Genomic DNA, 72,089 nt, shown 5'->3' on the forward strand with positions numbered 1-72,089 from the left:
AGGCTGCACAGACCTCGGGGGCCAGCAAGGTGAGTAGAAAAGAGCAGAAGGAGAAGAAAATGAAGGAGAAACAGGAAAAGGAGGCAGAGAAGGAGAAAGAAAGGCAGGAGAAAAAGGAGCTGAAGGAGAAACAGAGGATGGAGAAGAAGAAAGAGGAGGAGAAGGTGGAGAAGGACAAGAAGAGGAGGAGCATCTGGAGCTGGACGCACAAGAAACACAAGTGTGACAGCGACAGTAAGGTGGAGGAGCCTGCTACTGCTACTACTGCAGCAGCTTCCTCCTCCGCCCTCTTCACCTCTCCACCCTCCCCTCAACCCCACAACTCCCCCTCCATCCCCATATCCTTCACCCCCTCTCCCACCCCTCCTTCTCTCCACCCTTCCTCCCTTCACTAACCCTCTACCCTTCCCCTGCCTCTCTCAACCCCCCCCTTCCGTCTAAACCCACCCTCCTTACTTCTCCTCCCACCCTCCCTCCCTCCTACTATCCGCCTCACCCCCATCACCTCACCCCCGTAACACTCCCCCTCCATCCTGCATTCCCTCCATAGAATTCAGGATGGGGGGGGTTCACTTCAGGACAGCACGGAGACTCACAGAAACACCTCCACCTGTGAGGGTACAGGTGTTTCTGTGTGGAGTTTGTATGTTCTCCCCGTGTCTGTGTGGGTTTTCTCCTGGTGCTCAGGTTTCCTCCCACATCCCAGAAACATGCAAATCTCTCCCCCCAAATAAATCACCCAAACCCATATATCTGCACGTGTCTGGCTCTAAAATCCTTAGTTACTGTGTTACAGTTGTAAAGTAGAGTCACTGCTGTCTGTTCAATCATGGTTTGAAATAAAGAATCTATAATGCTGATTTTTAAACCAGCTGAAATTGCTAATAATTGCCCATCACCAGCTACAACATTAAAATGGAGTTTTGTTGAGTGCGGTAGGTTTATTTTGAATGCACCACTGTAGTAGTGTATTCTGCAGCTCTTGTACTGGTCTGTCGACTTCAGTTTTCTGTCTTCAGACTGAAAATTCTGAAGGACTTGTTATATTTTCTTTACAATTTGTCTGAGGGAATCTTACTTTTTACTACATTAATCTAAAATCTGTACTTTGTACATACTTAGAATAACAGATAAAATAAGGACCATATGCTATTATGCGTAAAGTGATGTTGCTTGCACTGTTCTGTACTGAGGGCGACATGTTGGCGTGGTACCTTCCTGTATGGAGTTTGCATGTTCTCCTCGTGTCTGCGTGGGTTTTCTCCAGGTACTCCTGCTTCTTCCCACAGTGCAGAGACATGCAGTTGGGGCTAATTGCTGACTCTGAATTGACTCTATGTCAGTCCTGTGATAGACTGGCAACCTGTCCAGGGTGTACCCTGCCTCTCACCCAATGACAGCTGGGATAGACTCCACATCTCTCTCTCCACTTAGGGGAAATAACAGTTTGAATAATGGCTGAATAGATTAACTAAAATAGCAAGATGATTTTTTGTAATTCTACAGATGACATATGGGAAATTAATGTTTCTGTATGTTCAGATATGAAAGCTACAGTAATAATAATGAAGAAATAATAAGAAAAACACTGTCATGGTTATAATTGTCAAATTTCCCCAGAAGTACTAAATTAGTTTGATGTTGTTTAAATAGAAAAGCAGCCTTCAGCCTGTAAATGTTACTGTTTCAATAGTATTGAAACCATAATGCAATAACAAGAAACAGGGAGTAGAGTTTAAACAAGCATCATTATCAATTTATCACTTCAGCAAACAACATGATTTTGTTCATCATATAGATTTATCATAGATTTAGTGAGGCAGGGATGATCAACGGCAGGCGTCTTGCTTAGTGAACTCTGTCTCTCACATTGTTGTTCTTAATAGTGCTGCTACTGGGAATGATGATGATAGGAATGATGTAGTAATCAAAAACAAAATTAGATGATCTATTTGAGGCTCTGCTGGCATATGGCTCTCTCTGCCATATGGCTGTACATTGTTGACAATTTGTGCTGCTGGCTTCTGCAGTGACTGTTTTGTGTAATTTCAGCAATTTTCCAAGAATCCTGCAAATTGTATATTATTATCTGAGCTCCACAGTCCACACATGTGCTCTTTGCAAGTGATATTGATAGCAACATTGGAAAATACCCACAGCTGCTGTCCGTCTGATAAGGTTGTGCAATCCATGTACGCATGTGTTTTCTCTCCTGACTGTAACAACAAAATTCACGTCCATATTATCATAATCACAGCTTATTTGGACGTGCGCACATCCTGCACTCAGGTTGTTGAGTGTTTTTTTTTTTTTTTTTTTCTTTTTCAGCTGACGCATTTCATCTCCTCATAATTATTCTACACGCTGCATCTTGATCATCATGATGACAGAGGAAGAGAGGTGAGAAGTGAATGAGGAACGATGGCCTGCAGGAGGAGAAGGAGCTGTGTACATTCATGCGTGGCTTGTGAATTAAATTAATATGGCTGGTGTATCTCGGATGGAAAGAGGGCTTTAAAGAGGCAGTGGGTGAAACTCGCTCCATCAGCAGGGGTGTATGTACAGTAAGTAGCCCAGGATTCAAAGCGATAAGAACTGATAAATAACCCGACAGATACTTTTGATGAATACTGTGGTTTTTATTACTGGCCACCCATATTGATTAACTCTGAAACTATGGCTCTGAAAACTTAGACATGTAGGCTAAACTAGAAGGTGCAGTTAGCAGCAAATTAGCTTAGCTTAGCATAACAGGGGAAACAAGCAGACAGCTGGCCTGGCTGTGTCTCTACATCACCTCTGGCTCTCACTGAAATGCTGTGTCTCGATTTCTTCCAGGAGTCTGCAGCCGTTGCCAGGCAACTGTTTCTGGCCAAAAAGTAACTTCCCACTTTAACTGTTAGCAAGAAAGTGCCACCGGTAAATATCTAACTTTAAAGCTGCTGAATATTGCTAATGAATCCTTTTGGCAGCAGTGCGGAGATGTTCCTTTCTAAAGGTGTTTTTATTCGAGGTTCACCCTTCTGACCAATAAGAAAGTTCCAACCATCTTAATTTTCTAAAGACAAATACGTGAAGGAATAAGATGAAGAGCAAAGCAGAGGTGCTGCACAGCCAGGGAGAGGTCATGCTCAAGAGCTTTAGCTTCCTCTCATTATTAAAGATGAGATAAAAACTATAACAAATATTTAGACTAAAGGTTTTTATGTCGATCTTAAAATGTTGATTGGTGCTTTAAAGCTCTGTGTGCTGAACTTTGTGTAGCTAGACAGCTAGTTAGCAAAACATACAAGACTCCAAACGAGGCTTGTTACTCGTGTTTTACTGGAGTACATTGCTTTCTATTATATTTCTATCTTTATCTTGTAACTGAAAGAAACAGAAATAAACTAAATTAAAAATTATACATAACGTTACACATTTCGTGTGTTACACTCGGTAGCTCGACTTGAATGAAGCTAATTAAGATCACATGCACACGTTATTTATCATGTTACAGGTAACACGTCTAACATTCTTCTAATGTCAATAAACATGTTCATACTTACAAAGATAAAGATTTAACTAACAAGTCACAGACGTGTAGAGCACATTCAGCATGGACATGAACTGCTTCGTTTACTGTGTTAAAGATGTTCTATTGAACAGAGTGGAAAGAGCGCTCACTCTGTAACTAACTATCTTCACAAAGATCAACTGAGATACACAACTCTCACTCTGACAAGTTTTTAGAACAAATAGTTTTTAGCTGCCTTTGTCACAACTTACTGTTATTCATTTATCAATTACGAACTAAACCATTAACTTATTCATGCTTCTGACTGAAAGGCATGACACTCTGCATACAGGACTAAGAGAGGTACACATAGTATAAGGTTCTAGCAGTTCTTGGGTTTGAAAATATTATATATACTGTATAACATTATATATCTTATTCAGATATGCACTTCCTGATTGCCCCAAGACACAAAACATTTGGATGCAAGTTGCATCGGGAACATCAATCTTGCTATACCCATATGCGAGTTTAGGTATATTCTAAATGTGTGCCTGCTGCCAGAATATTACTTTTCAAACCATGACAACTGTCATCCCACATCTGAGGCCACTTCTTTTACAGGAATATACATTTTTGCTATTTCACAATATCCCATGTGGCTTTGAGCAACTAGGTTCATGACCATTTTAGAAATCCATGCCATTGTTATATGTGCGTCCACACACAGGCTCATGCACAATCAGTAGACAAATTCAGCTTTATTGACAAGAACAGTAGTGCTGATACAAGGCAGGAGCTAGGGGGAAGCTCAATACAGTGCATAACTCAGATACAAAATTGAGTAGTTTCACTGGATTTGTAGTCTGGACAATCCCTTTAATTTACCCTTTGAAAGATGAAAGAATAAAAAGTTTACTTTAAAAACGGAATAGACTGAAATCCCCTGAATGAGAGGCTAACATGTAAACTGAGTTTTTTCCTTTTTTTTTTCTTTTAAGTTACATCATATAGAGTACAAAACATGCATCCCATGTTACTCCACAACTGTCAGTCTCACAATGTTCACCGATTTCACAAAATCAAACTAAAATCATAATAAAAAGAAATAATACACAAACTATACATCCGTCACAGACGTGTAGCACGCAAGACATACTTGACTACTCCTATTTCGCCGACACTGAAAAACATCTTTTCAAGCTACCGTTAATTTACACACTAAATAGTACTGTCCTCTGACTACTGGGCTGTTTTCAAAACAGCCTGAGGTAAGCGTCAGCACATGAGACACTGCTCAATTTCAAAAGCTAAAACAAACAAACAAAAAAAATAGAAGCCAAATCAATTAAATGTGACATAATGACATAGATCTGTCAACAGCAACACAATCAGGACAATATAAATAAACATTTTTAAAAAGTCAAACGTTTCATTTTGTTCCATCTAATTTTGTTGTAAACAAATTCATCAAAGTGCCCAAGTACTCCTGATCCCTTTATCTGACTAAATTTCTCTGGATCCAATTAATGACTTCCATCACAAAGTAGTGTGAGAACTCCAACAAATTAAAGGATTACAATGACTGAAAAAAGGCAAAAACCCAAAAGGCAAGAACGGGCTAAAAGATCACTCAGTGTTTCCTTTTTTGCTTTTGGCCAGCGTCTACCTCGTCCAGCCCCGACGCCGATCTGGACTGCTGCATTTCTCGGAGCTGAGAGTGGGTGCGAGGTTGCTGCTTCTTGAGCTTCTCCAAGTGAATGTCAATGGGGTCAAGGTCGGGCTCAGATTCAGGAACGGGCAGGTATCCGCCGTCCCTCGGCAGGCACATACACCAGCCGGCGCCGGCCAAGTCCAGCTCGGTGTACTCAAATTGAAGCTTCTTCACCTTGAAGTCCACCATGTCAGCTGACTCGCTCATGTCCACTAGCAGGTTCCAGAAGACGCAGCTCAGGATAATGCCCAGCAGCTGCAGGGAGACAGCATGGACTTATTCATATAAATACAGTGCATCTACAGTTACTGTTACTTTACCTCTAATTTGTTTCAACTAATTTAGTCAATGAAATGTTAAATTCATAAATGGTATGACTTATCAGTTCTCATAAGTTGTCATCAATTACCTTTGTGCCACCGACAAATTTATCAAAAAAATCTTTTCAGCCATCAAAACATCAAGTACAGTATGTGCTAGGTACCCCTAGAAAACCTTTGCAGATGAACACACCTTGTCTTGTCTTATGATGCTGGGAAATAAATAGTAATTTTGCTGTATAGAATCTCATTTAAACTGTTTAAACCATTTAAACCGTTCACATGGATTACGTGTATGGATAAAAAATCCCCACCAAAAGTGTTGGAGTGACAAGATCGATCATTTCTATCATTTCTGTTTGCTGTACACTGAAGGCATTTGGGTTTAAGATCCAAAGATGAGAGGACATTTCAGGATTCCAGCTTTGATTTCTTGGAAGCATCTCGATGTGTGTGTGTTTTGGATCAGTGTCATCCTGCATGACGCAGCTCATCCTAATTCTAATTATGAGTTATAGTTCACATCACAGCTTGTATGCTGTGGATAATGAGCATCAGCCTATAAAACTTTGTTCCAGAACTTTTGTGGCTCATCTCTGTACTTTTTTCTATGTTTCCAATCACGACATCTTCCTCCAGTGGTGAATTGTGATCATTTGCCCCTGATAGCCACTGCTGTACTGGAGTCTTTCTTCCCAGCTCCCATAATGCTTCAGTGATGAAGCTGTTGTTTTCCTTGCCTGACCTGTTTTGTTGTATGTTTATGTTGCTTAGTACCCCAGTGATTTCTGTCTTTTTCAGGATTTCAGGACTTTTTCAGGAGGCCAACGTTTGTACTGTGCCACAGTAACCAAGAGGAGTCATTGAGGTCTTTTTGTGCAATCAATCAAACAGGACACATCTAGGTAACAAGAAACACATATGACACACAGGATTTCTGATACAAAAGGTGCTATGTTATACAGTTTTTAATGTATCTAGACGACCAGGAAAAAGCTCAAATTCAAAGCTGTTCGATATTAAACCCAAATGTCTTCAGCTTACTGCGAACACAGATGAATTAGCCTTGTCTACCACAGGATAAGCGGGTAGAGCTAATGGATGGAACTGGTAGAAAAAGTAAATAAAACCTCTCAATATTACCCATTATCTTCAAAAGAAAATTGTATTTACAGAATAAACATGCTAAAAGAAAAACTGAAAAGAATGGAAATTAATTGATGCCTGTTAACCAAATAAAAATTAGGTTTGGCAAAAAGAAACTAAATTGACACCAGTGGTGGGCTATTAACTGCAAGAATAGGTGTTACTTTTAAATTGGACCAGATTTCTTGCAAGTACAATTAATTCTGCAGAAGTATGTCCGGAGTTAAGCAGCTGTTCAGAAAAGTAATAATTGTAATTACTCATCTCTAAAGTCTAAATGTATAATTTATGAATGGCAAGGTTTGCGGACACTGTGTTGACAAATTCAGATTTACCAAATTGTATAAAGGAATCAAACTGTCAAAAACTGAGCCACTGACACAAGTCTTTGAAAAAGTTACACCACAATTAATCCAGCTTGTGCTAACAATCGGAGAGTGTTAAATCATTTTTTATGCAGCAGAGAAAACATCATTTGGCCGTCAGCGTTATTAGGAAACACATTTCATTCTATGAAATAAAAGTATAACAAACTTTTACAAGAAGTGGGGAAGTTACAGTTCAAGTTTAAAAGTGAAGTCGGAAAGGTGGCTTTGGTGGAAAGTATTCAGTAGCAGCTTTTAAATTACCTGTGGCAGCCCAATAGCGCAGCAGAGTGCAACGGTTATTCCAATGTTGTCACTCATCCAGAGGTTGACTGCATGGATGCAGCCTCGCACATGGATCACCTCATGCAGGGTTTCACGCTGATACACAAACCAGAAGACAACAAGGGGAAAAGTTTTTAACTCAAACTGAACCTAAAAGTGTCTCCTGACATCTTTGCTGCAAAGACAGACCTGTCTCAGATGAGCTGTTCAGTGATGAAGGCTATATTCTCATGGGACTGAAAGTATCTCAGGAAAATCTTTCCACAAAACTGGAGTTGGGGAAGAGTCTGGTATACAGACCAATACAGAAAGTGAATTCCTTTTCTTACGTGTTACCAAGGTTTCTTTCAAATAGGATGTAGCATCAATGCTATTTAACATGCTTTGATTTGTATTTCTATATGGTTATTTGATCGATAAAAGGGTCTATGGATTAAAATTCTAGAAAATCTGTAATATGACAATATAAGATATATAATATATCCAGTCAAGATGATTCAATTAAATCGATCTTAAATATAAAATAAATAGAAATCACTTAAGTTATGACATCAGCCATTATCCATAACAGGGCCACAAATGTCATTACCCTCATTATATGATACATCTGTGCCATGAGTCATAGATACAAAATAAAAACATATTCTCAATAACCTGTAGTTCCTCTTACCTGTTGATCCAGGGTTTTGTAACCACATAGAGTATTGATGACCTCTCCCATCTGTCCAACGAGTAAAGATTTACAGAGTCAGAGACAGGATTTAAGTGAGCCAAGATGACCAGAGACAACACCAAAGTGACAGAAATGCTCCTCACATGGGGGTGTACCTGTCCCCTGCCAGCCAAAGCGTGAATTTAAGCCGTGACAGGGAGGAGAACTGATAATAGGAACCTAGCCAATGTTCAGCCTTTTTAATCCACTCCTCTATCTCTGGCATGTGTGACGGAGAGGGTATTGGACGATTCTGTCATTAATTTCTCCAGCAGAGCTCCAGTGCTTTTAGAGACGGTATCAATGCTTTGAGCTGAGGGACAGAAGTGATACGGGACATCTGGAGGGTAGAGGGGGTCATAGGGGACCAAAGTTTTATTTAAAAGAGAGAAACCTTCAATTCCAAGTCCATATATACCTATGAATCTTCTGTCAGCTGGGTGAGGCATACGATTACTTTCTCTTTTGTGTAGATAATAACTGTCTTATCTTGCTTTGATAAAGCACAACATTTGTGGATGGTTTTAGGATCTAAACCATCTGTCAGCAGGGTTTGGGGTCATCACTCAGGGAGTCCACTGGTTGAATTGGTTTCTTAAAATCTTTGAGTATAGATTAAAAACTGGTTACGGTCTTGCAACCATGGCTCATGGACTTAAACTGTATAATAATTCAACTGAGTTACAGCTTCAGTCAAGATTGTTGTTATTATCATTATGTTGTTAGTTTTTATGATATTTCCTTTTCAATATATCTATTCTTGAATTACAGTTTCTTCTGGTGGTTTCTTGTTCGGCTGATGCTGATATCCCTATGTGGATCCCTTTCATGCATAGTGGTCACTACGGTGCACAGTAATTCAAAAGCTGTTCTCTTGTATATGCATGGGTTAGGGTTAGTAGAGCCATGGACAATATTTCTCTGGGTTTTCGTAGAAAATTCTAGAAACTCTGCAGTTCATCTATCTTTCATAGCTTCCACACAGTATATTATTTTCTGCTATTGGGTTGTTAAATACATGTTGGGTTTTTTTTGGTAAAAAGTCAAACGCATGTATACATTTGTTTTGTAACTCCATGAAAAATAAATAATTGCATTGTTTCTTCATGCCTAGAGAGGAATAAAAAACACTCAAAATTTTGACTGAGGTTCTCATAATTATTGCATGAAAGGGTTTATGTAGTGCTAATGATGCAGGGTGACAGAGGCCTAAACTGAACTGAAATACAGCCCTAAAGGTTTTTAGTATTCATAGAATTTACCACAGGCAGCTGGTGTAGGTATACGGAAAGGGCTCTCTGTTCAATGTGTGCTGCCAACACTCACCTTGTTGCGGACACAACAGGTATATGGAACCCCACAGGCTAGTGGCCCTGTACCATTGCAGAAATGATACTGGTTGACTCCCCAGTCCTTATACTCATCCCCTCCACAACACAAGAACTGGAAAACAGAACAGTAAGAAGAAGAGACCATTAGGACCCGAGCAGGCTGTCAAAATAAAACTCTACTGCATCTGCCGTGCAGTTTCTCCGTCAGTCACAGTTGCTTGAGCCAGACCTCCCGTACCAAGCACCATGCTGCCTTCTCAGAATGCCACAATGCAACTATTACCAACTAGCTTTTTCCTGCATTGTTTTTGTTGTTCAGTTACTCCACCCACACAAAGACACACTGGCTTATCTTTTAGCTTTTCTTAAAAAAAAAAAAAAAAAAAAAAGTACCTGTAACAGCCACATTATCCTACAGTACAGAATTTCACTGTCCTCAAATGTCATAAGTATGTCTCTGATACATCTAAATTATTTACTTTTCTATAGAAAATATCATACAACCTTTTGTTGCACGTAGTCCAAAATGTTTTTGAAGTCCAGATCATCGTAGTAGTGTTTAATTCCCTCTCGTATACTGCTCTGAAACAAGGCAGATGTCTGGACACAATGGAAAGAGGCAGAAACACAACAGATGTGGTCACTGTTATTAGCACTGAGAAAGATGATGATGTCAGTCATAACAGCGTAGCAGTGCTGACCAATATCACTAGTGCTAACATACTGTATGGGACATATTAATATATAAAGTGTGTGTGTGTGTGTACGAGTGGTATGGTATATATAGTATAGTACACTTCTCGTCCAAAAAACACCAACTGGATTTAACTATCAAAAACAAAAACATCTAAGGAGATTGATGAAACTACTAAAACTGGGTTAAGAACTGTCCAATGGGAGAAGGTCATGTGGTCTGATGAGTCCAGATTTACCCTGTTCCAGACTGATGGGTGCATCAGAGTAAGAAGAGAGGCAGGTGAAGTGATGCACCCATCATGCCTAGTTACTACCGTACAAGCCTGTGGGGGCAGTGCTATGATCTGGGGTTGCTGCAGTTGGTTAGGTCTAGGTTCTACAACGTTACGTTCTCAAAGGATGAGGTCAGCTGACTACCTGAATATACCGAATGATCAGGTTATTCCATCAATGGATTTTTTCTCTTCCCTGATGTCACAGGCATATTCCAAGATGACAATACCAGGATTCAACTGGCTCAAATAACAAAACTTTGTGACACTGCAGTAATCAAAGCTGAATGAAATATTAGTGTGTGAGACTGGACAGGCAGTGTAGCAAGTTTAAAGTTACCTTTTTTTCAAAGACAAGAGCTGTGATGAGTGCGACTGCCTGGAGAAGCAGCAGCACACAGAGAACGCAGAGGAACTGTGAAGGGACAAAGAAAATTCAGAATGGATTTGGAGAGGGCATAGTTAGCAATGATGCAGGAACACAGCAAGAAAATGACTACAGTTTATCAAAATGTGCTTCTGACTCAGCTGCTCAATCCTACTATTCCTTTTCAATACGTGAAAGACAACACTGAAAAAGTAAAGTCATGCCAAAGCCAATCACAAGGATCTGTGTCGGGGCAGATCAGAAAACATTCTACTGGATCCCTTTCAAAATGACCATAACTACATCCAATCCTGTCTTCAGTCTGGCTCTGGATGAGTTCATCTCTTAGTCATCTCTCACTTATTGTTGAAAGATGAAAATAGCAATATGAAAGATCATAATTGCTCACACATATATCTCACTTTTCCTCAGAAAAGAAACAAGCTCCTTATTCACTTGAAGCAGAACTTTTAGGGCTAAAGTATGTGAGCCTTTTGGTATATATATGTTTAATAATGAATATTTTTGTACATCTACATGTATATGTATAACATGTAGATGTAACTATCCCCCCTCTCCTTCTCTTTTAACCATACCATGTGCAGCAGAGTCTTATTGTCTCTGAGGGATCCAACCATGCCCACCACTGACACAGTGAACATCACCAGGCCCAGCAGGATGAGCACCACGGCAGGAGCTAGAAAAAGGCCCTCCAGGGTTCGGTTCTTCTGCCTTTCCACTTCAGCATACACCCCCACACACAGTACACAAAGACCCATCAGCTGGAGAGAGGGGCAGAGAGAGAAAGAGGGTTTATAAGAAGAAAACCTTGACAACCTTCAGTAGGAAAAAGACAAAGTGTCAAGCTTTTGGAACTATGTTCCTTGACATATGTTTTTTTTTTTGAATGAGATATGTGTGAAGACAGAGGTTTAGCTAGAAGCTAAAAGAGGCACTGTGATTAATTCAGAGTAATTAATCACAGAGCATGTACAGTAATTAAATTGATTTTTTTTTTCCAGACGTAACGGTTTGGGTTGGCTTTTACTAACTGCGTCTGTTTCTCCATTTTTTCTAGTCTCTAGAGTTTCTGTACAGGTATGAACATTCTCATTCACCTTTTCTGAGAGAAGTGCTATATGTATGTTTCAAGCCACATTTTATATATTTGCAACAGTTCACACTGAGATCATGATTTTGATAAAAGTACAAGCTGGAAAGACTAAGAATTAGAACAGTATAAACACAATGAAGCTTGCCATGGTGAAGTCTAATGTTCTTAACAACCTCTGTAGTCTCATTTAGCCACATCAGTATTTACTGATGCATTTTATGTGCTAGAATATAACCTGAAAGTCTCTTAACCACAGACCTTATTTCAGGCATCTAATTTCTCCGAGTGGATCTATAAAGTGTGTCATTTTATTATTAAACACAGCGGCATGAATGTGTAAAAAACAAAGATTACCTACTGTAATAGATTTCCTTAAATGTAAATGTAACTTTCTTGTTGCCACTTTACTTTTTTGCCATGCCGTATTTACTGTCAAATGTTTTCTTTTGATCAAATCACAGTTGGATGAGAATGTCTTATCAAAGACACATGGCAAAAAATGTTCTCTTCAGATATTTTGGGTCTGCATTATGTAATCTTAGTGGTCATGCCCTGACTTTACAAATAATCCTATCCTGTCTGGTTCAAGCACTGATTCAAGGGTCATTCATGCCACATTGCAGCATCACACCAGAATTTATAAAGGAAATGAAATGCAGTCCCTGAATAAAACCTAACTCAATATCTCAATTATTTTGGAAGTTTACATCTAAAATATTTCCCAAACGTTCTAACGTAAAGTTTAGATACTGTCTAAGGGCTGAAGGCGTTTTGGAGTAGATGGTAAAACCTGCTGAGGCAAAGTTCACACTTGACATTTTGTGACAATGTTAGTTTATTCGATCTTACAAAACTGGTCAGTTAGTTGTTATGTGAATGAAAGGTGCTGACCTGACTTTCGTTCCCATTGCATAAACCCAAAAATAGTCTTATAGCCCACAGAGTGTCTGACTGTGGAGGTGACTATGGACACGGATAATGGAACAGTGAGGAGTGAAATGTGTTACTGATGTCTTATAACTTTATCAGTCATGATCAGCTCCAAAGTGCATGCAGTGCAAACCTTTGCTTTACATGTAGACATCGTGCCAGTAAACCACTGGTCTGATGCAATCCTCTGATAAAGGGCTGTTCCAACAACACAGCATTAGTATTTTTAGCCAAAATGTAATGGACTTCAAGTATCAAATGTAAAAATACTTCTTCAGCAAATACAACAACACATGGTCCAAATAAGACATTGATAAGGCTTGTAAAATATCACAAACAAAAAAAGGTTGTCAGTCACTGGTTTAATTATTAGAAATCTTTTGTATTTTACTGTGTAAAATAACTAGTTAGCTAGTAAATACAGCTGACAAACAAGTGTAGTGGAGTAACGTAGTGGACAAGTACCTCAGAATTTGACTTGCGTACAGCACTTGAATGTATTTATCTACCTTCTGTGACTACACACTCACCTGTCAGCATGCTGGATGTCATTGCCTCACAGTAAATTGCTGTCATTAAGTGGTTTATATTAAAATGATAAACGCTGAGTCGAGCCCTTTATTCACTAATTAGACTGTTGCAGTCCTTTTTATATTTGACTAAGGCAAGTAATAAAAAAAGAGAAATAATAAACAGCGTTTGCTTTCCTGCTATTGATTTTCTATAGGAAACATGCGATCTGCCTTAAGAGTTGGGTCCATCTACTTCAACTTAATTTATTGCTCACAATCCTCTATAAAACATTGGCAGATTCATTTGGCTTGGTTCCCACTTTCAATGTCAGCCTTCCTACCGTCACTGCTGCAATAATGAAGATAAGAATGAGTAGCAGCATTTATAGAAGGGGATCTGATACCATGCTGGAAGAAAAAACGCTAAATCTGGAATTGTAGGTACCTTATCAGTCATCACAAGACATTAGAAAGACACTATGCCTTGCAGTCTAAGGGTCTGTTAACTGGATGCTGGTGGCTTCTGGCAGTTTTACAATGATATTGTTTAAAAATCTAACTGTGCAAAAGGGTGGTGGCCTTTCAAGCTAGCAATCTGGATCAATTGCTGTTACTTGTAGTATGAAATAAAAAAGTACTGTATGACTGAAGTAACCACAAGACCCATTTATATTCCACTTGATGAGGAAGAGGAATTCACACTGGACATCAGCAACTGAACACTGTAACAAAAATCCTATTAACAGCAACACCAAAGATAGCTTTAATTAAGTCTCCATGGTTAGCTTGGGGCTAAACAAGCTTTGGTCTGTTGAGCTGAGCAGGGCCACACTATCCTAAATCACAAGAGTAAGCAGAGGGGAGAGACAGATCATATGAGAGGGACCACAGGGTGCTAATGAAATCAAAGCACCGATGTTTCACACTCATATTCAATAATGTGCTTTAGGTTGTGAGAGGATACATATACATATGCCACAAAAACAGGAAGATCAGTGGTGGTGCTAACTGAACATTATTCTGAGGGTGTAGGGAGAAAAGACTAAACAACAGGGATTGTGAGTGGGGTGATGAAGGGTGAGGATGACTCATGCTTACGTCTTGGCCTGGCAAGACACTCACTTACCTGTCCAGCATTTAAAGCAGCTGTCTGATCCCAAACTAACCTCATATACATCTACATTTGACCGTCATTCATTGAGCTACCAAATTTGATTTATTTTGTGTATTTTAGCTGCTGTCTTTCTTATAGTGTTACATACAGGGTAAAGCATGAGCATGAGGGTGCAAACATTTCCATCATGATGAATAAAGTAGTATTACATCTTATGTGAGATGGCACCATAAACTCTGTACAGGTGACAAACTCTTAAAAAACAACCAAACTCTAAAATAATTTACTTTTGTTTTCACAGATAGGTGTGTCTGACTACAAGACAACTGTTTTATGAAGTGTGGGAACTACTAACATACCAAGCTCACTGTCCAAATTCATCAAAATGCACTGATTGTGCAAAGGACCAAATGTTTTAACTGGGTCTAGAATAAACAATAAAACTTTACCTGGTTACACGTTTAAAAGAGGAAGCCATCACTAGAATAAAACTAACACTGTAAGCATACACTGTAAATATAAGACTTCATTTAATTCTAATTCATCTAAAATGCTCCAATCACCTACAACAGTGTCTGTCAGGACGCGGATCATTTCTGTCGGCAAAACTATTTCCACGCAGTTGTCCCTTTAACTGGATCCAACGCCCTGCACCACGGTGATGTTTGAGGGCTAACGATCACAGTTGTGTCAAAACCAAGAGTAATTATGAACATCTCAGTATATTATCTCATTCTTCAGTTTTGTATTGAAGTGAGATTTAATTTTAGTTGAATGCATGAGGTCTGAAGTTGTAATGTCTATCTCTATCCCCATAAGCTAACCCTTCCCCGGCTAGTTAGTGCCCAAAGAATACCACACCAAATACCTTTAAGAATACGACAACTTAACATTACATTGCTCAACAAACAAAACACAAAGTTGCAGGCATGATTTTTACATTTTTTTCCTTATCAGTACAGTCTTGTGGTAAATACGTAATGTGTTCTCTTCAACACAGGGGGATGAATTGCAAAAAAATCTCAACTATACCCTGACTCACACTGTAAAGCCAATTAGGCGAACATAAACTGGAGTTTAATGTCTATCGGTTTTTGAAATTGAAATTACTATGGAAAGATTCGGTTTGCTTCATTGGGAAATAAGCCGAATAGCACAGTACGCAAAGACGCGTTGCAATAAGGTCGAAATTATGTGCTAAAAAAATCACTATATACCTGGAGCAGCAGGTCCATTTAAATGAAACTGTTTTGAATGACGTTTGGTTATATTGGTTGGCGTCTACTACTATTAGCAGACACTGATGTTGCAGTTCAATCGAACTTACTATGATGCACAGACTGCTTATGTCAATACAAGGACCATGGACTTACCGAGAACAGCATTGAGTAGATATTTAAAGTAAATTTGATGAAGTAGTAGAAGTGGTTGGTTTTCTTCAGTTCAGAGTAAGACGGCATGGCTGCTTTCGTTTTGATGCTAGCTAGCAGGCTAGCTAGCTATTCTTCGTTTTTCAGGAAATAGCACAGTAATGGTTATGAACAATTATAAAATAATTGATAAACGTTTTTAAGAGAGCTAACTGGCTTTTATACAAGTAGCAGCTCTCATTTTTAACGTACTATTGTAGATAGCCGGAGACAAAACCACTTCCGTACGCCGGTCAATCCACGCGTTGTTTTGACTATATTCTTAAAGGGGCTGCAGCAACATCACTGATTGAACGAAACACATAACGTTGTATGTCTGTGATGTTTTCAGTCTGATGAAACTATAACAATCTGATCGTATTTAAATATTACAAAGAAACATGTAGAGTAACATTGAGGTCTGAAGCGCAACATTTGATCAGATCAGGTATAGAAAGTAAAAAAAAAGAAATTGTCACAAGCTGTAGTGATCTCTGTAAAGAACCTGTGCCACAGTATCATCAAAATAATAGGTTATATTGCTTTCAAATTGAATATGAAATAGTTTTATATTCGCCCTCTAGTCCCCAATGATCATCAGCCTAACTGGGAGACCGTTTGCATGGACTAGATTTAGTTTCAATTCAGAAACCCAGCTCATTTCTTCTGTTAAGCCATCTGAATCCAGCACTGTACAATATGTGTGCTTTACAGTAAATATTTCTCTATTTCATGCTGCGGATCTCTTTATTTCCGTTGCAGCAATGGTATTAAACTACTCGTGGATTGTACCACTCTTTGATGACTGAGTAAAAGTGATCCTGCCACCAACTATTGCTACATCCTAAATAGTTTCAGCGATTGTTGTTATATATACACAGTCTATGTTGGACACATGCAGTGTAATCTTTACAGGCACCGTCAGTAGAAAGGATCCTGATTTGTGTCTGAGGAGCACTACTTCACAGACTACTCCTTCTGATCCATATCCATGAAGAGGCTTTTTTTAATCAAAGTGAACCTCATGGCTGTCCTCTTCGCTGTCACTAAGATGCCCAGCAGCATGAATACTGTGCAAAGTGTGCAGCCAGAAAAGCTTCTTTGCACTGACTTCTGCATTCACACTTCTGACTCTGCTCTTACAGCTTGTGATATCTGACCCTCTTGGTCTTGATCATCACCAGCTTTGATCAGATGCTTTCAGGCTTCTGACAGCAGGACGTGAGCTATGTCTATGTGATGGTGTCAGAGGATGCAAGCTGCCAACCTACGTCCAGATGCAGCTGCTAGTTTGTCACTCTGTGCTCTTCACTTTCCTGAAAGCTATTCGTTTGCAGTATAGTTGGAAATATTTGCTACTTTTGATGGCTAAAGGCTTCACTATGCTCCAGTTAAAGTGCAGGTAAGTGAGTAAGTAAGCAGAGTTTGGAATTGCCTCTCAAGCCTCTTTAACTTTCTTTTTTTTTTTTTTGTACACAAAATACCTTTCAGGAAACTCTGTCTCATTTTGAGCAAACCGCTGTTTCTGGCACATCCTTCGGCACCTTGTTGGACCAATTGTGATAATGGCGTCCTTCCAGAGCATTCAAGCTGTCCCACGATTCCTTGAATATGGCAAAATGGGCATATTAGTACCTAGCTCATGCTCGATTCACGGAGGCTGAAAAGACTATGTAGCACGTCATACACTAAATAACTGAATTTGATGAGCAGCACCCTCCAGCACATTTCCCCATCTAGTCCATACTCCCTGCTGCTGCATAATTAAGGTTAAGCTTAATTGCCTCCTGTAAGAGAAAATTGGCGAAGATTAAATACATTTCTACGTAAAAGCCAAACATATTGCATAAAGACACACTTAATAAAAACCTTATCTTCCTGGTGGTATGTGTCTCATTGATGTCTGCCTGCCTCACCTCCTCCTCAACACACTCCTCCTGGAGTTATAATACAAAGAGCAATACAGAACAGTGTGCATTTAATTTTCCATTCAGCTCATATAACCTAAAAAACAGCCCTAGTCTTCAGCAGTTCTTTTTACTCAAAAAAGAAAAGGTAGATGCTGATGTTAAGGAAAAACCATTTTAGGATGAGGACTAATCAGTGATTATTATAAATGTATAATCACGTGACAAGCTCACAACATTAATTCAGACAATACCTACATAGACTATGAGCCTCTCTCTCTCTCTCTCTCTCTGTCACTCTTTTCTTCTCTATCTCTCTCTCTCGTGCTTTTTATTCTATCTCCAGTCCAGGTCCCACTGGCTGGATGTACCAAGAAGCTGCTGACATTCACCCTGATTGTGCCCTATCTGTTCACTCTCTACTGTCCACTCGCCCCAACTGGTCGAGGCAGATGGCCGCCCACCCTGAGCCTGGTTCTGCTGGAGGTTTCCTTCCATAAAGAGTTTTTTCCTCTCCACTGTGACCTGTGTCATGCTCCAGGATGGATAATCTCCATATAAATAAACTTGACTTAAATTCAATATAAAATGATATATTATTATTATATAGTTATGTAATGTCTGAGTTGTCTTGTAAACTATCATCAATGGCAAGACAGTATTTGCCCTAAACTCTGGCACAGTATTTGGAACCAGCTACATGGAAACACTACATAGTGGATGTGTCAGCCCAGAAACAGGAACATGGTAACATTTACAGCTATGTTGAAGCAGATAATCACATCAGCTTTTGCACTTTTTTTGTTTTTGGGCAATGGAAAAGAGAATAAATAAATCTCTTTCTTTTAACTCTGTCTCAGGATTAGAGCTACAGTGTGTAACTATTTTGAAAATATTTTTAGTAGAAAAAATATACTTAATGTAGTGATGTGCTGTCAAAGGCTCCTGAGACACAAACTCACAGAACAGCACTGGCAGCCATGCGGAAATAATTCCTACTAAAGGTTTGTGAGTGATGCTCACCCCTCTACCCAGCCAGAGAAGCCCAATTATTTCTGCTTGACTGGTAAGTATTAAGTTAGTATAAATATACTGTATATATATATATATATATATATAGAGAGAGAGAGAGAGAGAGAGAGAGAGAGAGAGAGAGAGAGATATTTATGTATAAATCTCATGCTTCCGCTAATTCACTTTCCCAAAGTTACATATTGTAGCTTTCCAATGTGATTTAAATATGTCTGGTTTAAGGTACTTTCAGCAACAAAACAGGTCCACACATACTGGCTTTATAGAAGCAATGCTATCCTGGTTTACATAAACTAGAGGAGATACAGGCTTCTTGCTGTTTGAACACGCATTTTAATATGACACACGTTGAGTTTACTTGTAATGAAATGTGCTATATAAATAAAATCGACTATTTGATAGCTTCATTAAAAGCCACTGTGTGCCTGACGTATTGTATTACTGTACCAGCATGTAAATTGATCAATGGCCTTACTTAACCCACAAGAGCATATGCCTTCTTCTGGTAATTCTGGTTCCTTATTTCTTTCTTCTACTTCTCATCTTCACCCTCTTCAATGCTCTTACTCCTCCTGTTTGTGATCAGTTGGCCCCTGCTGGCATATGGCACGTCAAAGCGAACCTAACTACTAGGGCCCCTGTCAATGTGGTAATTGACATGCAGTTCTTTGTATCTAAAATAAATTGAATCCTCTAAGGGGCCATCTCCCTCCCTGAGCTGGAGATGTTCTAGCAATAAAGTCAGACATAAACAGATTGTCTGATAATGCCATAGCTGTGTTGATGTTTTGAGGAAAATCAAAGTCAAATGACGTCGAAGAGAATAGAAATCAGACTGTCATGAAGACCAAAATAGGAAGGAGGAAGATTGAACTTGAGGGAAAACAAGTCTTAGTAGAATTTTTTCAAAAGACAAATGAATGAATGCAACTTGCTTGTTTAGGCAACAACCATGAAGAAAACTGTGTTCTCCAAGTGATCAAAAGTACCTAATCAATTTTATTTCAGAAACTTTTATGGTACTATTTGTAAGTGAGAGTGTGTAGCATCCCCACTTCAAATGTGGTTAAGTCTGTTTCTCATTCTCTTTCACCACATTTTCTGCCATATCCCTTTTGTTTTTTTGTATTATAAAAAGCATGAAAAAAGATTTTGATAAAGGAAAAGACCAATTTGTAAATGTGTAAGAGGGGGAAGGCGGCCAGCTGAGACTAAAGTTTGATGCTTCGCCCTCGACTCCAACACAGCATCCTGATGATGTTTTCAATTTAATGAAGAATGAGGCTAGTTGTAACTTCTAACAATGACTTTGCCACCTACAGTAATATCATACTAACAAAACCTCTGGGGTACTGTCCAACTGCGTTCTGGCAGATGGTTCTCCACTATTAGTAAGCGTGGTAATAACAAGCTTTTCTTATTACTTCTGAGGATTCCTACCATCTGGTATTTCTCATCAGGAGCAAGTCACCCGCCCGCCCTCCTGCCTGCTTGTGAGATTCCCATGAGTACTCTATCTGTGTTGAAACTTGAAATGTTTCTGTCTTGGCTGATGGAACTGCACTGACTGAATCACAGCACCATGATTGTGGTCAAGGGCTTTAGTGGAATTAAAGAGTTGGATGATGAAGATGATGACAAGAAGGACTGTAGAGAGATGCAGAACTGTATTTCTTGAACAACTTGTCATAGCCTATGTATTAGTTCTTTCCGGAGAACTACACAATACTTTAGATTAATGTTCATCTAAATTAAAAATGCAGTGTTTACAGATTGAATTTCCTCAGGTAGGACATACACAGCTGAATGAATAGAAGCTATCAGACAGCACTCATCAATATGACCTATTACAGCAAAGATAGAGCTGTCATATTTTGCCCTTTTACTTTTCCTATACAATAAAATGGCCCTTTCAATGACTTCCAGGTGTTATTGTAGTCACCTCAGACTTACACAATGCCCCTTTCCATCACAACAGCCCGTGGTAAGATGGCGCCAACAGCCATAAATAGAGGATCAGTGCTGATGACAGCTTTTGGAAGCTAAAGAGAATTGAGCTTCTCCTTAACTTTCTTAAATAGATAGAATATGACTGACTACTGATTTTCACTGAAAAATATGTAAGGATATATGTAAATAACCTTTGTTGTTTAGTCAAATTGTAATGACTCTACAGCATGTAGTTGTCAATACCTACTGAAAACCAGCGACAGGGACCAGTCACAGATGGCACCAGGACACAGGACTGATCTTCACTAAAATATACCAACAGGTAACACTAATGGAGTTAAGTAAGGTAAACTTATTTCATATTGAAGTTGAACTAACTATAAAGCTGGATAAACATAATTAAGTTAAGTTGTTTGCAGGAAACTGGAAGAAAAGCTGATTTGACCTCAGTGTAATTTGGTTTTGCTCTCCTCTGACCTTGTTGGAAGGATGGCTGTGTTAGCACTGAATACACCTGACAGGCGATGAGGTCGTCTAAGCAGTCGATTCAGTGATGAGAAGGGCTGATACCCTAATGTGAGACACCTAGATTTTTCTTTCTAAAACAAAGAAAATGCATTTCTAACAAGAGCATTATGACTATTTCGTTCTTCCCAAGGTTTAAATCATTGCTTTCTTGTTTAAAGATACTGTAGCATTGCAAGTGTGGTGGCCTTCTGGTTTATCTAGTCTGAGGCACAAACTGCATAACCACATTACGCCCTGTGATTAAAAACGTTACAGCATGTCAACCCCACCTTGATCCAAGTTGTCCTTTATCGCTAAAGCATCAAATAATACCACTCTCCCTCTAAACCTCACAGTAAAATATCACCTTTAAAAAGTTGGACTACAGCTATCCAAGCAACTTTTCCACACACATCAACCAATGGCAGTAGTTATTGTACATTGTTAGCCTTGATAGCATTGTGGTTCTGGGGGAACGGCAATTGTTTGGTCTGTCAGTTGACTGATCTGCCATTCTGGTCCACACTGAAATAGCTCAGTAACTATTGGATGAATTGTCGTAGATGTTTGTTTAACAATTTCTTGTCTCCAGAGGATAAACGCTACAGACTTTGGCAATGTATTGAACAAGAGCTTAAACAACAATTTAAATCCAAGTGACAAACTAGGATGAACATTATGAATCCTCCTCTACCATAGGGTGCAGTCAGTTGTGATGGAAGGCACCATGCAGAGTGGAGTGACAGGTCTCCCAAGAGAAAAACAATGTCCTTTTGCAAACGAAGGGAATTGCCACATCTGGACACCACAGATAACCGGTTAGTATGTTACTGGAGTCATTAGGCAGCTGTTGACCTGGGTGGGAAACAGTTCAGTGATATCATGTGAAAACCAAAACTACAGGAGGGTGAAGCTGCTCTCACAACCTCCAACATGAACTAAGAGCCTGCTAATCTTTCTATCAAACATGCAAATCTTTTTTTTTTACTTTTTCTGTCTTAAAGTTATATTAGTGGTAATGGTTCTAATGGGGACAAAGTAAAGGGAAAGTTTGGGGTCACCCTGAGGTTCATGAATTTGCTGACAATTTCATGTAAATGCAGCGTTTGCAATTGTCATGAATCAAGGATTTGTTCAAGTGGTAATTTTAACTTGATAACACTAGAAAAGGGGGGACAAAATAATGTGAAATTTCAAGGCAATCAAGAATTACTAAGAATTGTGGAGCTATCTCTCTCAGGAAGTGGACAAAGTGGACAAACAGATGGAGGGCTAGACTGACAGGCTGCATATCTGCCTTTCATCCTTCCTCAATCACAGGAAACACACATAAATTTGCTCTCTCTTTGTTCAAGTGAGCCTTATTTCATACACCAACGCACAATAGGTCCTACAAGAGGAATACAAGGGCCTGGATACTTGGCATTAACAAGCAAGCTTGCATGAAGCGATAGCCTGCAGTGTGATGAATATGAGAGGTGTGAAGAGAGAGGCAGAGAATGCTGGAGTGTCAAAGATGGGAAGCTTTTTTTTTGTTTGTTTGTTTTTTTCAATATTATTCTAATAGAGTCCTCTGCTACATGAGCATCACCTTCACTTATAGTATGTTGTTAGGCACATGAAGTCAATTTAAACATGTTCAGCATGTTAACACTCAACAAAATGTAAAGTCTGGGGTTGATTTGAATGGCATTAGACAAAGAAATGATAGATTTTGACTTGATGATAATGTCACTAGATTGAAGTCAGAAGCGCACAAACAATTACTTTATTACATTTCCTCCTGGGGGGAATGTGAAAGGCTCTACCACATTTCTTGGAACTCAGTCCAATAAATTTAAGACATTTTACTCAGGAGTCAGGCGATCACCAAAGACTGTAGGATTCATCCTCTGGGAACCGTGAACAGTATTTTGTATTTATTATAGGTATTTCACTCTGAACTGAATTGATGAACTACCCGACATAAAATCAGCCATCAGACTTTGTGATCCATAGAGCCATGATGCCAGAGATGGTAAGTAACTAAGTACATTTCTGCATAGTATTGTACTTTCTTAGTGGTGTTTATGTGTATTTTTATACTCTATTACATTTATTTATCAGTATGTAGTTAGTACTCAAATGTGAGTACTTCTTTGAGTGAGTTTGTGTTTGCTGTTTGTAAATGCAGCACAGTTGATCACTTGCCAAGTTGGCATTTCAAGGCATGAAAAACTATGAAAAACAATGCACAAAAACACAAATACATACAAATATTAAAGTGAAATGTTTAAAGTGGCCTTCTGAAGTATGTTACATGTTGATATCATATGAAGGAGCTGATCTCCAAATAAAAAGTCTGGTTTAGGAGACCACAAGAGGGGGCAATGAGTGGGTAGACAGGGAGATTTCTGAGGGTGGTACCTCACTACACACCATGATTAGAAGTAATGCATTTCTTTGTTGTAGTTGTATTTAGAGGTTATTCACGATATATGCTGCTAAAGTATCCACGTTACTATAACAATCGTTTTAACAATGGGATTTCTAAATGTTAATTATTAGCAACAACATCAACAACAATAATAATAATGAAATTCGTTCCTTCAGTCGCCTGCGTGTGTGCTGCGCGCTGCTTATGAGCAAATGAAATCACATCAGAGGTATTTAGACATGATAATCCAGTCGGCTTCTCCGTGCGGTCTGAATTGGATGGAATGAATAACATACCTGGACTCACGCATCATCATAGTACGAGAAGCTGCCTATTGGACGGACGCGCAGCGGCTCGCTCCATATGCTGGTGCGCAGCCGCTCAGTTTGAGCGGAGGACCACGAGGAGAGCACAGAGGACTGAGCAGAGCTCTGTCAGAGACCAGTTAGGGGGACGTAGATCTGTTCATGCGCTGTAATGTGCGTAAAAATCGCCTTTTCGTTTTACGCACGAGGGAAAGTTGAACATTGCTAGACATTTATTCAAATTTCCTCATAAATACTGAATTCCACAATTTAGTATTTTCCAGGTTGAGGTTTTCAAGTGACCATTCCTCAGACTTCAGTTATATCTGTTTTCAAGTGAGCGTGAGGCGGCGAAGCTTTGTCAAACTTTTCTCACTTTGTATTTGGCACGGGATCGTTACCTTTGTTGTGTAATGATTTGGGTTAATAACCAGTGATTTAAGGGGACTTTTTCAGCCAAACAGCCAAATGGATCCTTTATTTAATTCTACCGATGTGCCAAATTGGACCAACAGCTCCAACACAACCAATAACCGGACCTTATACTGGAACCAATTTGTGCAGCCAGTCTGGAGAATCGTGCTTTGGGCCATTGCCTACAGTTGTATAGTTGTCGTGTCCGTGGTAGGTAATGTTACAGTCATCTGGATTATTATGGCGCACAAACGCATGAGGACCGTCACCAACTATTTTCTCCTGAACCTGGCGTTCGCTGAAGCCTCCATGTCCGCCTTCAACACGGTCATCAACTTCACATACGCTGTGCACAACGAGTGGTACTTCGGATTGGTCTACTGCCGCTTCCACAACTTCTTTCCGATCGCTGCTGTCTTTGCCAGCATCTACTCAATGACTGCCATTGCTCTGGACAGGTAAGAGAGTTCTAGTGTGTACTTGTAAAATAATGACTAATGAAATGCTTTGTATGATCCCATTTATAAATGATGAAATGAATTAAAACAATGTTAATACCATTGAATGTAATGACTTCCTAACAGCGCACAATAAAAGCATCAGAATTATTCATTGATCTTTTTTTTACTACTTATATTATGATGACAGTGTAACAGTGATGACAGAGCACAGAGCAGAGAAGTGATGAGAAAAACAAACAAACAAACAAACAAACAAACAACAAGAGGACAAACGATTCAGGTGAATCCTTCATTCACCATTGCTGGGACATTTCTTTGCTTCATTGGTTGCTGAGTGTTAAAACCCACTGAACTTTCAGAGAAAAACCCCTTTCAAAACTGAGTGAAACACTTTTCTTTCATTTGCCCCTTCATAACTGTAAGTTACTGTATAAGTGCACTCCTATGCTTTCACAAAGATGTAGAGGAGCCGTTCTTAATTGCATGTTGAAGGACGCCGTGTGGGGATGAGTGAGTGGGGGGAACAATTCACAGTAACCTTCCTTAAGTCTTGGTAAAAAGAAAACTATGATATTGCATGTAAATAAGTCTGTTAGCTTTTATCTGCCCGTGTCATGATGAACAGTCCAGCAGCTGAGCTGAGACAGTCGGAGGTTTGGGAGATGTATTCCTTCAAATCTTCCCTACTTGATGTCTCTCTATGACAGCGAATTCAATTAGATGCATAAAAAGCCCTCTGCTGCTATGCATGTGTGTGTGTGTGTGTGCATGTACGTGGTTATGGTTAAGTGACTCAGGGTGGGTTTGTGTTGCTACATGTTTGTGTGTTTCAGAATATGCCTGTGTGTGTGTGCCCATTAGTTAAGTGTGTGTACGTCAGTGCATCGCTGAATTGTTCTTTTACAACACACATGTATCCATCATCTTTATTTTTTGTTCTGTGTGTGTGTGTGTGTGTGTGTATGACTGTGCATCTATGTGATTAATTCAGGCTGCCTCTTCAAAGCTGTATCCCCCCCCCCCCCCCCCCACATGTATCACGTACCACTGCGTGTGTCTCTGTTAAACCTCTACATCTCAGGTGATAAATGCTCGTAATTCCTCTGCATTTCTCCTCTCTCTGCAAGAGAGCAACAGACTTGACCTTTCTTCTAATGAAGTCAAAGCTTTAGAGATAGAGGAAGTGGAATGAAAAGGCAGCTTCAGATGACAAGCTCATGCTCATGTGCCATAGAACCTGACATAGCATCCAGGAGCTGTAAATGTGGTGATTTTCCCCCGACGCCTGGTCATGCAACACGAAGATTTCATTTAAAAACCCTTTAGAGAAGAGCTCAGTTCACATCAATAGCATCATACCTTTGTGTCTGTGGTAGGAAAAGGTATTTTTAAATTACTGCAGGTGTCAGGGATGATGGTGGCGAAGTGTAAGGAAGAGATTGTGTGTTTATACTGTGACCCATCACTTGCAGCCATCTCTCACTGCTGTTAAGGCGTCTCTTCAGGGGGGATGGAGCACTGTGCCGCACCTGATAAGACATTTTCGTCATCTCCACGTCTGCTACGACGATTCCTGTGGTGTTCTAGCACGTTACTACCCCTAGATCAGCAGCGCAGCCGAGTGCTAATGCTGCTGTGCTGCATCTGATGCTGATTGTACTGTGTTGCTAGAGAAAACGGCATAAACAAGTCAACCCATGCCCATACGATTACTTTAGAACTTTATTTAGTACTATTAGTACTTTTATTTCACCCCTAAGTACATAAAAAGTGGTGAAATTGTTAGTCTCACAATGCTTTTCAGTCTGGACGTTCATAGGCAGCAACCAAGATAGCAACTAGACATCATAATTAAAACCACAGCTTGATCAAGGGTGCAGTCAGATGTGTCAACCATATTTATTATTCAGTCAAAATGGCTTATATATTAGCAAGCAAAAGTGTGTGTGTGTGTGTGTGTGTGTGTGTGTGTGTGTGTGTGTGTGTGTGTTGTTTTCTTTCATTTCTTTATTTAGCTGTTTAACACCTGACAGATGGAACGTTTCCACCTGTGTACCTCTATAACATTTTTCACACATATGAAACTGTCTTTGCATCAGCTCACACCACCTTTGTATTCACTCTGCTTCTAAAGCTCATTTTACATTCTCTGTGAATACAGTTTGTATCAACCGCAGGAACCTTTCCCACAGAGCAGGAACATTTTGAGGATCTTAGTTCTTTACCAGCAATTCCACCAAAGCAACTAGGGTCTGATCAGAGTGGGGTCTGTGGTGCTGAACGCTACAGTTTGGTCAAATACTGTGCAGCATTTTAAAAAACCTGCTGCGCATGTAAAAAGTGAACATCACACTTTTAATAAAGCAGTGGTCTAATTTGCTTAATCTTCCTAGACCCTGCTTTAAAAATTATATTAAAATCCTAGTTTCCTCAAGGACATTTTAACAGTTGTTTAGTGACGTAAGTGACGTGATGCTGTTCATATACACCCCACACTGGGACAGCAGTCAGAGGTGGAGTCCCAGCATTCAGAAAGGAGTGATGTTTACAATAAAAATAAATTCTACTAAATAAAACAGATAATAAAGACAGAGGAGCAGGGAAAAAGAGATCAATTAGGACCTGTTTTGGTTTTTAGTACAGAAACAGCAACAAACAAAAGCTTGTGTTATATGAGCTACTGTTTGAGAAGATGCTGTCATTATCCGAGGTACAAATACACTTTAGTCTTGGCTTCATGTTTTTATTATATTTCACAGGATACCATTCCAGTTATACACATAAAGTCCACATATTCTGAGCCAGAATGGACAGAGAAGACCTTCCTCAGCTGTAATTTCAGGTTTTATTCATCCTTAATAGAAAGTGGTTCTAAAAAAGCGTCAGTAGACTCAAACAGTTGTCTGTTTGTGACCCCGAACTCAAACCGGTGTCTTCTTGTGACACAGAATTAATTGCTGGATATCAGCGACTGGTGAGAAATTAAAGTATAGAGAATCATTTCCTGTTGAGACATTAAGCTCTTAAGCATGCATTAGTAAACAGAGCAAAGATTAGATACAACTACAAATCATGATCATTTAAAGCAGTTTTTTTCCACCAGGTTGATATAATGGAAATATGTTATTAGAAATTCTCAAAAAAAAACAAAAACAAACTATAGATAAGGCTGAGTGGGGAAAAGGTGGATACACCATTTTACAGTGTTTTGTATTTTCTGCAGTATGGATGATCAGTGATGCATGGTAGTCTGTGTAGGTAATGGGTGAATTGCTCTTTTAAGCGCAGTTCAGTGGTAGTTGTTTAGAGAATAAAGAACAATAGTCATTCATCAACACCTGAAAGCTTGGTACGCTCTCGCCTGCCGCTCACTTGACTGATAACAAATGAAAGAGTAATGGGCTGAGACGGGACTAGGTCCATTTCTTTCCACCTATACAGTAGCTGTGGCCGAGGGACACGGCCAGATTGTCTCAGTCACACCAGGTCCAGACTGCAGATCACTTACTGCACGGCAAATCATCAACACCTTCCAGCTGCCACCTCTCCTGCTCTTTTCCCCCTCCGTTCTTCTGTTTTCATTTTCTCTGCTCTCTCATTTATCATTTTGTTCCAAGCGTGATCATCATAAGAAATTATTCTGGCCTCTGTCATCCTTCTCGTTCTGGGTCTTTTCAGTGATTCGTGTCATGTGTGAGAAAAGTGGAACGATGTGTTTTCTCACTTCAAAATGATGACGTGACAAAACTAGAAAAACGCGTCGGGCTGACATAGACACGAGAAAGATGAAACTGCGCATTTAGCATTTTTTTCATTTACATCAGCACTGGCTTAGGAAAGTTTGTGTGACTGATGAGAGTCAAAGATTGGGTGTTAGGACAGAAAAGAACAGATCAGACACTAAACTCATTTGGACCGTTAGTTAAAAGTAATGTTTACCTTAAGAATTACTGCTTTCTTACCTTCACATGACAAACATGACATTCATAACATGACAATATCGGATGTTCATATTGGCTATTTTTTCTGCTATTAGGTTGTATTATGGGGAGGACAGTGTCACTTCACAACCTGTGGCATGATCAAATCTGTGACACGCATAGTTGTCAGGTCTAATGGTCCTACTTTAGAGCTGAACCTGTTTGGTGTATTTGCTGTTTCGCTGCACTGAACACTGTGTTGCTGCCAGGTTTTTTTTTTTTTGTCCCCGAGTGAGTAGCACCACATCAAAATCGCTTATTTCACTCGGAGTATTTCAAAAGACAGCACCAGTGTCAGTCTGTAAATCCACATCCATCAGAGTCAGTGTCACACATTTAGATAATTTTGAACAGCTGCCTCAGAGCCATGTCACCTCTCAGTGAATAAACAGCACTCCAATCAGCACTTGTCATTTCCTGTCACTGGAAAATCTGCTGCAATTAGAGGTTGACAAACGGCTGTGACTTGCTTAAGGGCATTTGAGTGACTTGTAGCCCTTTTGTTATTATTGATGGGATGCTATCTTTCATCAGGTATTCTTAAATTATGGTATATATATATGTACACTGACAGTTTTAATTGAGAGTGGAGTTGGTTTGAATGGACGGTCAAGAGCCCTAAAATTGCTAGTTTGCCACCACCACCATGCGTGATGTGTGGACAGGTAGTGTTTATCAATTAACATGCAGCCATGCTCGAATCGAACAAAGTCTTAAGAATGATTGTGAGAAAAAATCCAGAAATTATGTGTTTCAAAGACTAATTGGTTGTCTGTCAAGTCTTTTTTGCATCAGTATACAATGATTCTGGTTATTTTCTCTTTCATTGATTATGACAAATTACAGAGCTGAGTATCCTCTGATCCATTTGACATCCCTCCTGACCTGGGTGTAATTTGGTCCTGGAAAGAGAACTGGCACTGGAGTGTTGCTACAGATTTGTTACAAATGCAAAGTCAATTCAAACAGTTGGTCGAGGAATATCAGGTCACTTCATGTGAATACTACAGGTAAAGAACATATTTATACTCAGAGCATTACACGACATACTGTCCAGTGTCTAACATAAATTCGATTTACCACACTTATAATGGAATGAATTCAAATGATGGATGGAATCAATGGAAAGGATGACAACAGGCCCATATCCCTCTACAGTAAGAACTCAATCTAAAAAGAAAAATTCAATGTTACCTGCAAACGCCTTGTGACGGACGGCTGCTGTGCTGCCTGCAAACAGAGGATGACGTATAACACAGTCCTTCCAGAGTCACTCAATACATTCTCTCAATTTTCCTCACCCAAAAACTCTATAAAGCTAAGGGGTATTTCATTTTTATGGATTTGTGGCTACAAAGGTAGTAGGCTTGTTGGCACAGAGCTCTACACCTCTGTGTTCTTCTCCCTTTCATTTCACATGTTGAAAACCACACCTCTGAGACTTTGCACTTCAAATATCTGTCTGTGGGCAATATCTGATCCCTCTCAATAGGGTACCTTCTCACAAGGCAGCAGGCAGCATGGGCAGGCAGCAGCAGCTTGGGTGATATACACCTCCAATTATTCACAAATAGCACCTAAGCTGCCATGGCAATGCAACAGTTCGATATAAACTCCATGAGGCTAATACACTGTTTTCCTGAAGAGACAGAAGTGATCAAGAAAGAAGCAGCTATAGTGACAAATGTTATTGCCTGCCTTCCAACCTGCTAGTGATTTTTTCATTTTTTATTTTTCTCCAAATTGCATTTGAAAGTAGGTTCTGGTCATTTGATCCTGAATGTGTTTCCTCTGGTTTACTGGCCTCTCAGGTTTGTTGTTGTGGGGTTTTCTCTGTCTGTATGACAAAAATGACATGTGCTGCTGCATTTTGAATCATCTAGAGGGGTGCATGACCAGAGCCTACACAATGAAATGGGTTGTATAGTCATCAATGATCATATTTCCAGTGTTTATGCTAAGCTAAGCCACTGACTGTTACCTGAATTTCCCTTTGGGGATTAATAAAGTTGATCTTATCTTAGTTTATCTTATCTTAACAGTGTTACCTGCCTGCTAAAGCTGACTAAAAGTCAAATTGAATCTAATTTAATTATTTATAACTTACATGCAAACGTTATCTGATAAACTCGGTGTGATTGTATTCAAACAGTTTATGTGTTAATCGTATGTGTTTTGGATTTATTGCAAATGAGCCTATTTAACTGGGCAATAAACAATCCTGTCTGCTAAAGATTAGATATCTACACAACTAAAACATAATCAGATATGTTGACAGTTAACATAAGTGAACACAAGTTGCAGATATGGAACATAATTTCTTTTTTTTTTTTACATTAACTATTCCATCTTACCATTTGATAATGTTATTATAGGTCCTCTAATGTCATCCCATTCCATTCAAGACTCTTTTATCATCCATGATGAACAGTCACCACAGGTTAAGTGCACACGTTAATGACTACACTGCTACTGTTGTCTGGTCTGGTGTCCAGGATGCATTCAGTCAAAGTGCAGTGCATGCGTGCCAGAACGGCTAATGATGATTTAGGCTGTCGAGTGAGCAAGCCGCTGTCATCTGCATCTGCAACAGACTGACATCAGCCCAACTTTGCCTCACCTACATGAAGGAAAGCCACATGGCTGCCAGTGGCGTTTGAAGCGGAGCCAAAGCAAAGGCGAGGCTGTGATCTCCCATTTTCAGCAGACCGCTGGGAGCGTTTGATTTCAAAGCCCTCCTCTTGTCTCTGATATAATTAGAGGGAGAACGTCCATTTAGCAGATTCATTTGGGTTATTAGTGGGATTAAGCCTTTAATTAAACCTCTTTGGCTCAGGAAGGCATTTCACTGGAGGGCTTTGCTTAAAATGGAGCCAAAAAATAATAACACTAATGTGAATGCTCTAGTCCCTACAATACACAGCATGCAGGACATGATTCCAGACCATATAAAGTTTGAATATGCAGCAATCTGGATAACCAATAAGAAATATTGGAGCTCAGTGTTTTTAATATATTATGTATATACATTTTAAATGTGTCCCTGAGAAATCAGCACAGCATCATACATAAATGTGGCTCGCAGCTTATTGTGTTTGACAGCATTAAAGGATTTAAATTACAGTTAATCAACACAAGCAAATCTCTGATGAACTTAAGAAACATCTATGCAAATAAAATATGAACCGAGGCAAAGTGCCAGTGATTTCCCCCTCACACGCTGAAGTACTGTATTTCTACTGAGGGGAAATGGATTCTGCCAGCAAAAGTGTTTAAACCAATTTCCTGATGAGGCTCAGTGTTAATGTGGTACGAGGTCATTTCAAGTCATTCATGCACTCTGTTGTCTCTCTGATTAGGAGCATGAATATGACAGTGTGAAGTAATTACACAAACACTGAGGGGAATCATTTGACCAGAATCCTACTTCATGCTGTGCGCTCTTTCTAATGTAACTGTAGTGTTAATATGAATTCTTACCTGTATGACTTTTGGCAAATCAAAGCTTCCTGTGCCGTTTGAAACCTAATAAAAGGATATTGGTTTAAAAAGTTTCACATGGTGCTGTGTGGGCAAGAGTGGGAATTTACACAGCCTGCAGGTCGTGTTAAGTTACCGTGCAGGAAGTCTATTTTAAATTAATAAGATTTTGTGGGGTTTTTTTGGTTGGTTTTATTTTTTACACTTTGCCTCCATCAAGGTGCTGAATAACTCCACCATTCTAACACACTGAACAATGAATCCCTCATCAGTACGGTTCTTCATCCTCTCCTCCAGCCTTCAAACAATGAATAAACACACAAATCTAATTCATATGCTTAGAGATGATTTACAGTGAGATGCAGTGTGTACATGTGTTACGATCACTGCTTGTGTATGAAACACTGTTAAATGTTGTTAAGTGCGCAAGTGATGACACTATGAACAGCACCCAGTAGCAGCCACCACAATGAATAAGTCAGAATATCTCTGAGTCACCTATTCCCATGTGTTGAGTTGACTCTCTGACACAGCATGCAGCACGCAGCAGCTTCAGTGTTTACGTTCACATCAGACAGATACGCAGTTTGTCTAAACGAAGGTCACTCAGGTCATGTTTGAAATAATCAAACACCAATGATAACCACTGATTTGTCTGAAGGAGTTTTTTAATGTGTACAGCCTTGACCCTTGATTTACAGAGAGAAAGTAATTGAACATTTAAAATAATGTTTAAAAAATGAAATAAGTCACCATATTCAATATTTGCTGTCAAATCCTAGTAGAACACATTCATATTTTTCAGTGAAGCAAATAAAACCTTTTTGTACCTTGTGGAGGTCATGGGGTTAATATTCAGCTCCAGGTATGCTTACGTTTAAACATCAAAAGCACAAAAACGTCACTTTGGACTTTTTCAGTATTTAACCAAGACCATTTTTCTTCCTTGTAAACAAGCACTGAAACTGCTGAAATGTCATGCGTGAGTTCCCTGTTTATGGGACTGAACGTGCAGATATTAGGGGAAACTAATGAATGAGCTCGTCTGTGAAGATTTAGAAAACGTTTTGCAACATGTCAGACACATTAAGGTTATATTTGATGAAACAGGGTATTATCTTTCCTTTAAAAAGGCTGAAAATTGCCATAAAATAATAATAATAATAGTCATTTCAAGGAGACAGGGTTGTCTCATTTGTTGTCTTCTGTACCTGAACTGCTGCATCAGGTAAACAGAGCAATTCAGAGGATGTACTGGGGAGAGCTGCAAGTCGGATTTCTGTCTCACAGCAGCATAAGAAATGGCAACAAGTCCTACACTGATGCCCCAAGAAGCATGTGAACACGTGAAACTGACAGTCAAATAGGATATTTGAGGAAATTGGAGTACTTGAGTTTCTTGCTGAGACTCACATTGTTGTGCTAAAAATAGAGCGAGATCCAGCAGGTGTTAGTTGAGTTATCAGTGGAAGCAAGAGCAGAAAAGCCAACGTGTTTAAGTTAAGAGTACAGTAGCTGTGTTGCAGTAGCTCAATGCTTTGTTCACTAAAAAAAAGAAAGCAATTATGTTCAGTTGACATAAAGGAACTCAGCACTCGCATCCTTTTGTTTAGGTTTCTTTTCTTTTTTTAGTTTTGATTCTTATATTCGTGTCTAATTAGAACATTCTGTCACTCTACATAATAAGTTTCCATGTCAGCCAGAAAATAGCGGCTCACATTATTCCACAGGTGTTGGTCTTCATCACTGAGTCGTCTCCCCTTCGCTCCTTCACACTCTGCAGGTACATGGCCATTATCCACCCTCTGCAGCAGCGCATGTCATCCACGGAGACCAAAGTGGTGGTGGGTGTGATCTGGGTGCTGGCTCTGCTCCTGGCCTTCCCTCAGTACTACTTCTCCAACACAGACGAGCTCCCCGGCCGGGTGGTGTGCTACATCGACTGGCCAGAGTACACCGTGTGTGATTTCAAAAAGATGTGAGTGTGTCTCCCCGCGGAGCAGTCGCCGTGTGCCGTTAATTATGAATCGAAAGCAAATGTGGGAGGATGCTGTTTGTATTCAGTGTAAATGAGAAAGAGCTGAGTGAAAGCATGAAAGCTTTTTGTGCTTCGTGGTGAACCAGTTGAAGGCACATCATAAGGGATTTACGTTCTTCCTCCTCTGAAAGGCAAACGTGAGGAGCTGGACAGGAGAAAAGGACGATTAGATTTGATTGAGACCTCAATCCAGTGTTTATTTTCCCTTTGTAATCCTATCAGTACGAATTCACCAGACAAAAAGACCACGTATGCTTTTTAAGAACAGTTAATCGAGTGCTACACAGAGCAAAAAACATCAACACACAAAACCAGGACAGTAGAAGAATAGGTTTAGAAAAGTGTGTCTTAGACGCACGGTTCCTGTGTGAACTGTTATTTTACCAGTTAGGTTTCAGTCTGATTTAAGCCTTCATTTCACGTTATTTATCATCTAGTTTAATTTTATGAAGCAGAGCTTCTTATGTAAAAACCGAGAACAACCGTTCCTACTTGGTTCACTCTCGTGTTAGTTCACTACTGTATCTGCGGCTTTTACCCCCACTTAGCAGGCTGTGAAAAACACCCTGGTGTCTGACAGCAGTCGGGCAAACCTCCCATCTAACACCAAAGCAGAATATGATTTGCATGAAAAGCTTATTGTGTATAGAGACCTGAATGCCCACCCGACCTGCTTTAGCTGTTTATCACACCACAACAGATGGAGGACCTGCGGTGTGTGTTTGGAGGACCGGCCACATGTTTGTCTGCGCCATTGACTCCGACGTCTCTAAAAGTCAGCCGTCCGACTTCTTCTATAAATGAAAGAGCCTGTTCAATCAGCCCCTTAAGTAGCCAAACGCAGACCTGATTTTATATTGTTAGTCCTTTGAGTAGCAGCGGATTTAGAGAGTTCAGCTGGAGGGCTGAGTTTGAAATTAGAACCAGTAATTCATGGGATGTTCTGGTTCATGGTTCAGAGTCGTGCAGGGTTAAAGTCTCATCTACTGTATATTCAGAGGCTCTTCCTCCCCCTTTACTTTACGGCACCATAATGTGCTTTTTTGTTTTACTTTTGTTCATTTTCTCTCACATTGGAAAGTACTGCATTTCTCAGATGTATTTTTTATGGTCTCTCTAATGGGCTGTTTCGAGCAGCTGTAAATGTTAGCAGACATCTAGTGCAGAGTAATACTTAAGTTATACATTCAGTTATGTTTTTATTGCCTCCAAAAGAGAAAAAAGAGAGAATACAGATATGACTGATCTTTGAACAGTTTTCATTTTTTAAGACATATGCACACACTCTGTCAACCCTGTCTATTTTTTTAATGAATACTGTATTTATAAAGGACTACACAAGAAGGTGGTTGGTGGGCCAGAGTCAGGTGTTAACTGGGGTTTATCCAGAATAATGGGTAATGTGCTTGCTACAACTGAGTATTAGTAACAGGAAATGGTTTTATTTTTTATTTGCATGAGAGAATAAAGCTATAATATCGTTTCATCATCATGTCTGTAATTTACATTTCGTCATTTGGCAGATGCTTTTATCCAAAGCGACTTACAAGTGAGGAACAAGGCAAGTTCATATGATAAAGTCAGAATGTCAAGATGAAATTCAAAATGTAAAAAATACATTTCAAGAATGTCGACAATAACACTACCAAGTTGAGAATAAAGTCAAAATATTGACAATAAAGATGAAATGTTGGAAAAACAGTCAAGATGTCAAGCATAAAGTCAAACCTTTCAGAATCAAGCTACTGGGTTTAACCAATGTGCTTCTATAAAAATGCCTCGTGTAGATGAACCAGTAGCAATATTTTCCCTCAGTTCATGTGGTAATAAGTATTAGTACTTTAAGGGGGATGTGCTGAAAATTGCATCTGTTCAGAAGGAGAAACCACGCACACTTGAAAGAAATGGCTTCCAAGTGTGGACTTCCAGTCCTCAAACAGAAAGAACTGGTAATAGACAGATCCATGTGTGTGGACGGCTACACCTCACCACACCGAGAAAAGGTCTGTGCTTCAGTTCTGAAGTGCAATTGCATTTTGCACAAAAACATCTATAGAAACCCAATTTATAGGTGACACAGTTGACTTTGTTGTGAACAATAGGTTTTTTTCCACAAAGACAGTTCATTTGTTGAATAAATATATTGTTTAATATCTCCTCCTTCAGTTAACGCTGGACACAATGAGACTCATACTTTACTGTAAGATACTTTCCAGATATTATTTTAATTGTTGTGATGCACCAGCGTAAAGGAAGGTTCAAACAAGCACTGAATGATTTACAGGCAGTATGTGGCCCCGGTCAGGCAGCTCAGTCACAGTGTGGGTTGACTCGTCACCTTTCCTCCAGATATCATCTTTCCTTGATCTGCTTAAATAGAACTAAAGGCTCTCCATAACTTACAAGACTAAATATAAATATCAGTCATTTTAACACTCCGTTTTTATGCATTGCTTGTGCAGAGGGAACAGCAAAAACTGTCACTACTGCCGACACGCACCAATTTCATCTACCCTCGCCCCATGATCTACGATCAAAGAAAAGGCAGGGGAACACATTGTCATGAAAATGCATGTTTTAATCTTCCCCTCACACACACTGAAACCTTGCTGTGCTAGGCAAACTTCTAAAGGAGCTGAAGAAAAACAAGATAAATGCAGCATGACTGGAAGTGATTCTTTTACACTTTACGCCGCCCCAGCAAACCTCCAATTTCTGCCATTTGTTTCTTTTTTGCTATCCCGCCGGCATATCTGGCGGCCGACGTGTCCGCGTGCAAGCTTCCATAGATTGCGCACACACAGCACTAGCTGAGCAAACGCAGAAAAACACCTACGCAGTGACGCACACGTGCCAGCTCTGCGAGACACACAGCAACGTGCCTCTGATCACAGTGCCGCTGATGGCAACCTCTTAGCTCATCAGCAAACATGTTTGCTGTCCTTTGCTGCCAGACCGCTATCGCCCTGTTCCTTCTACTGCCTTGGTAACACTTCTCCATGGAAATAGAGTTTGTTATGAACAGTGTGGCATCAGTGTCATTGTTCATGATGGGATGCCTGCTGCACTTATTACTTTTTTAATGAAACTGTAATCAGTGACTCGTAAGGTCGGAGTGAGAACACAGCAGCCATTCAGCTCAGCAGCTGAAGCTGTAGATGACACATCTGATTATGGCCGACCCTAAGGGGCAGGTCCCACAATGCCGTTCTCCTCATGGGCGTTGCCCCGTCACCGCCATCACTGTCTGCACGCTGTCTGGTGACCTGTCTGCTGTCTGCACAGTCTCACAGGAGAGTATTAATAGATGGCACTGTTTGTGAATGCGTGCTCACGGTTATAGATAACTGCTCAACCCTAACACATGAAACACAACCCCACAACACACAGAACACCAGTGAACAGAGGAATAGAAATCCTACCTATCTCCTGTGAGATACATTTGTATATGTGTCTATACTGGAGCCTGTTGCTTCGAGCAAACTTGGAGAAAGACACAATCACAGGTGCCACTTCAGTTCATGCTGGAGAGCTGCGGGGCTTTTTGAAAGAAAGAAGTCTGGCAACAAATTGCTCTGTATGTGGGAGGCAGCTCTTGTTAGCCGAGCATATGAGACAATGAGAAGCTGAAACGAGTCGTCATCAGTCTGTAGTACCAAATCACAATTACACTGTGAGGTGGAGAAGCTGATTCCAGACCACACAGAGCACACTTCAAACCTGCGTAACTAAGAAACGAAGTGCTGTACTTCACATCTATATGAATAGTACCAAACGTCCCTCTGTCTTTCCTATATTAAGACATTCTAAAACAAACACCTCCAGGTGACATCATCTGCACAGCACTACATTGTAGATTTTAACACTTCATCCATACATTATATGACAGCCAACAACAGGAATGGTAAATGTCACTTCACGCTTATCGTGGCAGCGAAATCGCGTGTGCGAAGCTGTAATACTAGGACATTACAGGCCCTTGTTGAGTCACTGCCAGCATGTGTAGCAGCTGGCTCAGTGTTGCTTTCACTGACTCACTATAACCCCCACCCTTAACCACCCTAACCTTTAACTTTCACTAAACTTAACATATAAATCTAACTTGTTTTGGATGATCTTCCTCATCTTATCCTTCAGAGAATATTTGCCTCTCATATGAACTACAAGAATTGCTATCACAATATAATGATATTACACTGAAGAAACACACACACACACATACCTAGTATTAGAAACATGCTTAAGCACACACAGAGGAAATCACAGACTGAGCACACCTTGTCCTCTGTGCTCTCTTTCCACTAAATTGGGCTTCTCACGACATGAGCCTGTGATCAGTGCCAGTAAGGCAGCGTGGGGAGAGGCGTCCTGTTACCTCCACTGTTACTTTGCCTCAGCTGACAGGCAAAGACAACAGAACAGCTGACCTTGCACCCAACACGCAGTCATTATGAATACTGATACTGATTCTATCTTTCAGATTATCTGCATATTAGTGCTCGTCTACAGTGCTATAGGTGGTCATTTGACGATATGGCGTAGACTGAGAGTGAGCTCAGCCTGGGTTATTTCTATGCATTAAATATTTGCTTGACTGGTTTGCATTTGTATTCATGCTCACACTTCATACACACACACACACACACAGGCTAATAGTCATGAAATATACACACTAGAAGTGTGTTTGTCCACTGAAGGAAGAGAAAAGGCAGAAGCCCCAGAAATTCAAACAATATCAGTTGCTGTGTATACTTTGTCCGTGTGTCTGGGGCCTCTGCTGAGTGAGGTTTGATAGATTCTGTTGTGTGACAGCAAGGTGACATAGTAGAGCTTCTGTTCCCTACGGCATAATCGGTGGGAGCTAAGGGTCTGCTGGGGCCCCTTTGCTCTCACAAAGTAATATTTCAGCAACAGTTGGTTTATTGTAAGTGATGAAATTTAAATGGTTGTGTGCACAGATGTGTTCTTTAACAGTCTGGGAGAAGACCTGCCGGGTAGTGGGACAGTGGGCTTGCTAATTAACAGTGATGTAATATAACTAACTACATCTATTCTGTTCTATTTACTGTAAGTTGACGTTCTGTATGTGTGCTTTACTTATTTAATTGTTCATTACATGTGTACACTATGCTATAATCTGGGAGACATTTTTCAGATCTCTGCACTGGCTTCCTGTAGCTGCCAGCCTCAGGTTCAAAGCCTGGACTCTTGCCTACAAAGTGAACAGCTCAACAGCATCAGCCCACCTGAACTCCCTCATGCTGGTCTACAATCATTCTCGTCCACTGTGCTCTGCAAGCAAACGACGTGGTCCCCTCACCTCACCTCAAAAGACCACAGGCAGAATGTTTCAGCTCTGCGGCCACCTCTGTACGCTCAGCTGCCTCACTGTCAATTTTCAAAAACGTGCTAAAAACAGAACTCTGACTGAAACAGCTCCTTGTAGAGCACTTCACTTTAAAGTTCGTCTCCTAGCTTAGATATTTCCTTTGGATAAAAGCGTCAAAAAACGAAATGTTAATGTGACCAGCAGTATGAAAGAAAGTAGTAAAAGGTGGCCAGTGTTTTTCATCAGCCTACACTCCACCTGAGACAAGTCACCAGTTTATCACGGGACTGACATATACAGTAGAGATAGACAAACATTCACACTCACACCTATAGGAAGTGTAGAGTCACTAATTAACATTCATTCAAACGTTCATTCAGAGACAGGTTTCTACAGAGCCAGACAACTTGAAATAAAAGGGAGGGAGTACACTCCTAACACACTCGGTGTGTGTCTACATGCACCAGAGAGTCATATTTGTACAGAAATGACCAAAAGTGGATTTTGCATAATATGTGCACTTTAAATTCTGTGCTGCTTAAACCATCCCTTACCTGCAGTACAAAGCTGCTGATGCCTTATCTTCTTTTTCGTGCCCTCTTCAGGCTGTCGTGCAGACATTTTAGGCATTGCAAATGTTGGATGCCTGTTCCCCTCTCCCGTTGCCTCTTTCCACTCTTCCACATCTATTTTCCTTCAAAAGAATTAGCAAACTGTTAAACTAATTTCACACAACTCTGACAACAAATCCAATGATTGATACCAAACAGAGAGCGTGAGATAAAATGAATCTGGTTACTTTTGCTTTTCTCCCCAAAATGTAATTGTATTCTGCAAATAACAGATGCGATACACAGCGTGTTGTCTATCCTGATCAATCTGGACTATTGAGAAACACACTACACAAATGCACAAAAAGATTTACTTAACAGGTTTCCTCTAAGCTCATTACTCCTATGGGCACTTGTGTGCATACAAATCACATTTCTGCTAGTAAGTGGATTGCAGCAACTTCCGTTTTCGCTGAATTGATTTTCGCCAGCCTTATGGTAAACAATCTCTGCGGCTGGCGTGGCCTGCTCCTCCGTGTATTGGCCATAGTTAACAATTTTCATTACATCAGTGTCATGTTTCATTACACCATTGTGGCAAAATGCTTGACTTCTTTTTTAATTAAAGACAAGATTAGATCTAAGCGCATGTCCCGTCTCTTCTCATGTGACAAGAGAGTGAAAAAGCCCACATGTTCTGGTCCTGTTGCTGTGTTAGAGAACACAATCAGGAACAGAACTGTATCCCCAGTATACACAGAAAGTCCAAATGCATGATATGTGGTGCTAGGTGCAGGCAAACCGAAATTCACTTGTCATTCATACAGTATGTATGTGGAGCAAGGTCAGACACATTGACTGTCAGTTGCATACTGAGCCACATCCTTCACTTGACTCCAAAGATCTGACTGAATTTTTACCAGTTAAACTGTGCGGTTCTCCAGCGTCTTATTTTTTGGCAAGAGAGGGTGGGAATGATCTCTCATTAAGGACCTGCTGTTGTTCAGGTGCATCCAATATAAACTGGGAAGTCTGAATTTGAAGTTATTGGCAATTATGGGAAATTTCTATACATCTAAAGTCAAAAATCCAACTCAAAGTCACCAAGCCTCATAATCCACGATGGATGCTCTGTGCATCAAAGCTGTAGCACCTCTGTGGACAAGTTGCTTGATGGGTTCTTGTTAACAATGCCTAACTAGACCAGAACTGGAGTTGTTATGGTAACCTGGCGATTTACTTGATTGCAGTCAGCTCGTTTGTGACGTCATTCCCAGCTCCAACTTCTTCCTCTTCTTCCACATGAGTACATTTTGCCTGGTATTGTTTTGTTGAAACAAGCCGAATCACACCAGAATGGGACACAGCCATTTACAGAATAAGTAGTGTTGGAAGTTTGGTGTGAGAGCCACCATACTGTAAATTGAGATTAAATGCAGAGTCATTTTTTTAAGAATCTAAATTACATTTCCAGTCCCTTTACTACTTTCTTTCTATCTCAGTTACATTGAATTTCTTCATTGAATTTTCCAGAGGAAGTCCAGTAAGTCTGCGTGTTAGCAGAAAGTGAGAGTGTACATTACCTGGACACAACCTGTCCTGCAGTGTATTCCACTCCTGTCCAAGCAGCTATGCTCTTGATGGGACAGTGGGGTTAAATACAAGTGAAATGTACAGTTAACAAGACCCTGTATTTGGCTTCCTCTGTTTTGGGCTCCAGCAATCCATGTCCAGGAAGGTCAGCTCAGTCTGGCTGCTGCACAAATCTGAACTTACAAAGATAACAAAGCAATGCAAGATGTCACCACTTGAAATGCAGGTGTAGCAAAGGCTTAAGGATTAGAAAAACTTCCCCTTCATCATTCTCATTAGCACAGGGTCATGATGAAGGTACCAAGCTGTTTGTACCTTTCTCACTGGTACAACTTCATGACTGTATGTTTCCTGAATGTTACCTGATGAGTACTACAGACAACTTTACTTATGACGGCAAACAAATCACATTCTGATAAAGTGATCCTCACTTGACTTAATTGAGTTTCCTTTTTTTACATTCACTTAACGTCATGGCAGTCTAATACTAATCATTGTATTTTGATGAAAGCACTCACAAGAGGAGGCTGAATTGTGTATAAGCACACTTAAAAAAGAGAAGACTGGTAAATAGTCATTACCCACAGAGAGGGTATAAGAGGTGTATTTATTGTTGCATTTCCCTTTTTATTTTATTTTTTTTCATTGTCTGACTCCCTGTAACTAGCACACATCAAACTTCTAAAAACAACAGGAAATAAACGTAGAAATACTTCTAACTGCAGTGAATGATTGATTTAAAAATGCACAGGCGAGCTGGGCCTTTAAGGCAGACAAGTATGTATGGTTCAAAAGTCCTAACTGGACATGAGATCCCTCGGGGCTAAAGACTAAACCTGACATGGCTCTGGTAACAGCTATCGGTGCAATGTCCCCTCATGATTGAGCAGTGCACATTCTGTGTGTGGTCATTTTTATGTTTATAAAGCTCCCGTGCCCCCCGGGTATTCACTGGGATTAACATAATTCTAGTTAATTGCCAAGGAAACGGCCTTTGAGACTCATCTGCACCATCCGCAGAGGGGATGACAGATGTCCCTCTGTAGATGATGGAGTCAGGGGGTCTTTCCTCTCTGAACACACTCAAACACGATTTACACTCACTTTACACAGCTCAGAGTGATATAATACAATTTTACACATTTTAATGGACATTAATGCACACACACATGCATACAGGCCATAACTGTATACTGTGTACCGACATACTGCATATTAACAGGCATGTTACTCCCAGTACTGACTTTACAGGAAGTTAATGAGATCAAATAGTGTGTCTGTGACAGATTACTGCATCATTAGCTAAATACTAAACCTGTCATATGTAATTATTTCATGAACGCTTTAACATCAGTGGACAGTTACTGGGGCAGAGGTCCATCAAGTCTTAAATCAACAAAGCAAAACAGTTTCTAAATTCCCCCAAGCAAAGGCGCTAATGATGACTGATCCAGCCCTCGATTCGAATGAGTAACTTTTTATTTTACAACTTGCTGCATCAGTGCCTCAGGCTTGGTTTGGGAAAAGGAAGAAGCCAGACTGGAAAATAGATTCACAGACCTTCTATTAGCCAGGAAATGCCCCAGTTGCTGGATTGGCTTCAAAATAAATATTAAAATATATGCAGGTAACAGGACTGAGAGTAACATTTACATTTGGTGTATACACCATATGGCAAAGCTTGTACCTATAGCTGCTATAATCAATATTTGTATTAACAAAATTATGGAATAACTATGTAATAGTTAGTATATAGTATATAGTAATAGTTTCCCCTGGTCAAAAAAAAAAAATCAATTATTGCAGGTTTAAACATTAGTCCTATTAGCACAAATGTAGGGGGTCATTTTCTCAGTGTCTCATTCTATTGTTAGATTAAACATTAAAAGAAGTTAACGGCTCCTCCATAATCAGTTTTTCTCTCTGGGATAGGAGTGATATTGAGTAAGGCTTGTGGCAGCCGGAAATTCACAATCAATTTAATTGATCTGAAAATCATTCGGTAACGTAGAGCTAATGGCACCATTCCTCTGTGTATTGTATGTTTATTTTATCAGTTGATTACATGTCTTCACAGAGCTGAATAGGCACACAGTTAAGCTTATTATCGTACACGCATAAACAAGCTCACAGAAGACATTTTTAAAGTTGGTGTTAGAAAAGCAGAGGTATAAATATTACAAGTCGTCCAACCTGAATGAGCATATGTTGTCTGACTCTACATCATCATTCAAAACTTACACTCTTGTGTCGATGTAGATAGGTTTTAGCTGTGGCTAGACAAGTGAAAGGATGGAAGTTATGTTTGTGCTGAACCCAGACTGTCTATCAGTTACCAAAATATCACAGATCACAACTGGTACTCTGTAAGTACTAGTGCTGCAGATATCAGTACCACCTCCTAGACTACACAGTTTACTTTGATGATAAAGCTGCGCACAAGCTTCCATTTTCTTTGAATAAGCTCAGTGGGAGAATTTGAATGAAAAATCTCGCGAATGTACACGTTTTACTGTGTGTGTAATAGTCCTGCACTGTCCAACATTTCATAGAAGTCAGGATGTCTCCTCCTGTCAGCTCTAATTACACTCTAGAGAGAGTCTGAACCAGGAGACAAAGATGATAACTTTTAAGTGAAGAAATAACAAAATCAATTCATAGCACAGTGACATTTCAGAGAGCACTGGAAGGGAGCTGCGGGGCAGCGTCCATGTGTCTCTCAAACAAAGGGGTCATCGCCATCTGCTGCATCATTTTCTGGACCAAACAAGACATAACAACATCTAACCCCATACCACACAACAGGTTGGATAAAACTGTGTCAGTGTGCTCTTTCCTTCCTTTCCTTTCTATCATCCAGATACATTAGGATGACATGTTCTTTCATTACATTCAACATTACTGTTGTCGTATTGTCACTCCAGTAGTGCTGGTGACAGCTTCCTCTAATAAAAACAGACAGCCACACACACGGGGACATGTACAGATGGCATTTTAGGACCACAAGGAATTCTACAGGAGTAATCTGCCCAGGTAAATCAGGCTTCTCTTACCCAGTTCAATCAAGAAAGCTGATTGTAACCTGGTTCATTGAAGTCCTTGTACAGACTCCAAACACAGATGCTTCCACTTCTGCTGCCTGATTAGATCTCTTCTGTGGGTATGTTGATCTGTTTTGGACAACTTTCCCTGTTATCATTCTTACGTAGCTCTCGGTTACATTATGTAATTTCTAGTATGCTTCTTATCAGCCAATCCAATAATCATTTGTTTTCCAAGAAATGAATTTCTTTTCCACCAAAACATCAAACCTTGTAATACAGCATCCAGTTTTCTGATTATGTTTTATGGTTATGTTCAGACTCTCACAGACCTTTGTTTAAGGTTAGGGAAAGATCGTACTATCATAAACTATCATGTAAAAAACCAGGACACTGAAAGTAAAGCACCTGCATGCAGTCATTAGATAATGGTACCATATACACTTCTGCAGTTCCCGTTGTCACACGTCATAGCACGTCAAAATATCTGAAACTAAAAAGGTCTATTAATCCTCTTACCTGTGATTCATTCTATATAATTGACTTTGAAGTAAGTGGTGACTAACAGGGGGCACTAATGAGATTGTAGGTGAGGCGGTGGTTTTATTTATATGTGACAGTAATGTGTGTGTTGTTGCAGGTACTACGTGTGTGTGGCCATTCTCATCTATTTCCTCCCTCTGCTGGTGATGGGCTGTGCTTATCTGGTGGTGGGACTGACCCTCTGGGCGAGTGAGATCCCTGGAGACTCTTCTGATCGCTACAAGGAGCAGCTGACTGCCAAACGCAAGGTAACGTGTCCTTTAGATGGCAGACCACAGCTGTTAGTTGCTTACTCCAACCCTCACATACACTTTTATACAATGCAGCCCCAAACAGGACAAGTTCACATCTCTTTCTGAAATTTTCCTCCAGTGATTATAGCCTCACCCCCCCCCCCCCCCCCCCTTTTTTTTTGGCAGTATTCCAGTCGACCTGTTGGCTTTTCCACCCACTGCAGTGACTTCATTTTGTGTTTTCGCCATCAGCTTTCCTCTCTTGTCAGGTGTAATCACAGTTTCAGTGTTGCTGTTCCTTAGAGAATATACTCCCAATGTAGACACTTGCACAGACACGTCTTTCTGAGAGAGAAGAGAAAATGAGATTCCTATGAGGTATTTACTAAGATGTCTCTGCACTGATGAGATCGGGCTCTGTGGGTCAGTCTGTGAACATTTCGTTTGATTTGACTTTTTTAAACAATTGACTTCCACTTGTGTTTTTACCTGAGTTTCCTGCTAACAGTCTCTCATCGAATGATAACTACAAAGACATCAACATGACCAGTTTCAAACGCAGCCTGGCCTTAATTATGGAAACTTGCACATAGAAGAATAAGTATTAAACTTCTAGAAATCTTACTGCAGAAAGTGCTTTAGTCGTCTATATTGATTGCCCAAAATTCCTTCATCGTGTAACTGTGCAGGACCCTGGTCGACTCCCTCCTCTAATGAGGCGTTCTCACAGACCTGTCCATGTCTGTTAGTTTTATTTCATCGTCACTGACCACTGTCTGATATTGACAGAGCTAATGACGTGTCAATGTGCATTAGATTTCCATTTTGGCAGATGGAGAGTTCAGAGCGGTTGAGCTTTTTCTGGACAGTCAGATTTTCTGCCACTCACTTAGCCAACAGAGAGGCTGGAGAAAAGAATGGGACGATGAGTTGCTTTACCTTTGTTGTGATTGGTGGCTGGTTTTCCAGGACATGTTTCACATGAATTATACATTCATATATATATATGGAGAACGTTATACTTTGTACTGACATCTCTGGCATTTTGACAGGAAGCAACAATACGTAGCAGCATGAAGGCTTTTTGCAATATTAAAAAAAGCCCCTCCAGTCTGAGAACAGCACTACTGAACAAGCACAAATGAGGACAGTGCTGTTCTTTCTCCAACAGGTAGTGAAGATGATGATTGTGGTGGTGTGTACGTTTGCCATCTGCTGGTTGCCATACCACGTCTACTTCTTGCTGCATCAGTTTTTCCCTGACATGTTCGAGGAGAGGTTCATCCAGCAGGTCTACCTGGCCATCATGTGGCTGGCAATGAGCTCCACCATGTACAACCCCATCATCTACTGCTGCCTCAATGACAGGTCAGTCAGCACCTCCACACACACACACACACACACACACACACACACACACACACACACACACGCAAACACACACACACTGAAAACATCCTATGTACACTACCAAACAAAGGTTTGGACACTCCTTCAGCGATTTTTCTTCATTTTTGTTATTTTCAACATCAGACATTAATACTCTGGACATTTAAACTATAAAAGATATGGAAAGGTGTATGGTATGTGAATGGTGTATGTATGGTGTATAGTAGTAAACAAAAAAATTGTTAAACAACAACAATTTGGATTCTTTAATGTGATTTGCCCACCTTTTGCTCCCAAAGGTGTTGAATACTTCCTTCAATCTCTGGTCCAACTAATCCCAAACCGTCTCAGTTGTTTATAGATTGGTTGATATCTATGAGATCTATATTGACATAAAGATGTCAAATTTCCAGGGAAGGAGAATGTTTTTGCTCCTCTTTAACTGCAATCATATTGTCCTTCAGGACTGCTTCCAATCACACACACACTGGTACACACACATCACATAGCACATATCCGCATCCTCTGCTGCTACCTTTGTGACAAGCTTGGTGGTTAGAGAAGAGAGGCTACTTTGAGATCACTTGTCTGGAGAGAAATGACTTGCACTACAAAGACCTTCACACGTGAACTGAAGTTAAAACAAACTCCAAGTTTTAAAACGCATTTCTGGATCCAGCTCAATCCCACTGTGAACATCAAGAGTTTCCCCTCAAACTGTGGCGTTATCAGCATTCAACGTGTCACTAAAAACGTCCAAGGCGGTCGGCAAAATCAAAACAGATGGTCAACTCGGCTTGTTTTCTTTACTCAGTCCTCCTGCATTGTGCTCCGTCGTGGCCACCTGTTAATTGTCTTTGTTTTTATGGGAGAAATGAGATTTCACACTTGGGTGTTTTTGCCGGCGAAACTCATTAAGTCCTAAAAATGAAAATATGTGGGTTGGACGGCAGCGAGCTGCGGTTTAGTCATTCAGTATTCAGGGATATCGACACGCTTTTGTCTCTATCAGTTCAGCTGCTCCAAATGTGGGAACGATAATGGCCGCCTGCTCTCGTTTCCCATCAGTGTCTTCTCATCTCTACCCTGCTCCCAGTGATTGACATTTATCATTTCCCCCCCTATTCTTCATTTCTCTCTCTGTCTGGGTTTTGTGTGTTTATTTGAATGAGGTATATGCCACTTGTGATTCCTTTGTGTTTATTTATGTCATGTGTCCTTTCTTTGCTTTTTTGTTTATTCGCTGTTATTTTTTAAATCAGTTTTAGCATTCAAATTAACACCTGCCAAATGTCAAGTGCTGGTAAAAATAGTTTTGGTAAAGGTCATCAGTAAATGTCATTTGTACAAGATTTTGTGTTAATTAACATTAGAATGCTTCAGTCACACCATCTCTGCTCTTTGCCCATTTTTAGCCACCATAGACGTTCATTAGTCAGATTTCCCCCACCAGCTGCTACTGTAGGTCCATGTCAGCCTGCAGTGTGCTATGACAGATTGCCTGTGTTTCAATATGGGGGGGGGGGGGGGGGGGGGGGGATATTGGCATCTTCAAATGTAAATACTCATATGGTTAATGGCTCTGTCAAGGCATTTAATTGACCTATAATTTACATGAGTTCGACAAAATAACATTGCACCCACAACTGTGCCATTTAAAACATATTAAATTCAAATCACATTAAATCATGTATAATCATATCCAGTCCTAGCTGAGCTCATAAAAGAAGCATACTATGTCCATACATGAGGCCCGATCTTTGATCTTCCTCCCTCACCTGGCACTGATACGTGACCTAAGTAGAGGCCCATAATACTGTATTCTCTTTGGTGTACAAAGGTATATCAGTATGTATACACTTGTATGCTCTTTGTAAACCAATGCTAAAGACGACGACTCTGAATGTTTTTAGCATCTACATGTATCTATCAGATTTTATAACTAGGATTTTACACATTTTCTGAGAAATCTAGTGGAAATTGGACGTCCCGACAAGCCGTTGTAATTGAAATGCACTACAGTTTGCTTCAAGCAGTCCAGAGTGACTAATTTAAAGCCGGGATCAGGAAGTTAGCTCTGGGTTCCTGTCAAACAGCTTCTACTGGAAATAAGGAGCACAGACCGTCACCAGTGTAATGCCTAGAAGCTAAAGTAGCTCAGCTGCTAATATTACTATTAACACTGCAGTGAAATAGATATCACAAAGTAATGCAGCCTATACAGCAACAACAACAACATTAAGAATACAATATTATGAAATGCAATCAGAAACAATCACAATCAGAAACTGGAAGACACCAATTCACTGTGTGTTCCTCCACTCTAACCTAATCTGAGATGGTATTTTCCAGCTTCTGGTTTATTGAATGCACCTGATTCAGGTAATCAACAGTGGGTCAGGTATAAATATTCAGAAAACACGCAGAACAAGAGCCCTCGAGGAAAGGAACTGTCCACTTGTTCAATTGTCCACTAGCGGCTAAAATGAAATTAGTTAATGCAGCTTTGAAGTAGCTATAATTGATGTTTTTAATATTATAATGTAAAATAATTGTGATGAAACTACAGAGAATTCTCTGAATCTGCATCTTCCTTCAGTCTTTCACAGCTTTACAGTGATTGTAAGGTCACAGTTTCTTAGGTATCCAGCCCACTGTTTTCAGCCTCAGCAGGCAGCTGTTTTCAGAGAAACAGTCTAATAAACCCATTGTACGCTACCAAACAGCAAACAGACACATTCAGTGACTAGTTGGTGAACATAGTACAGCATCTGCTAGACAGGCTGATATTTTCCTCTGATAACAGAGATCAAACACCAACAGAGGGAATGCAACAAAAAGCGAGAGACACGGCTGTAATGACAATGTTGCTGTAGAACTGCAGGATGTGTGAATAGGCTAACAACTTAAAAGCTGATGACACAGTAAGTCAACATTGTCTTCATAACTTCAGCTTCGGCCCCAGATCATTACCTTGAGTAGTGTCACCTTATAAACTCAGCAAACTGTTTGCACATCAATCAGACACAAGCAACATTAGCGTTCATGGCCACTTAATTGTATAATGATGAGTCCAGTATTTACTCTCCTTCTTTTTCTGGATTTCACCTCTGCATGTAGGAAAAGTCTGGGAATAAAAGAAAATCAGCATGAAAGAAAACCCTGTATGCATTTATAAGCCACATATTTTTAAAATGTGCTCCTAAACCAATCTAAATTAGACTAACCCGTGTATTTAATGTGCAGGTTTCGTGCTGGTTTTAAACAAGCCTTCCGCTGCTGCCCCTGCGTCCCCGAAGGGTCTTACGAAGGCCTGGAACTCAAGTCCACTCGCTGCCTTCAGACCCAGACCAGTGTTTATAAGGCCAGCCGAATGGAAACCACCGTGTCCACCGTTCTCCAGGTTGCCGACGATATGGAGCAGTCCAAGGTCAAAGCAAAGGCAGGTCCAGGGCCTGGAGGGGCTGCAGCTGGGGCCAGACCACATAGCTCCTCCCTGGACCTGACCTCGAATGGGTCGTCTTCAAGGAGCGTCTCCAAAACGATTTCGGAAACGTCCAGTTTCTACTCCAGTAACAACCTGCAGGAATAGATGCTCTGGCCAGTGGCATTGTGCCAGACGGCAGGGAGAGAATAAGTTGACTGTTCACATTGCTGCTTTTGCTTGTTTGCACAAGTACATGGCAAATGTGTGAGTTTGTCTGCCAGTGACTGTGGCTTAGTTTTTGAGGAATACATTTCTAGAGTGTTCACTGGAACGTCGTGTTAGGTAATTTGCAAGTCAGACTAAGTCCCAGTTCACTTCACCCACACAGTCTTATGCACTCCACAGTTAATAATCAACTTGCGTTCAAAAGGTTTGCTCCCTGACAAAAAGTGATGATGAGCACTTCGAGCACACAAGTACTTTCCAGTTCAAAAGTTAAGCTGAGGCAGACGCCAGCAGCTACCGTCTTCACAGCTTGCGCTTGTCACGCCACTCTCACACATCCTCACTCGCACAAGCTGTGTGACTTCACACAGTTTATTTTGGAGTGGAGCTATAACATAAGACTGGCGTGCTGTGAACACAGCAGCTTCTTGTTTTAACAGGGGTGTTCTCTGCGAGGCTTGGAGACCTTGGCTTTTTCAAAACTTCTCCACACCTCTAGTGGAGTAAACCTGGTTTTACTCTCTCCCCAGAAGATACATGTTGATAACACAGGCGGCTGTGTGGTTTCAGCTGAAGGCTTTTCCCAGAAGATGTGACAGAGATGAAAAACAACAGAGTATAAGCCCCGAACTTTTGTATGCGTGACCGTCAGCATTTATGAGCTGATCAGAATGCTAACTCGAGCCGAGCAAGACCTTCTCAGCAATCTATTGTGTAACATCAGTGCGTGTCTGGCTGCTCTAAGGATCCCCTGTAGCCATAGCTGAAAAGTTCTGGCAAGTCACTTGAATGAAGCTGTCAGTGAGTCTTTAAGCTTTCATCAGGCCAAACACTGACTTCAACAGCTGGGAGCATCATCTCTGATATAAACAGGTGCTTCAAATTCTGAAGAAGCAGCAGTACTTGACTAAAACCCAAATGCCCAGAAAGATGCCTGAATCCTATTTTCAGTTAAGTTGAACAAATTGTGTGTGGCTCACAGGTTGACCTGCAGATGAAATATTCCACTCTTAGTGGGATCACATTACATTGTAACCACAGTTTTATTTATGTGCATTGACTCAGTATTTGTATTTGACTTGTATTTTCTGGGGGAGGCACAGGCCAGATTGGCCATTCCTTGTGCCCCCCCACCAGAGTCAGTAGGGATAGGCTTATGATTATAACTAATCTAACTAAATTAATTTTTACTGTTTCACAAATGTTTAATGTTATTTCAGAATTTAATTATTTACATGCTTGTTGCATATGTGGTATTTCCTACACATCAAATATTGTAAGTTTATTATATTTGGAAAGATATATCGGCTCCTGGGTTAATGTGACTAAACTCACCTATGACCTTTGATGGTTTAGGGGATCTGACTTGTACTCCTTATATTGTTAAATTTACATTTTAGACCCATGCATGTTAACGTCAGGTTTAAAGGGCTTTGTGGATGTTTCAGTCTGGAATGTACACAGGCAGCCTGTTCGCCGTAGCTCTCTAGTGTGCAGTGATGTGCCTTGCAGCTTAGCATAATGTCTGTAAATACAGTAGGTGAGGGGAGCTTATTCTGCTGGTGCGGGTGGTTAGGGGTTATGAAAGCCCCACGGGACAAACTTTCCTAATCTCTTACGGTGGCAAACACTTGCACATAAACATACTGGGAGCGTTTAAGGATGACTTCTGTCACAATATTCTTAGTCAAACTCTCTTAATACTTTAATAACAAACTCACCATAAAGATATTCACTCGCCAGAACTACTGTATCTTTGAAAAGGTTTAGACGATTTTGTGCATAGTTTATTTTAACAATTTGAATGAAGTTAAGCTAATCAACAGAAGCCAGAATATTTTGCTGCAATATCCTGCGGTGAGCTTAATAAGTAAATCCACAGTGTCTAGATAGGATGTTCTAACAAACAAACAGGCTCAGCTACATACAGCCACCAAACACTGGGACTATAATTAAGTAATTAAGCCTAAAATTATACTTTTTGAAACAAGCGAGCACATTTTGTCTGTTATTATTATCTGTTATGTTTTGTGACTCTGAAATTCTTTACATTGTGTACATTGTGCCTCATGTACAGAGAATGATCACCTGTTGATACCCATCATTCTGCTTTCACATACACACACGCCACTCCACTCCCCCCGGAGGCCTGATCTATTCTCAGCACACAAAGCATGTTGTTATACATTCCTGTGTCAGTTGACATGAAATTGAGAAGCAGATGTGAAGCAACAGGACTTTATTGGAGTCATGATGATCACCAAGGACAAGGATAACACAGGACTTGGATACATGGAAACACAGGGACAACAGGAGGTCACATGCAGTGCAATTGTTCCACATTTTCATGAACGTCTGGTCTGTCCAGTGATATCTACATTTAGTCACTTAGCAGATGCTTTTATTCAAAGCACAGGGAAACTTACACATAGAAGACTACTTTACCTCTACAGGAGGTAGGCCAGGGATGTTACCACTACACTATCCAGCTACGATAGTTGTTGCTCAGTTCTGCTGGTGTGGTAGCATTCCCTTCATTCACACATGGTGACACTAGCAGGTATCATCTTATTTATGACTTTCTGTGTATGAGACACAGTTTAGGAGAGATCCCTCTACCAGGACAAATATAGCATAAAGTAACAAAATAAATGATCAGGATGCCAACATTAAATATGTATTAAATCATAAATAAATATTAAACCTGACTTAAGAAGAAGAATAAAAGAAACATCATGTGTGCAAACTAGAGTGTTAGCAAGAAGCCCACTATTATATATATTACCATAAAGAAGTGTATGGCAAGTGTCAGAGTGCCTACTATAACTCAGCAGAGTGTGTCTGCTACGGTCAAGTGTACTTTTGGAGCCGACAAAAGCTCTGCATGGTGCAGCCTAACATGTGAGCAACATCACAGCCAGTGTTTTATTGTAGTTTGAATGCCTGAGCCAAGAGGTTGGTTTCAAGTATTAAAGCATTTCAAATATACATACTACTCTTGTCCCCCTTCCTCGTGTCGGCCTGATCTAATATGGACGTGCTGATCAAGGGTAAAACATCTTTGAGCAGTGTAGTCGGGATGGGACATGTTGATGGTGTAGATGAATTAATTATGATGAATGAAAATTGAAATTAATTTAGCATAATGTAGGGGTAAAAAGCAGTCTGTAGGAAGCTGCAGAGAGTCTCCTGGGTTCCAATCTGAGATGTCAGGGTTTAGGAGGTCATCTAAAAAACTCACCCATATTTCTAGATAGTAGAGACCCACCATCTAAAGTGGGACGGATCCCTTCTCTTTTAATCAGCCCACGTTTTCCCTAAAAGGTTTTCCAGTTGTCTGTGTAGCTCACATTGTTTGTGGGACACCACTTAGACAATGAACAGATTTTTTGTATCTTATCTAATTCAAAGAAAAACGTTAGTAGTAATATTTTAGTCCATCTGAAAACACTTCTAAATCTAAGTCTTGATATAAGTCATCAATAAAGCATTTGCCAAAGCCAATGGTTTGGGTGTCTTGAAACTGGGGGTCAAACCACCAATCCTGGGCATCACAAATGACCAACTGAACCATGGATACTCTCAGTGGTTGTGATTGTTACTGGGCCTCCAGAAATAAGATAAAAAAGAAGCCAGTACAAAAACCGTACAATGAACTCTGTTGCTATAGTCTTTTTAACATGAAATGAATCTTGATGTTATGTGGATTTAAAAATCATATTCAATTTGAATCCCAAGCATGTCCAGAAAATGTAATTGTGCAAGAGGCTGGGGCTTTAATGAAAGTGTAATCAACTTTGTTTAACGTGTGCTCCTTAATTGAGCATGCGGCATGCTTTCTCTCTGCCTGTTTAACACACACACACACGGGCGTCACTGATGAGAGCTGTAGCGATAGAGACAAAAGATGTCAGCTTGTTGCTGAGAAGAGGCGCCAGGCAGGCTACACGGCAGGGTGAATAGTCTCATCAGCATCGTCTTTTCCTGTGTTTCTATCCATTCCCTGCTCTCCAATCATGCTAATTACAGCAGAGAAGTGGAGAGGGCAACCAGTGGAACACGCAGAAGTACCTCACACACAAGAGCCTACTGTACATACACATAAGAGGTCTCATCATTGAACGGGGGCAAAATATAAAGATTGGGGGGGCATGCTTAAGTGTGTGCGTGTGTGTGAAGAGGGCAACATATTGGTGTGCTTCTCTGCTACAGTGACACACAGCTACTCATTCATGTCTCTACATTTTCTTACCAAAATGTGAATGAATGTGATGCAAACTGCATCATGTACAGAGATTGCAAAGGTCAAAGTTACCTGCAAATATGAACTAAAGTATCAACAACCTCTGCAATATGTAATAAGTGTAAAAATGTGTGTTGCTGCAGTCAGACTCTGTATTGTTACTTTGTGAGAATCCTCTGAACTACCTACAGTACTGTGTGGTTTTCCTCGTTGTACTAACTCCAACTTTTCCAGTGCTCTCTTTTGTGAACCTACTTCTGAATGTGGTATTTTGATTATGAGCTGGACAGAGTACTCACCTTCAACCATGATATAGTACTGCTGTATCAGTATCTGTGTTGTGTTGTATAATTACTGTAAGTAACCCAAGGAAAGATGCACAGTACAGTACAGCATGTGGAACATTGGACTGTGTGTGTCCTAACCCAGGAGGATAAGTGACTGGACTCTGGGCATAATGCCATGAAGAGACAGCTCCTTACAGTACTAGTGCCTGTTACTATATAAACGTCATGTACCTCGCCCTTGCCATGTAATGGGCTGTGTCTGAACACTAAATATCACTGTGTTTACTGTACTTATGGTTATTATTTAATTTTGTTCCAGGTAGGGTGAACCTCCAGTTTTATTAGATGTTTGGTCCCAAGTTTAATCAGGTTTCAAAATGTAATGTGATGTTGTTTTGACTCTGTACTCCTGCTCATTCAATTAGAAATGAAACTTTGAGTTAAAGGACGGCCGGTAGCAGGCTGTATTTTATATAATCAACAAGTTTTTAGCCTGATGATCAGATTAGAGCTAAGTCAGTCATTCTGCATTTTGTTCACAGTTTAGTTTGGAAGGTGGTTATTGTGCTTCGTCTTCAGTGGGGTGCCAAAGTTAGTTATGTTCGTTTATTTTTTCTTTATACTAAGTTTTCTTTTTCAATTAGGCTGTTATTTATTTATTTATTTGTTTACTTATTTATGAGATGAGGTTAGCAACCTCTTTTATTCTAGAAAGACAAAGCCAACATGAGTCATAATGCAATCAACGCTGACTTTCTCTCTGTGTCTTGTTTGTTTGAATCAGTTGAACAACCTTTGGACTTATTTATCATTTCATTTTCCAATTACAGCTTTAGGATCTGTAGGCACACTATTGTAGGGTAGCTACCCTAGTTTGCCCTCCAGAAAATCTGCCCCTGTATTTATTAGCATGCACAGCGTTACATCACTCAGAGCTCTGGAACCAGGCAACACAAATCCCAAAAAAGGCCAAAGATCATAAGCAACCATAAATTGAGCTCGTAAGTGTTGTCTGTGTAGCCAAAACCTGATCTATACTACTGCTGTTCACAGATACCTCAGACACTCAGTTGAACTTGGCAAAGTGTTCCCTCATTACAATGAATGCACACGCTGTAGTTTATTTTGATTCAATCCCACAGACACCATCATGCTGCTAGAACTGAAATAGGTTTGGGGCCTACTCAGGTCCCCAGACAGGAGGGCTGGGAGAGAGTCAGAATGTTTTGAAAGAGGGATTAACACTTTGTTGATTCCAGTCTTTTTAGGGCAAGAGGAAGTACGACAGCCTTATCTTTAAAGTGCTAACTCCCTGCGTTCAATTGATTGTGATTACCACACACTCACATCCAATTGACCGTGTAGAATCTGTAACCCTTTCAATGCATATCCCCCAAGGACATATTATATACTAAAGCTTCGGTTCCTACTGTTCCCCGTTAAAGCTGAAAGCACTTGATTCACTGAGTCCCAGTGTTACTGCACATATCTGATGATATGGATGTTAGTCTGAGTTCTATACTATGTTAGCATTGTGCTTGGTTCTATTATTCCTGAAAGAGATTTAGGGTGAAATAACATGTCACATAAAACTTCACTCATGCTTTGGCTTGTGGATCTTTTTTAGTGCTCAGTGGGTACTGTGTTTCTGTTCCTGCCTCTGTTGTTGCCTGACGTTCGTGGAGTCACATTTACTGTACTGTGTACACTGAGTGTTTTTATCTGTGCTCTTTGTTCTTTCTATCAATTTTAATGTCTTCTATTAAAGAAAAAAGAGGAATCATGGCCGTGGTGTGTGTTTATTTGAAGCAACAAAATGTGTATATGTCTTTTTTTTTCAATTCACATCAAACAACCGTTGTGACAAAGGGATGGCAACCAGCATCTGGCACAGAAAGTACTTCAGTAATCTTCAGAGAGAAAATGCACCAAAACACAATTTACTTTGTAGATATGTCTGCCACAGCTCACTCTCCGTCGCTGTAGCTCCTGACCTGTGGTACAGGTACACAGAGATCAGAGAGAGGAGGACTAGGACGAAGCAGCGAGGGCAGCAGGCTGAGTGTGTGTGTGGCTGGTTAAAGAGGCAAAAACAACAGAAGCCGAGCGAGTTGCCGGTGTCAGATAAAAAAACATGCCGTGTGCTTCACTGGACCTTCAGCCAGAGAACGCTGCATGCATAATAAACCACGGCTGAACTGCCTCCATAATAAACCTTCTGCCAGCTCTCCTTAATACCAGGAGACCCCCTGTCATGTACAGTGCCTATGGCTACAAGAGTCAATCTGATCTTTTACTTAAGGGACACTGGGGTGCTGGGGCGAATCCCAGTTGTCATTAGGTGAGAGGTCACCAGTTTATTACAGGGCTGACACACAGAGACAGACAAACATTCACAATAACATTCACACTTTTCTCTTTTCCTGGTCATTTACATTATACATATTAGTTTAAATGAATGCAATTTAATTCATCCCCTGGTTTTATAGTCACTTTATAGAGAGCCTCTAAAGCTGAAATCAGACCATGCGGGGACAGCAGCTAATTAGAGCTTAGCGAGGGAGATTTTATTGTAGGTTGTATGGACTGGAGTGATGGTCAGATGCATGTAACAGAAATAACCTCCCGTGACCTCTGGCGGTGTCAGGGAGGAACTCCCGACCAATGGCCACAGCCAATGTGTGATGTTTCATAAAAGGTCATAATGATCACATCTGCTGTCAGCTCTTGGGAAGCTCAGCCCTGCTCTGCATCTGCTTCCTGTCATTTTCTAAACCAGCAGAGTCATTCAGCGAGCAAACGTCTAAAGACTGTCAGAGGAACCAGAACCTCCAGGTAGCATCATCTGTGTTTCTTTTAATATCTTGTGTTGTCTTGTGTGCAAACTGCAGTATGATGTGCTGATGAAGATATTTTACGCACCCTGGTACTCCAGACAGAGTGGCGATAATAACGTTTGTGCTTACTCTAAAACACAATGACAATGAAAGAGTGCTCCATTTATTCAGTGTGGCACTTGTTCAATTCAAGCTGGACAGTTTTTTTTATATAAAAAAGGATCAAGATTCAAGATTCAAGAAAGATTCAAAAAACTTTATAAATCCCAAAACAATTTCCCTCTGGGATTAATAAAGTTTTTTGAATCTTGAATCTTGAAAGATCAATACAGCAGAACAGAGTCAACATGCTTTTTTATTCAGCTGAGTCAAATGACTTTCATTTCTGGACATTAGTCAGACTTCTCACAGCTACTTCTGCAGTCATAAGAGGCTTTATACAGCTTTTATTTCACATGTGAACCATCTGTAAACAGACTTTGAGGGTAAATTGGTGGAGTCCTGCTTTAAATACCACTTTTTAGATTAGAGACAAGTGAATAAAGTTCACACAGGTAAATACTTCTCTAAAACAGAGAGAGCATCAATATGAGACGATGGCAGGAGGATGACAGCCTATTAATGAAGACATGAAACTCTACATGTGCTTGAAGGACTGAGATGGGAGGGTAGGGGGCACTGGAGAGAAGAGCCTGGAGACAGCTGAAGTGAAACAGGAAAAAGTGGGGGGACATGCGGGAGAAATACTCTGGAGATCTGGAGAGAAAAGGAGTGAGAGCTTGGAGAGTAGAGAAACAGGTGCGAGCTGGCACTCAGGAAATCTGGGACTTTTCCCAGTGGGTCGGTCTGTCTCAACTTGTGAGAGCCAGTCTGTTTATTTTCCCCAAACCCCTTAGACATTATATAAGCTGTTCAATATGCCATCATAGCAGCAGCAACACGGCTGGTGGGCTTTTATCATTGGTTATGCAAAGTATGTGACATGAGGGCAGTTTGTTGCATGTGCTGATAACTGTGGTAACATAAACTTATTGAGATTGTTTTCGTATCAAAGCGTAGCTGTCCCACTGCAAAGTCCCAAGACAAGAGGATCAAGATGGAGGAAAGGGAAACAGAGATTGAAAAATCAAGAGAGGATGAGGCAAGTGGATAGGAAATTAGGACTGGGAGCTGTAGATGATTATCTCATCTCAGGTACTCTACAGGTCTGCTGTATGTTAATACAGTCCAAGAGGACTGGAATCCCTCTGTGTTTTGTGTTGCACAGCTCACAGAAAGTGGATTTATTGCCTGAACAGAAACACACATGGAAAGCTAGAGTTGTACTCTGGTCTGCAGTTCATCAGTCCTGTGCTTTATACATGACAAAACCACATCACTTACCCCCAATTCAACATGGCGGGAGTTTAACTTCACATTCCCCATATCTCCCCAAGCCCCCTCTTTGTTCTGCAGTGTGCCATTTATTCCCACTAACATTTTATTCAGATCAATACAGATCAGTACAGAAGCAGAGGGAAGAAGTTTCATTTGAAAATACTGTTGTTACATCCCTAAGCATTTGTCCAGGTGAAAAAGGGAGTAACCAGAAGAAAACGGGTACAACATTAATGGCAGCTCTATCCGACCTTCCTTACTGAGGTCAAATTAAGACATCAAGCAAGACATGGGGATTCAACAGAACTAAACTAGACAAGGAGGGAACCTGTCCTCTGCACACAGGGAGCATCTCAGCTCATACAACACTCAGATGTAAAGCAGGGAGCAGTGTGGCCATGAGACCCAGGAGTGCAGCTCTCCACAGCCGGCAGGACCCCATAATGGCTGAAGGTGTTCCAATATTATCTAATGAGGATGGGAGGGGAGGGATTCACCAGGATGAAACTGGAGAAAACAGCACATTTGACATTACCATTAAGTTCAATGTAACAACTGTAATCTGTAATAGTCGTGCAGTAGAAACTAGTCCTCGTTTGTGAAGCTGTTTACACAGCGGAGGTTAAATTAAAGTGGATGTGCAACACAGCCAGCAAGCTGCGATTTTGGACTATCCAGCTCTCCATTCCCTGAAAAGGTCAGCACTGTCAAGAAAGCCTGGTGTTGATTAATTCCCAAACGTTTAATGTGAAAAAGCTGTTGCAATTTAACCCCCGACAGCAAAATGTGCTGACAGCATTTATTCCATTGGAATAAATGATTAATCATTCTGTGAAATGCTGGAGCGATCAGACCTGAAGACTGACATGCCGTCAATGGAGGTACTCACTTGACTAGTATGGCTATGAAATAATGCTGCTGTACGTCACGTTAATATCCAATAAAAAGTAAAGTGACTGTGTGTCTAACAGGGTTTTCTGATCAGATGAGGGAGGGGAACACTCCAGAGGCTCGCTGTTTATCCAGATGGATATTCAGTTGGGACACAACATGTTACCTCTCACTATCTCACTGTGTGTGTGTGTGTGTGTGTGTGTGTGTGTGTGTGTGTGTGTGTGTGTGTGTGTGTGTGTGTGTGTGTGTGTGTGTGTGTGTGTGTGTATGTGTGTGTGCGTGTGCCTGTGTATTCGTGAGAGAGAGCTGAGGGAGATGGTGGAGAGCTGAGTAGAGTCTTGGATGCTGGAAAGCCTGTCTCCCGAGACTAACTGAAGGCCTATCATTTCACTTCACTGTCAGCAACATCGCTGGCTTCCACATTGAGAACATAATCACACACTCGCCAGAACCACTCTCCCCTTCTCACACACACACACACACATGCACATATAACAATATATATTCAGATTTGCTGACATCTTGGGCTAATGTGGACATTTTTATTACATATGGGCCCTTCACCCATCCAGTGCTATCCAGATGACATGGTGGAGGTTTCTTCCTGAATAGGGAATAAATCACTCCAGTGGTGTGTGAGCACCACAGCATAACCTCTTCTTTTTTAATTAAGTATGGAGGCCATGACGTGTCCCTGTAAAAACATCCATGGGGCCCAAAGGAAAAAAGCGACTGTCTTATGTGATTATCTGAGTATTACTCTGTATGTAAGCTCTGTAAACATGTTTAGGACCAGACCACCTGTAGACTGGGCTTTATTCATGCTCTTTCTCTCTCATAGTCATCTTTGACTTATCAGACTGTGTCACACAACCAATCATACCAGCGCTGAGCGCAGTATGACTCACCAAGACATGAATAACTTGTCTGCATGTGACCATTTCTTCCCCTGCAGCAAGATTAGAAAACAGAATCATCCTTGAACTGTCTACCATGAAATGTATTTTAAAAAATGCAGCACAGTGGGACATCTAGTGCCAAACAGGCCGTTTCAGAGAGAATCATTAATCCAAATACACATCAAGGTCTCCTCTTGATCTCATTATTCTCACATTTGAAATGTAATAGCTTCTCAATATGCAGCCGCACTAAGGATCTTACGAACTGTGTGACGCCAAACTTTGAGGCTGAGCAGATTTAAACTAAATGCTCATGTTACAGAGCTAATGTGGTCAAATGTGTTTAGCAGGTAACGTTTACAATGTTCACCATCATAAACCTTTTAAATGTGTCAGTTCATGGCACAATACTGTTCTGTATAAAAGGTTTGACCCCATGGGGGCTTTTCTTTTAATTCTGGACTAATGCTCGTGTCATAGCGAGTGATTTTAGGGAAAAAGTTGCACCTTAACAGAAGCACACATGTTTTAGAGTTTCATAATCAGTACCATGTGTTAGGACTGTTTCCACGATGAGAAAAGAACTGCCACCGTTATGTTGCTACCAAGAGAGGGGCAGGAACTAGACTGTTATTGCAACACACGCTATCTGCCATAGGGGCGCTATTTGAAAACACACTCCTGCCCGAGATTTCTTGACGGGTGTGACGTTTTAATTTAAGTATTGGACTAAGTGAAGTTCAAAAGAGAAGGGATCATCAAAGTTACTGCAGTTCATCCTGTGGGTGACACAGCATGTCCGATCTACGTTTAATAAAAAAACATCCAGTATTTGTCAAAAGATTGAACTCAAAAGCACCACTGTCAGTGTCTCGCTGAAGGGAAAGTCAGTCAAAGAATACTGTGCAAAAAATACTGCAGATGTTTCTGAAGGTTAGAGTTTATCGAGAGCAGAGGAGTAGTAGAGTAGAGTAGAGCCCATGTCCTGGTAATGCAGAACAGGCTTTTATTTGGCTGCCATGAGATGTTCTGTCTGTATCACTTCTTTCTATTCTCTTTTCACAATTATTCACCTACACTACAGCAAGAACATGAAGCTTTGGGTTTCCTCGACCCACTGTCCTCCTTTGAGCCAGACTCCCATGGTCACTGCAAAGTCAACAATCAGCAGTCATTATCATTACTGTCAGTTGATTGTTGATACACAGACCATCATTAGCATAAGCACTGCTGCAAAGCCAGAGAGCTGGCTTACAGTCCAGACCAGAGCTCATTCAGTCTAAAATAACAGATGGGCACCAAGTGTAACATTGTATTCATGTGATCCTCCCTCCTGCTGCATTTAGTGATTTGGCAGCATTTAGACTCTGTCTTTTTATTTTCTGAAGAGCAAGTGGGATACAGCTGCACCTGAGAAGAGTCTGAGGGGAAGAAATGTGGTGTTTGACAACAGCTGAAAACTTAACTAGCAGCAGTTTTGGTTCTGGATCAGTGTAGTGACTAATAACAGGGAGAAGTCTCTGGAGGGATGGCAGGGCTGATGGCAAACAGAGCTAAATGTCAGTAAGACAGACTGCCACCCCGCTCAGCGCCACCACTGCAGCATCTGTCATTAACACTGCAAAGGTGCAGACAGACAAATAACAGAACTGTGTACGTCCAGTTTGGTTTTTTAGTTTTGGAATAGTTTTGGAAATCATCTCAGACTTTTCTTCAGGGCACAGCTGAAGAGAGTTTTCATACAGTACGATGAGAACAAGTCTAGTTTCCAATATGTTTAGCTACATTTCAATTCAGCCGTTGGGTTTTGGATGCAACTCCTCTCCTACTTCATGGATCTCTATTAGGTATACTCAAAAACCCATTAAATACGCCCTTATGAAAGCAACTCTATACATTGAATCATCCATAATAAACACAAACAGCAGCAAGCCCCTTGATATAATCATTAATTCAAAATATGCAGTGAATGAAGACAAGGCAATTACATTAACCAAAAGCTTTATGGATTTATGGAAATTCATCATGCCTGTCTGACAGTTACCGCTGTGACTAATGCAACACAGCACTTGACTGTGCAGAAACTGCCTGAGAGGAGGACATCACGGGCTATATTTTGGTGATTCTTATGTTCATTTGCATTGTAATTCCAGGGATTACACAGCGCTTGATGAGATGAGAAAAATGCACAGGCCTAAGTTTATGAAGCCAACTGCAGATATTAGGTGATCAGCAGAAGCACCTCTTAAAGACTCAGGCTGCGTGGTCTTATTGACTTGTTCACTTGTGTATAATGCCTTTTACTATTCAGAGTGCTTGGATGAATTTTAAAAGGTTGTGAACAGTGTTCTGCTACAGCAGGATGTTAGGGGTAAAACCTGGTGCATCAACTGGGAGAAGGAACTTGATGACTTTCTAACATCAGTGGCCCAATGAATGAATTAAATATTTTTCACAGAGATTGACAGTAGAAGAAAGAAGAAGTATTCATGTGATTTACTGAAGTTAACATACCACCAACAATACATGTGGGAAATACTCTGGAATAGTGACACTTCAATGAAATACAGGGGATATAGGGATCCAAATTAGTTAGTCACATACCAAGTGAAAAAGGAGCCAGTGGTTTAATCAATAAATGCAAATACTTTCAAAGTCTCTGAAATTGTTCTCATTGGACCAAGTTACTAAATGAATGTGATTTTGTGAGCAAAATAATTATTGGTTCTCTGAAACAGAGTAAAATATAAGTTGAAAGTAGAATAAAAGAGACGTAGTAGGAAGTATACCTCTAAATGTACTTAAGTACAGTACTTGTCTAAATGTAGTTACTGTAGATTTATCTTACGTTTACTTGGTTATATATACTGCCAGGTTACTTTACTTTTACAGCTCTTCCTTATTTCTTAACGCATCACACTGAACACGTGCCATGTGTGGGTCTCATGTGATCTGCACTGTACAATGTTGGCTTTTCCCCACACAGAACGTGGAAAGATAAAAGATAACATTCAATTCACACCTAATTTGATAAAGCACCTGAAAACATGTGAATCTGCAACGATCTATCCATTTGTAAATGTGCAGATAAAAATCAACTAAATAAAAGTCAAAGAATAAGGCAAGTGTGTTTACTCAAACCTTTTTAGACTGATTTTGTTCCACTTCATTTTGAGAAAACATTTGAACTTTTATGGAATGATTAGTTAAGGAAACTGTTTCTTGCTTTAGGTTTTATGATCTGAGCATCTCTGGAGTTGACATTCAGATAGAATGAATATCTCATCCAGGTATGAATCATACATTCCTTGAAAAAAGTGAATGGGAAGAAGAAAATAGCTTCTGTAGAGTAGTCCTCTGGGTAATTTACAGTAATGAGTGGTAGTCAGTGTGAACATCATGGCTGTGATGAAGCAATTACTTGGACACACTCCCCACACCTGTTGCTATTACCTCCTGTGTCAGATATAGACAGACTCCTCACTGGGAGCTGTTGTCTGAGTTTACACTGACAGGCTTCCAGACAGGAGAAAAATGATAACACAAGAAAAAAAAACACAAAATAGTGCATCAAGCATTGGTATTAAAATTTAAAGATGAACTATAAGGTATTTTATTCTGTAAAATCAGACATCAGTATGCTTTATACTGATTGATTATCCAACACTCACTGGTTTGTGACAGGCCTTTCATCCTGTCTTTGGGTGCTTCTGTCCAGAACAGGGACAGTACACCTTGCTCACAGTTTTTTTGAAGCATATCAAGGCCTTTACAATAAAGCCCTCCATCACCTGGCTGGGTGAGCTTCTGTGATCTGACCACAAACTCTAGGGGAATTAAAAAATGTCAATACACTTGAGTATAGTGATACTGTGTTGTGTGAATTACATGTATTATTAATTTAATTAATGTCAGACAGTGGTTTATTTTGTGTTTTGTTTAAGTCCCTACTCTGTGTATGTATGAGTTTTTTTTTACTCTGAAGTAGATTTTTAAAAATGGCAATGTATGTATGTATGTATATTCCTTTGAATCACAACCCCTGTATAATTGCTCACCAAAAGTTTTCAGCCATCTCGCCTTTGTCAGACTGACTCCTTGAGGTTGTTCAACCTCTTCAGACCTCTTTCTATTCAGATCTTCCTTTTAACAAATAATATTACAAACACATCATTGGTTCTAATTATTCTAAAAATGACCAAAACTAATTGACTAAGCTGACATGTACCATGATTGGACCCATCACATGATTTCTAAGCATTACAACCCTCCTTTCCCTGCATAGTAGAAATGTGTGGAGCGGTGCTGTCAAAGCCTCCAGACTTACTAAATAGCACTGCCAGCAAGGCAGAGGTATTTCTGGAGCATTCTAATTTATTGTAATTTCATAATGATGACTACCTGAAGCGCTGGGCAGAGCATGACTTAGCAGAACAGAGCACAGTAGAGTAGGAGCTGTGAGGGCTGGGCTGAGCACGGTGCATTGATTTTAAGGCTCATGCATATTGCAGGTTTAAGCATCAATTGTGTGTCCTTATGTGTCCTTCCAACCTTCCATGTACTTGAATCATTTAATATAATTTGTATATAGCCATTTTAGTGAAGAACAAATACACTCCATTTACTGTGAACAGTGAACATTACACTTACATTACTGTGAACATTTAGCTCTAGTTGAACAGTGGTTCATTTACAAGTGGATTGTACATGGGATCAAATGCCCTAAACATAGAATCTCCCTGAAAAACTGCAACTGCAAAAAATGTTGATCTAACTGGATGATAAATGGAGAAGTTTACAGTGATGTAGGATTTTTTTACATTAAAGTATTGTGTATGTAGTTTTCTTCCGGTATTTTTGTATCTTGTTATCCTCATATGTCAGATAGTGGCACTGTGTTTAGTATGTGTTTCCGGCCCTACTTTCAAATCAGTCCTGATTGGCAAGTCAAGTACAGTATGTCCCAAGACAAACAACTGTGATAGCATGTGCACGTTGACAGCTTTGACAGAAAACTGAATTGCGCCACTACTACAAAGATCAGACTTCATCAGTCTGGTTATCTTAAAATCTGACAGTCAGCAGTCAGGAGGTGGTGCTGACACCCTGACATCCAGTGTCAATCCAGCGTCAGAGTGCTCTCTCAACAGCATATGCTGAATCCACAACGGATAGAACCTGCGTAAGAAGTCATAGTCTCGATTTCTGAACACGGCCTGTGGACTACGTGGGTGAGCAACAGTGACCCTGCCACACCAGTGCATAAAGAATTTAATGGTAGGGAAACTGACTCCAGTGCCGTCTCCTCTCACATTCCTACAGTTAAGTGCAGGGCAGAGCCAAGGCCAAGGCAGCAAATCTCCCCAAAGTCCTGCCCTGAAGGTCAGTGCAGTGATGGGGGCTAAGCAACACAGGTGGTACAGAGTTAGGAAAAGATCAGGGGGAAGATGATGCTAAAGATGGATGTGCACTGATGAGCTCGTTGGAGTACAGAGGAGGTGAAGGCCATGCTCTCCATTTTTAAAAAGCTCACTGAAAAGTGGCTTATATCAGAGCAGCTGGGCAGTCACACTGTGAGCAAGTCAACACACACACAGAGCAAATCAACGCCTATGTTCTTTTCTTTAAACCTAGGAGCAAATGACATGTAATGTGGACTCAGTTTGCTTTATTATGACTGACGTCACTGCATTGCATTACTGATGTCCAAAGTTACCAGTGACGTGGAGAGACCCACAGCAGACACAATATCTTGAATCTCAAAGACACTAAGCAAGTAACTATTTAGTAAACCACCTATGTACTCATACCAAATACTATTTAAACACCTTGTAAAAAATCCTTTTAAAATAGTTTTACTATGCTGAGGGTGTAGACACGATGAAGGAGATTCTTTTCCTTTTACCAAGCTGACATTCTGATGGGTTAGGTATCTGTGGGATCTTTTTCTTCATCAGTATCCTTCATTCATCTCTGTCCTCTGCTGAGTACACCCACATACTAATTTGTTTCTTGCATTATAGGTGACTTGAAGTGTGATACTCTATCAATGCACAGAAGTGTGAGGAGGCTGGATGTTGATGAAGTGGAAGCAGCATACACCTGATGAGTCAGTGTCCTGAATGGAGCAGCACAGATAACACAGATTGTACAGCCTACAAGTAAACAGTCAGTGTGCTGAAGACCCAGGGTATGGTGTGTGTCATTTATTTAAATATCTTACAGATCAGATTGGATTCATTTATAACTGTGACTGTGAAGATTTATGACCAGTTTATACAGAAATGTATGTAATTTCAAAGTGTTCACTTACTTTTTCTCGCTGTTGTATTAAAATTAGTTTTATGTGAGCATGCTCTGTGGTATAAACCCTTTAGAATAGTTTGTAAATGCCTGAGTGTCTGTGCGAGTTTGGAGCTGAGGCATAAAAATGCACTTAGTGCAGGTGGTTTTTTCAGTCCACTGCCCATGTGTAAGAGGTTCTGTTCAGACAGAATGATAGTGAATTCAAGTTTATAATTATTTATGCAACTTCCACCCGCACCTCCTACCTACAAGCTGCATCTCAACCCTATCTACACATAAGTCAGGCAGACAGAAGAACCCAGTAGTTGGCCTGTAGCTGAGGGGAAATGGGGGCGGTGGAGCCTAGCCAAGGGTTCATCACTCATTTCACAGTGTGTCGCTCATAAAAACATTTCTCTCATTGTTTGTGACTTATATACTGCCAGACTAGACAACGTTGTCAGCCCAGCTATAGTGTCAAACAAGCAGAACGCTGATGATCTCCTGTTATAAATATTTTTGTGTTGGCCTTGGAACAAGCTATTGCAAATGTGCTTCTATGAGCTCTGAATAATCCAGCAGTAAATATCCATGCCTGGATCACAGAATGTTTGAAAACCCCTTTTCTCATTTTGGTGTTTTATGCCTGGTAGCTGTCAGATATGTGAATTAATGTGATGGTTAATTGACTCTTTGCTAAATCCAGAAGAACTGTACTCAACAAGTTGGGTTTTGTTTTGTCTTCCTTTAGGCTTGACAAACACCAAAGACACAAGAGCAAAATTCCAATATATAAGAAAATACAGAGTTATGTTATTCATCATTATCCAATTCATTTTACTTTCTCTTATAGTACAAACACTTGACCACAGGTCTGTGGTTTGACAGTCAACCACCTCCTTGCAAACTGCAGTGCCACCTTCATTCAAAAAATATTGCATGTCAATGATAATTATTATATGATATTGTTTGCTACAGAAATGTATTGATTGTAGTTTAATTGCAGGGAAATGTAATTTTCAGGAGACAGGAAGGTGGACAGTCTGACCAGTCATCTGCTACACAGCCTCATACACAACAAGCTGTGATACACTGTGTGTTTTACCACCTGTCAATCATGGCTCGCAGTACATTTTTCCCACGTTGACCCCTGTCCAGCAAATCGTTAAAACCACAAGTTACATCTAATGTTGTGGCTGACCAGTGCGTAATCTTAGACTTGAACATGATGCTGTGTATGTAGCCACACTAACCCTAACCCTAACCCAGTCATCATTCTAGCCAATGAAAACGGTGGTCATAGCTAACTAATGAGAGCTCTGCTTTTATTTCCTGAACTGAAAACACGTTGTTCATCAAAGACATCTCAGCCTAGAAATGAGTCTTTCTGATTAACTCTACCGTGACACTGCAGGTCACTCAACTCAGTGGTCTGCTTCAGTTCGAATTCACGAGCGCCAACATGCGATCATCAGGCAGCACACTCACTGAACTTCCATTGGAAAGAGTTACATAGAGGTTTTCATGCAGACACGCTTCGGCAGTGAGTCTGTTTAAAGACGTGACCGTATTGGTTTGGCTTCCACACTTTGCTGGGTGGATTAGAGATGGGAGAGGCTGTGGGGAAGCAGGCACAAAGCCGTGAACCCAACTTCCAGTAGAGCAACCACAGAGGAGAGGACGGGGCGACTGCAGCCACTTAGCTGCCAACAACATGCATCACACGGTCATCCTCACATCCCGCCATCGTGCTTCACATACAAGCTCGGAAGAAAAGCCAAAAATGGGCTCTTCTTCTTTCTTTCTTTCTGTCTTCAGCCTGTTATCAGACATCGCTGCTCCCGTATTCTTCTGGGCTCAGTTTTTGCATGCAAAGAGCATCTGCCGAACACACAGTTTTCCTCCCTGTACTGCAGAATGAGTCAAAGCCCTCCTGGAAGCTTTGTCAAAACACAAACCACTTACTGTTTCTCATCATGTTCATTGTCTTTGTTCTGTTTTCTTCTGGACAAGATGAGCAGCTGGTGCCACATGTTTTCCCCAGACATTGTAAAAAAAGAAAAAGAAAAAGAAAAAGCCACCTAAAAAGAGTGGACTTGCATAAAGTGAGCTCATATTATTCACGTACACACAGAAAACATTGCTGTATTTTGAAGTTGCAGTAAAGACACACTGACAGCCTAATTAGACTGTTCCAAATTAATGCTGTGGTTTGTAAGTCATGTATCATTTCCACTACATTGATTATTCATATAGCTCTGGTGCACAGAGCAAATGATTAAAAGAGCTTCCAGTACATGTGACTAATAACTGTACTAACCAGTTACGTACAGTATATCCACACTCTAGGTGTAAAGAGTTTTTAGTGCACAGTGCTATTGGCTCTCTCCACTCGTCTTCCAGCCAACCTGCCCGCTCATTACACTGCTGCCATTCGAACATTTTCAGAGCAAAACAAACCAAATATTTTTAATAAGATTATATTTTGTCACATTCTCTTTTTAATGTGACTGTTTAGCTTTTAATAAATAGTTATTATTTCAACAGGTGTAAGGCAAAAATGTATCTGTTAATATTTACAGTATAATATGTGGTAAGATTTTCAATGTGTTGTCTGCTTTGCCTGTTTGCACCAATGGAAGAATCTGCCAGACTGACAAGAGATCTCAGCAGACCTTGACCATCATTTTATACCTGGTGCACTGACGTGTGAGAGACATTAAAGAGTACAGGATATGATTCATATTGGAGTACATACATTATCAGAGTGTCAACTTATAACCCATATAATCAGGTGCCAAAGTGAACACTGACAGACATCTTACTTAATCATTCCTCCTGTCCATACTGGCTACAGAAAGATTGCGTTTCTAAAGCCCTAAAGCCTGGGGCTTTAGAAGTGTAAAGCCCCTCCAGTGGAAGTGATGGGGGCCAATAACCACTGTCCTTCTTCTGTGCAAAAGTGTATTCATATGTGTACTTACTACTAATATGACATTTAAACAGTCTGAGTGTCTGTAAGTTTTTTAAGGGCTGTATATCTTGTTCTTAGTGCAAAATTCCCTAATTGACCTGTTGAGTCGCAGTAACTTAAGTTTCAGGATATGGTATCTATTTATTGTGACTAATTTGGAAGTTTAAAGCCCAGTGTTGTCTTAAAATTAATGTTTTAACGCATATTTAAACAGATTAAGTGTGATTTTTTTCGCCCCATCACATAAGAAGCATCTTCTGGAGAGATCTGTATAGTTACCTCAAGTGAAACCTGTTGCTGTGTTTATATGGACAATTACACAGAGAACAACTACAAGCTGAGCTTCCTGACCTGTGTTGTTTCTCTCAAGTCCAAAGTCCTAAAAGGGTTTGAGAACAGTGGATTAAAAGAGCTTATCCTACTCCTACATCATCCTACGTTTATATTCCAGTCACCATCCAATTTTACAAATATTAGTCTCTCACTCACATTGAAAGTTAATCCACTCTGCTCTGCCCAGTCCTCTCTGTCTTTGCTCTGCTGTAGTCTGCTCAGCACTCCAGGTAGTAGGCAGTTGTTATGAAATATAACAAAAGAGAATTCTCCAAAACTCACTTATCAAGTAGAAATAATTATAAATTTTCTGGTTAGAAGTGTTAGCCTCACTCAAAAGGTTTTAGAAGCAAATATCTCTGCATGTCTGTCACTGCTATTCAATGAATACCCCTTTGCAGAAACCCTACACATTAAGATGTGCTTTTGAGCATATTTCTCCACAAAAAATAAATAAATAAATATATCTATATATATATATATATATATATATATATATATATATATATATATATATATATATATATATATAATGGTTGCAAAATCTATCTTTAAATAGAAATCCATTCAGAACGTTATCTTCAGAAACATGTTTCCTGTGCAGTTCCTGGCCTGTACAGTCTGTGCTCATCCATTTTCCACACAGTCCAGAGAAGAGATTGAATCTGGAAAATGAACAAAAAACACCTATTACAGAAAACCACGGCTGGTTAGAGCCAAATTACAGGTGGATGTTTTTATTTTTCAGGATTGTCTAGCTGTGAGGCACAAAAGTCAGAGTTCTACAGTTGGTGATTTTAACAGTTCACAAGTGTAAAATAACAAAAAGCTGATACAACACTACACTGACTTATAAACACTGATTAGAAAGCAACTATCAACCAAAATCACAAAAACATTCAGTCATGGTAATTTACATATACAGTGGCAAGAAAAAGTATGTGAATTTCATGGTTTTCTGCATTAATTTGTCATTAAATGTGATCTGATCTTCATCTTAGTCAACAGTAATAACAAATATAATGTGCCTAAAATATTAACACAAAACTAATTCTGATCTTTTTTGTCTTTATTGAGAACAACCATAAAAACCTCATAGTGTGAGTGGAAAAAGTATGTAAACCTGGAATAATGACCTTTGAGTCAGGCGTTAAGAAAATTAGTTTGGAGGTTTGGACTACAGCACAACAAACACTCATTAATGAGGTAAAGAAACAACCCGAGTGACAGCCAAAGATTTGAAGACATCATTGGAACTGGTTAACATCTGTGTTCATGAGTCTACAGTAGGTAAACATCATCCCAGGCGTAAGGTTTGGGCCTGCTTTGCTGCATCAGGACGTGGCCAGCTTGCAG

General features: G+C 40.2%; 2 protein-coding genes across 2 annotated transcripts; one reads left to right on the top strand and one right to left on the bottom strand.

The window, feature by feature from the left end:
- Nucleotides 1-4,242: 4,242 nt before the first annotated feature.
- zgc:110329 (tetraspanin) lies at nt 4,243-16,041 on the bottom strand. Its single transcript, XM_026343965.1, has 8 exons — nt 15,748-16,041; nt 11,301-11,486; nt 10,678-10,752; nt 9,874-9,969; nt 9,365-9,481; nt 7,997-8,047; nt 7,306-7,422; nt 4,243-5,465 (listed from the first exon to the last, which is right to left on the bottom strand). The coding sequence occupies exons 1-8, from the start codon at nt 15,832-15,834 to the stop codon at nt 5,130-5,132; spliced, it is 1,065 nt and encodes a 354-aa protein (XP_026199750.1). The 5' UTR covers nt 15,835-16,041; the 3' UTR covers nt 4,243-5,129.
- Nucleotides 16,042-24,162: 8,121 nt separating this feature from the next.
- tacr1a (tachykinin receptor 1a) lies at nt 24,163-56,855 on the top strand. Its single transcript, XM_026342389.1, has 5 exons — nt 24,163-24,772; nt 34,019-34,213; nt 45,428-45,578; nt 46,735-46,931; nt 50,199-56,855. Exons 1-5 carry the CDS (start codon nt 24,369-24,371, stop codon nt 50,542-50,544), a joined length of 1,293 nt encoding a protein of 430 aa, XP_026198174.1. The 5' UTR covers nt 24,163-24,368; the 3' UTR covers nt 50,545-56,855.
- The last annotated feature ends 15,234 nt before the right edge of the window (nt 56,856-72,089 follow it).

The sequence above is a fragment of the Anabas testudineus genome, chromosome 9 (assembly GCF_900324465.2).
Source record: "Anabas testudineus chromosome 9, fAnaTes1.2, whole genome shotgun sequence".
Classification (NCBI taxonomy): domain Eukaryota; kingdom Metazoa; phylum Chordata; class Actinopteri; order Anabantiformes; family Anabantidae; genus Anabas; species Anabas testudineus.

Bases quoted from the DNA above. Each gene is read 5' to 3' on its own strand.
- zgc:110329 (XM_026343965.1), bottom strand. From the start codon at position 15,834: ATGCCGTCTTACTCTGAACTGAAGAAAACCAACCACTTCTACTACTTC. The intron at 9,970-10,677 runs GTAACTTTAAAC...CATTGTGTCCAG, and splicing joins CTCTTGTCTTTGAAAAAAAG to ACATCTGCCTTGTTTCAGAG. The intron at 9,482-9,873 runs GTTGTATGATAT...TCTGTTTTCCAG, and splicing joins TGGACTACGTGCAACAAAAG to TTCTTGTGTTGTGGAGGGGA.
- tacr1a (XM_026342389.1), top strand. From the start codon at position 24,369: ATGGATCCTTTATTTAATTCTACCGATGTGCCAAATTGGACCAACAGC. The intron at 24,773-34,018 runs GTAAGAGAGTTC...CACACTCTGCAG, and splicing joins ACTGCCATTGCTCTGGACAG to GTACATGGCCATTATCCACC. The intron at 45,579-46,734 runs GTAACGTGTCCT...TTTCTCCAACAG, and splicing joins AGCTGACTGCCAAACGCAAG to GTAGTGAAGATGATGATTGT.